This window comes from Hemitrygon akajei, unplaced genomic scaffold (assembly GCF_048418815.1).
Source record: "Hemitrygon akajei unplaced genomic scaffold, sHemAka1.3 Scf000066, whole genome shotgun sequence".
Lineage (NCBI taxonomy): Eukaryota > Metazoa > Chordata > Chondrichthyes > Myliobatiformes > Dasyatidae > Hemitrygon > Hemitrygon akajei.
Window position 1 is genome coordinate 3,680,291 of NW_027331952.1, and position 64,975 is coordinate 3,745,265.

General features: G+C 45.1%; 1 protein-coding gene across 2 annotated transcripts; it reads right to left on the reverse strand.

Annotated features, from left to right (window-relative positions):
* Positions 1–3,708: 3,708 nt before the first annotated feature.
* On the reverse strand, positions 3,709–58,479 carry LOC140721960 (NACHT, LRR and PYD domains-containing protein 3-like). 2 transcript variants are annotated; one of them, XM_073036785.1, is made up of 11 exons: positions 58,321–58,479; positions 53,703–53,869; positions 44,553–44,668; positions 33,251–33,343; positions 24,738–24,904; positions 23,398–23,569; positions 23,230–23,295; positions 7,310–9,047; positions 4,805–4,891; positions 4,482–4,649; positions 3,709–4,317 (listed from the first exon to the last, which is right to left on the reverse strand). In XM_073036785.1, exons 3-11 carry the CDS (start codon positions 44,653–44,655, stop codon positions 4,224–4,226), a joined length of 2,688 nt encoding a protein of 895 aa, XP_072892886.1. In that variant the 5' UTR covers positions 44,656–44,668; positions 53,703–53,869; positions 58,321–58,479; the 3' UTR covers positions 3,709–4,223. The 2 variants fall into 2 exon arrangements, with proteins under 2 accessions (XP_072892886.1, XP_072892887.1); XM_073036786.1 differs by lacking the exon at positions 44,553–44,668.
* Positions 58,480–64,975: the final 6,496 nt, after the last annotated feature.

Consider the following 64,975-nt stretch of genomic DNA (forward strand, 5'->3'; position numbering starts at 1 on the left):
AGAACGGAGTCACTGATGAATTAAACAGCGAACTGACCTGCATCACAACGAGGCGTGCTCTTTTTATACCTGTTGAAACAGGTCATCACATGGCCCGTCACTGGTGGGAAAATTACATCACTCCACCATCACAAGACCATTAATTCATGCCCAGAAGAGCCTCCATTACATCATTGTCATGTGACAGTCACAAGATACACACGGGGTATGTAACTGACTACACAGAGGAGGAAGCTGGTACAGAAGTTCGGTTTTGGAGACATTGATTCCTAGGCCAAAAGGAGTGGCAGCAAACGAGAAGCGGTCTACAACTTCTTGAATCATATTAACATCAATAGCAACCAGGGATCAGTCGTCTGCATACAGAAGTTCTCAGACACATATCTATCTTAACTTGGTTGAGGCTTTGAATCTTGACAGGTTGAACAATCTACCATCTGATTGAGCCCTGATGTACACACCTTTGTCCAAATTATGGTCCATTATTTCCAAAACTGCAGCAAGATATAGTGTGAATAAAGTTATAGCAAGCACACATCCCTGTTTTACCCCGTGATTGATGTTGAAGACTTCGCCGACGTCTCATCTGATAGATACTTTGCTAGGCATGTTCTCATGAAACAACTTGACCCACGCAAATACGCAAAAAGGGGCTGCAGCCTCATGCACTCCATGTACATGTGGTGCACGGTCTCCTCCAGCCCGCAGGCGGGCGGAGATCCGTGTACAAACTAAAGAACTTATGACAAGGCACCGCTTTATGCAGCAGCCTCCACCCCAGATCCAGTGCATGGGGAGAACTCTCTCGTAAAGGCACTTGTATTAAACATCTTGGACTCTTACTATTTCTGGCCGGAAGGTTGGGGCCAACAGGATCGCCACCCTGCTAGAGTTGGTGCTGAGATGGCTCATGTAGAACCCTCCTTGCCACTCTAGGAGCCAAGCGGACTCGTCCCCCGGGGTGGTATGGGTTTCCTGCAGGGAAGTCGACGCATTTCTCCCATCCCCGACGATGAGAGATTGTTATATCTGCGGAGAGAACCCCTGTTACCGTTTACAGTAAGACTAGCTATGGTAAGTTTCATGTCGGGAGCACACCAGGCCTCAGCACCAGTACCCTTCCCGGTGAGAGCGGAGGAGCCCTCAACCACACTATCCCGAAAAAAAATCAAGAATACTTTTTGCTTTCCGGGCCAGAGTGATACCAACGACACCCTGTAACCTACCACCTCCCGTAGGAGCAAGGCTGCTTCCCATTCTGATGTCCCTCACCAGGTCATCCAGGAAGGATTTCAGCTGTCTCCTGCCATTCCCCGACACCGTTTTCCTCTTCCCCTTCGCCTTCCGTCTGAGGCTGACTCACAGAGAGTTCACTAGCCTCGGCATGCTAGTTCGGCGATGCTTAGCCCCCTCAGAGGTGAGAACAAACTCTCTGATTTCCTCAACAGGTATCAACGGGGATTTCTCAGGAGGGGTGAGGATGTCCATTGTCTCGCTCCACCCCTCATTACAGGTAGATCCCCCATCTTCCGTCCTGTGTGTTCTAATAGATGGCTGTAACATGTAACCCACACTACACAGTGGGTACCTCACTCATCCCTGCCCACTCCACTATCGTATTAGTCTTATCCACAGTTACGACTCCCTGCTGGCCATTAGTTGATGAGGTCGACATGTAGAGAATATCAGCCTCCCCAGCAGACAGGCATGAGGGGCACCCCAACATCTCTGTCCTAAGGATCCACCGGCAGCCTGATGCTGGGAGGGAGAGAGCTTGGTCTCTTCTCCGCTTACATTATTGGGTACACCTACCGCCAGGGAGGTGCTTACTACTAAGTCCTGGGTGGAGGGCTCCAGGGCTTCTTCATTTGTGCAAACAGGGCTAGCACAACCACACCACCCACTACAGGACTGGCTGCATCTGGGGATTTAGTGTTAGAAACCACCTCCACTCGGATCCCCACCACTTCCTGGGACAACCCCGCATGTACATTCCCTGCCTTCTTGGGGAACATCCCCTTCTCCTCTTCAAGCCGGAGGAGCTCACGGGTGCGGGATTCCCCGATGGGGCAGTACTCTCCGCTTCCATCACCCCGTCCAACTGTGCACTTCCCCGAGCCTCCCGCTCCACTCCAGGGCAACTGGGCGTGAGCTCTACTTTCTCAGGGGCCGACTTCTTAGGGTGCTTGGATTTCTTCTTTGCTTTCGTGCTCCAACCCCATCCCGTGGCTGAACCTCCCCGTATATAGCCTGAAGATCTCTCACCTGAACCACAGGGGCAGAAGCAGGGACTGAATCAGACATAGGAATATGGACAGGTGCAGGGATAGGTGCAGTCAAAGGTGGCTGGGGCACTAGTGCCCGAAGTGGACTCCAGGGTTTCGGGTGTTAGGACAGTCCCTCCGAAAGTGCCCCACCTCCCTGCACGCATGACACCCTGGGCGCTCATAGGTCCAATACACCTGATAGTCTACCCCCCTCAAGCCAGATAGTAAACCAGTCCTCAGTGTTGAATACCTGACACAGGAAAGAGATTACTGTACAGAGGGTGTGTCTCTTAAGCTTGTGTCTGATTGCAGTTATCTCTGACCTTACTTGTCCCAAGCGGGCATACAGTGGAAGCAGGACCTCATTTGGGATGAAAGGCTTAACATGAACAAGGACGATCTGTTGCATGGGAGCTGTCACCGGCTCCTTCTATAGAAAGGTGTTTTCCACCATGATCCCCTTGCTAAGCCCCCCTGCACTAACTCATCAGACATCAGGTAAAATGCTGCCTTCCCAAACTCTTTCTCGGTGGCCAAAATACCACCTTACCCACCAGGTCCTCCATGGCCTCCTCACTCTTTTCCAAAGTAGTTCCAGGACACAAAATACATTACACCCCACGTTCCACTTTCAGTGAGCAAAACCGGGTATTGTCCGAGGCTGGAGAGGTAACCTCCTTTGCACAACTCCCTGAAGGTTTGCGACTCCCTGGAGAATGGCCTGGCAAGCTGCTTCTATGTCTGAATCGAGATTTTTACGGTGGTGCCAGTTAAAAGTCCTGGAGCGAGTTGAGTAACTGGCTGGAAAAGTTTCCACTTGACAGTACCTTGTTGGCTCGGCACCAGAAATTCCAACGCCAGGAAAGGCTCCATCTGTCCTGAAGAACTTTCAGGCCATGAGAGGTTGAGACATCTCAAGAGATGCTCCGGTTTCTACACCGAACGAGAATCACGAAGATAAAGGAGGAGGGATGTTGTCCCGATGTTAGTGGGGAAACAACGGCATTGTGTCTGAACCCGGGACTGTGTGGAGGAAGCTTCACTCTGTGTCTGACCCCGGTAGTGTGTGATGGGACAGTGTGGACGGAGATTCACTCTGTGTCTGACCCCGGTAGTGTGTGATGGGACTGTGTGGTGTGCTTCACCCAGTGGCCAATGCCAGTATTCCATCCCCTATCCCTATCATACTTGGGACCTAAGTGAAATTACGTCTGGCATTACAGTCGATTTCAACTGTCTGCAGGGGCAGTTAGCCTTGATGGGGATAGGGTGGAGATGAGATCCTGGGCACCCAGACTCTGCAAGTCCAACATCCCCCAGCCTGGAGCTGAGAGGTTGCTGTACCAGTGTGAAAAGATCAGACCCATTATGCAGTTCACCCGGTGCAGGGGGCAGTAACAGATGGGCACTGTTTCTCCTCTAAAGAGACTCAAGTCTGACACCAAGACAAACAATAGTTTATTGATTTCATCATGACAAATATAAATTAAACAATGTTTGAACTGCTGATGTGTGGGAACAAATAAGCTGCACCCGATTCACTCAGTCACACACAATTCACTGACTGACACCAGCCAGTGACAGTTTGAATAATCAGTCCCATTTCTCACCATTACTTTGTATCAGGGAACTGATGATTATAGAATCACATTTGAGGGCCGTATCAGAAATTGCTACGGATCCAGGGTCAGTGCCGTGATATTTGTCAATTTAGCATCATTATATCGGCCAGACTGCGGAATGCACAGTCCGCAGCAAAGGGAGCAAAAGGATTCCCTCCCCAGATAATCCCACCCCAGGACACCGGTGTCCCAGACTGAGACCCGGCCCCCTGGCTCTTCCCGTGTGTGTAATTCCCTGCGGTCTCACATGGGAGTGTCATGAACCCGCACATCCGGTGGAAGCAGCGTCTCTAGACAGGAGGCGGGGATGTCCCCTATCCGCGGGTGCGGATGCTCACTCATTCAGATGTACACTCAGTCCGGGTCTGCGTTCCTGCAGAAATCTCAGATTTTTCTTCCCATTCCGACTGAACCGATTTCCCCCCAGTCTGAAACAGATGGAAGAAGAAAGATGAAATAAACAGATTACACAACCGTGTCAGTAACAGGGGACTGGGGTTAATGTTTCAACAACACTCACAGACAAATATCACCAGAAAACCCGCAGAACTGCTGATATTTTATCATATTTAACATTAACACAAACACTCACTGGATCTGCTCCAGACTCGGGAGGGTCAGTATGAGGTGGCAGAGAGCGGGGACAGACTGGTCTGTGAGCGAGTTTAATCCCAGGTCCAGCTCCGTCAGTGATCGATTTGTACTGACAGTAGAGGCGAGATCCTTGGCACCAGAATCTATGAGACCGACACGGTTCAGCCTGGCGATGAGAGAGAGTGAGGGTGAAGGACACAGAGAGACAGGAGACGGTACAAATCCCCAGTGTTTATCAGTAACACAATTACTGATCACATTAATGTTTGGTGTCAGACACCCAGTGACTGTAAACTCAATCTCCCAGAGTCTGGTACTTACCACAGTTTTTGTATTTTACACTCCGGGTTCATTAGAGCTGCAGACACCAGTTTCACTCCTGGATCTCCCAGTTGATTCCACCCAAGTCTAAACACAGACAAATTGATGAACAAAGTGACTCAAACCGTGGGTCTGAGGGAATTTCTCTCACTCGGATATTTCAGGAAACATTAAATCCTTCAGTAAATCATTAATCGGAGTTCCCAACACTGTCAATGTGCCTCACGGCCCAAAACCAGGGCATTCACTGAATGTCGGCAATTTAGTCTACCAGTGTGTCCCTGTAAACTCCACATATTCTGTCCATTCAACGATGGTGAGAGAAATGTTTCTGATGTGAGAGACGGGAGGGACAGGGATGAAATGTGGGAGAAAGTCCAGTGAGGAAGATTTCAGTGAGTGGGAAAGTGCCGATGGGAGATGGTGGAAGAGAGCCCACATGACAAAAAGGGGATGTGGAATAAACATCTGACATGAGGAAGGGGACGGGGAAGTGTGATCCCACAGGAGGAAGGGGAATGGGGAAGAGAGATCCCACAGGAGGAAGGGAGATGGGGAAGAGAGATCCCACAGGAGGAAGGGAGATGGGAAAGAGAGATCACACAGAGAGAGGGGAATGGGGAAGAGAGATCCCACAGGGAAAGGGGGATGGGGAAAAGAGATCCCACAGGGGAAGGGGGATGGGGAAGAGAGATCCCACAGGGGAAGGGGATGGGGAAGAGAGATCCCACAGGGGAAGGGGGATGGGGAAGAGAGATCCCACAGGGGAAGGGGGATGGGGAAGAGAGATCCCACAGGAGGAAGGGGATTGTGAAGAGTGATCCCACAGGTGGGAGGGGATGGGGAAAAGAGATCCCACAGGAGAAGGGGGACGGGGAAGGGAGATCCCACAGGAGGAAGGGGATTGGGTAGAGAGATCCCACAGGGGAAGGGGGATGGGGAAAAGAGATCCCATAGGAGGAAGGGGAATGATAAAGAGAGATCCCACAGGGGAAGGGGGATGGGGACGGGAGATCACACAGGAGGAAGGGGATTGTGAAGAGAGATCCCACAGGAGGGAGGGGATGGGGAAGAGAGTTCCTACCGGGGAAGGGGGATGGGGAAAAGAGATCCCACAGGAGGAAGGGGAATGGGAAAGAGATCCCACAGGGGAAGGGGGATGGGGAAGGGAGATCCCACAGGAGGAAGGGGATTGTGAAGAGAGATCCCACAGGAGGGAGGGGATGGGGAAGAGAGTTCCTACCGGGGAAGGGGGATGGGGAAAAGAGATCCCACAGGAGGAAGGGGAATGGGAAAGAGATCCCACAGGGGAAGGGGGATGGGGAAGGGAGATCCCACAGGAGGAAGGGGATTGTGAAGAGAGATCCCACAGGGGAAGGGGGATGGGGAAGAGAGATCCCACAGGAGGAAGGGGATTGTGAAGAGTGATCCCACAGGTGGGAGGGGATGGGGAAAAGAGATCCCACAGGAGAAGGGGGACGGGGAAGGGAGATCCCACAGGAGGAAGGGGATTGGGTAGAGAGATCCCACAGGGGAAGGGGGATGGGGAAAAGAGATCCCATAGGAGGAAGGGGAATGATAAAGAGAGATCCCACAGGGGAAGGGGGATGGGGACGGGAGATCACACAGGAGGAAGGGGATTGTGAAGAGAGATCCCACAGGAGGGAGGGGATGGGGAAGAGAGTTCCTACCGGGGAAGGGGGATGGGGAATAGAGATCCCACAGGAGGAAGCGGGATGTGGAAAAGAGATCCCACAGGAGGAAGGTGAATGGGGAATAGAGATCCCACAGGAGGAAGGTGAATGGGGAATAGAGTTCCCACAGGAGAAAGGGGAATGGGGAATAGAGAGCCCACAGCAGGAACGGGGATGGGGGCAAGATACCCAGGAATGGAAGTGGGATTGGGATGAGAGGTCCCACAAAAGGATTCAGAGGGTAAACAATAATCCTTCATGATGAGTGGATGCAAATCTATTGTACAGGAGGGTTGGGTCTGAACAGTGGCACAGAGGAGATGCACCCATGGTGCCCGGATATCTGGTACTGAGCAAAGTCACACACCGGAAATGGCAGGGGAGGACAATCTCACAAAGTTATTTCTCTCTCTCTGACTGGGACAATCCACTGACAGTCTCCTATCCCTTGCCGGGGTGGGGCTGTGAATCTCTGACCCAATTGTTGCAAGTAGCATCAGTCTCAGTGTCAGTAACAGTGAGAAGGAACATTGTCAATGGACATGTCAGAGGCAGCGGGAAACACAGCCATTCCTGTGATTTATTACCATTCAACCAATAGCCATTCTTCATTGATCTGATGAAGTCTCCAACATCCCTTTACAAGGAACCAGAGAACCCTCCCATCCTTGGGGAATTACAGACCAATCCCTTAGGCATTTGATATAGTTCTTTCCAATCTAAGTTGCTACAGTTTTACCCAAAATCCTTTACATTGAAATAACACAATGGAACAGTTTCACAATTCAGGGTGAGAGCTAAATCAAGTTACCTCAACTCCTGGCACTTGTGTAGCCCGGGTCCCAGCCGTTGGATTCCTTCATACTGAATGTGGCAGCTCTGTAGGTCGAGGTGTTGTATTGTATCACAGAGACCGATGACATGAGACAGGACCGCACAGTCAATCGGGGTCAGTGTCATTCTATTGAATGAAAGTTTTTTCACAGATCCCAGTGCGGCCTGAGCCAGCCCACTATTGTGAGACTCAAACAGGTAGTGCAAGGAGTTCAAGAGGCTCCTTTTACCAGCTTTACTCCTCGAGTTGCCACTCTGGCGTTTAACCTCCTCCTTCACCCAGTCAATCACCCGGCAGGTTGTTTCATGAGGAAATGGACCCAGAAACTCCTCCAGGCCCCGAGTTGCCATTGGGAAGGAGAGTCCAGCAACAAAACGAAGAAATATCTCAAAACGCCCATCTGACGTGTTGTGGGCTTCAGTGAGGAATTTTAGGATATCCCCGGGATGTGGATTCAGGAATTGTGCGACTGCAGCTACAAACTCTTGGATGGTGAGGTGTGGGAATGTGTACACCACACACCGGGCAGAATCCTCTCTCTCCAAAAGCTCCATCAGGAACCCGGACAGGAACTGGGAAGGCTGCAGATTGTAGTTGATCAAATCTCCATCTGTAAACAGAATCTTCCTCTCAGACACTCCTCTGAAGGCCATCTGACTAATCCTGAGTAACACATCACGGGGGTTCTCAATCTCACGACTGTGGTTCTTCAGGATGTTGTAAATGTAGTAGGAGTACAGTTGGGTGATGGTCTTGGGAACTCTCTGCGGGTCCCTGACTCTTTGTGTGAAGAAGGGACCCAGTGCCAGAGCAAGGATCCAGCAGTAGGAGGGGTTGTAGCTCATGGTGTATAGGATCTCATTCTCCTTCACGTGTTTGAAAACAGCTGCTGCCACCGTCTGATCGTCAAAATGCCTATTGAAATATTCCTTCCGTTCCTCACCAACAAATCCCATGATTTCAGCCCAGACACTGATCTCTGCCTTTTTCAATAAATGTAACGCAGTGGGGCGGGTGGTCACCAGCACTGAACACCCTGGGAGCAGCTTGTGCTGGATTAAACTGTACACAATGTCAGACACTTCACACCACCACTCAGGATCTGGGCACTGGTGCTTGGGTTCTGTATCTTTTCGACTGTCAGCAAAATCAATTTTGTGTTTGAATTCATCCAAACCATCGAATATAAACAGCAATCCCTCTGGGTTCTTCCAGACCTCTCTCAGGGTATTCCCAAAGTAAGGATACTGATTCAGAATCAGTTCCCTCAGGTTTATTCTGCAGTTAATGGAGTTTAAATCACGAAATTTGAAACCGAAGACAAACTGGAACTGTTGGTATATTTTCCCTGTGGCCCAGTCATAAAGGATCTTTTGAACCATTGTTGTTTTCCCAATCCCTGCGACTCCGGCCACTGCTACCGAACTCCCAGATTTGGATTTACTCCGGGAAAAGCTGCTCTGGTACAGCTGATCAGTCCGGATTTTTTCCAGCTCTCCACGGAGATCCTTCTGTCTCCACTCCTCATGGTCTCTGCCTCTTGCCAGCAGCTCATGTTCCACCAGTCTCCGATCTCGAACAGTAGAAATGACCGTGAGCTCAGCGTATCGATCAACTAACTGAAAAACCTTCACCTTTTCCGTCATCAGGATCGTGTTCACTCTCAGTGTTTCAGCTTGTGCCCATAGAGTCTGCTTGTGTTTCTCTTGAATATCTTAAATGGGAAAAGAGATAAAATAATCACCACATTACACTTGTCCAAGACATAACTTGAAAGTTGCAACGTAATCTCTGTGCTGATATTGCAAGAATTCAACGTTCCTATGGATGACGGTGTGGACAATGAAACCTGGTTCACAGACCAAGAAAATATAAGCCTTGTACAATCTAATATTCAGTGATCAGTGAAGGTGTAAGTTCCCACTGCTATTTCACTTTTTCCTTCCTGCCCATGTAACGGCACATGTGATTTTCCTGTCCAGAGACTCTTTCTGATATCCAATGATTCTTGACAGCTCATCAATAATGACTCCACAATCTAGTTCATAACAACCCCTTCCTGATGGGCCACTCTGGCATTCTGGTGATCTCATCCCTCGTATTTCACTGCCCTGAACTTGTCTGAAAATATCACACCACTTCCTCAGCTCTCAGCAAGACCCTTCACCAAACACCACACACATCTTTCTGCATTGGAATCACTCAGCAACGTTTTGAATTAACAACTTTAATTGCCATTTATAGACTATTTCTGCTCGTAACTACCTCTCGGTCTTTCTAACCTGCCCCAACGCAAAAGCCCACATGCAAACTCTGCACCTTCAGTTCAGCCATTCTGCCTCTTCTCACTTTCCAAATCTCCACTGATAGCCCTGAATCTGAAGTATAATATCCCTTCCCTTTATTGTTTTATTTGTTATCTGGGATATTGCATGCGTAAATTGGGACAGAATGTGAAAAATAGGGCATAGATTCCTTGAGAAAATGCATATTGAATATGCCGGGCAACTACGCTCAATAGCTCACTGGCAAAGGTTCCTGTTGCACTGCAGCTACAGAGGGATGCATTGCAATGTTATAAATACAAACTGATAAACAGGAAAAGAAACCATATTACAGATTGAAAAAAAATATTTTGGAGCCAGTTGAAACTCTGAAGCAAGAGTTGACCATAATCATGTATGTTCCCTGTCAATTAGGTTAATAGGACTGTGGTCAAACATGATACGGTTGATAAAGGGATGTAAAAAATGGAGTTGTTTGGAAGTGAATGCATTTTCATGGATACTGGAGTCTGCAGGTGGCGAATATTGAATTGGATTTCTTCACTTGGACGCTGATTTCATTGGACCACGGCGCTTTCTTATTCCCCTTCTGATTTCTGTCTGAAACTGCACCTAGATCCATAATATCAGTTTTAACATATTAACCAACAAGTTAGAAGCATAGAAAATGAAAGCCTACAGCACAATAAAGGCCTTTCGGCCCACAAAGCTGTGCCGAACTTGTCCTCATCTTAGAATTTACCAAGGGTTACCCACAGCCCTCTATTTCTCTAAGCTCCACATACCTATCCAGTAGTCTCTTAAACAACCCTATCATATCAGCCTCCAACACCATCGCTGGAAGCCCATTCGACGTACTTGCCACTCTGCATAAAAAATACTTACCCCTGACATCTCCTCTGTACCTCCTTCCAAGCACCTTAAAACTGTGCCCTCTCATGTTAGCCATTTCAGCCCCGGGAAAAAGCCTCTGACAATACACACGATCAATGCATCTCATCATCGCATACACCTCTGTCATGTCACCTTTCATCCTCTGTAGCTTGAAGGAGAAAAGGCCAAGTTCACTCAACCTATTCTCATAAGGCTTGCTCCCCAATCCAGGCAACATTCTTGTAAACCTCCTCTGCACCTTTTCAATGGTTTCCACATCCTTCCTGTAGGGAGGTGACCAAAACTGAGCAAAATACTCCAAGTGGTGTCTGACCAGGGTCTTATATAGCTGCAACATTACCTCTCAGCTCCTAAATTCAACCACATGATTGATGAAGGCCAATACACAGTCTGCCTTCTTAACCACAGAGTCAACCTGTGCAGCAGCTTTGTGTGTCCTATGGACTTGGACCCCAAAATTCCTCTGATCCGCCACACTGTCAAGAATCCATATTCTGCCAGTATATTTGATCTACCAAAATGAACAACCTCACACTAATATGGGTTGAACTCCATCTGGCACTTCTCAGCCCAGTTTCGCATCCTATCAATGTCCCACTGCAACCTCTGACAGTCCTCCACACTATCCACAGCACCCCCAACCTTTGTATCATCAGCAAATTTACTAACCCATCCCTCCACTTCCTTATCCAGGTCATTTATGAAAATCACAAAGAGTAAGGCTCCCAAAACAGATCCCTGAGGCACTCCACTGGTCACCGACCTCCATGCAGAATATGAACCCGTCTACAATCACTCTTTGCCCTCTGTGGGCAGGCCAATTCTAGATCCACAAAGCAATGTGCTCTTGGATCCCATGCCTCCTTGCTTTCTCAATAAGTCTTGCAAGGAGTACTTTATCAAATGCCTTGCTGAAATCCATATACACTACATCTATTGCTCTACCTTCATCAATGTGTTTAGTCTCATCCTCAAAAAAATCAATCAGGCCCGTAAGGCACGACCTGCCTTTCACAAAGCCATGCTGACTACTCTTAAACATATCATGCCTCTCCAAATGTTCATAAATCCTGCTTCTCAGGATCTTTTCCACCAAATTATGAACCACTGAAGAAGACTCACTGGTCTATAATTTCCAGGACTATTTCTACTTGCTTTCTTGAAACAGGGAACAACACCCACAACCTCCAATTCTCCGGAACCTCTTCCGTCCTCATTGATGATGCAAGGATCATTGCCAGAGGCTCAGCAATTTCCTCCCTGGCCTCCCACAGTAGCCTGGTATACTTCTCACCTGGTCCTGGTGACTTATCCAACTTGATGCTTTCCAAAAGCTCCAGCACATCCTCTTTCTCAGTATCTATATGCTCAAGCTTTTCAGTCCACTGTAAATTATCCCTACAATTGACACGATCCATCTCCATAGTGAATATTGAAGCAAAGTATTCATTATGTACCTCTGCTATCTCCTTCGGTTCCACACATACTTTTGCACTGTCACACTTGATTGGTCCTATTCTGTAAAATCTTATCCTCTCGCTCTTCACATTTGCCTCAGTGTTTTCCTTAATTCTGTCCATGACCTTCTCATGGCCCCTTCTGGCTATCCTAATTTTCTTCTTAAGCTCCTTCCTGCTAGCCTTATAGTCTTCTAGATCTCTATCATTACCAACTTTTTTTGAGCCTTTGGTAAGCTTTTCATTTCTTCTTGACAAGATTTATAGCAGCCTTTTTTACACCATGGTTCCTGTACCCTGTCGCATTGGAACGTACCTATGCAGAACTCCACACAAGTATCCCCTGAACATTTGCCACATTTCTGCCATACATTTCCCTAAGTACACCTGTTCCCTATTTATGTTTTCAACTTCCTGCCTGAATAGACTCATATTTCCCCTTACTCCAATTAAATGCTTTTCCTAGCTTGTCATTTTCCTATCCCTCTCCAATGCTATGGTAAAGGAGATAGAATTGTGATCACTCTCTCCAAAATGCTCTCCCACTGAGAGACCTGACATCTGACCAGGTTCATTTCCCAATACCAGTTCAAGTACAGCCTCTCCTCTTGTAGACTTATCTACACACTGTGTCAAGAAAACTTCCTGAACACACCAGACAAACTACACCCCATCTAAACCACTTGCTCTAGGGAGATGCCAATCACTATTTGGGAAATTAAAATCTCTCATCATGACAACCCTGTTATTAATATACCTTTCCAGAATCTGTCTCCCTATCTGCTCCTCGATGTCCCTGTTACTATTGGGTGGTCTATAAAAACACCCAGATTTATTGACCCCCTCCTATTCCTAACCTCCACCCACAGAGACTCCATAGACAGCTTCCTTTACTTCCATGACTTCCTCCTTTACTGCAGCCATGACACTACCTCAGATCAACAGTGCCATGCTCCCACCTCTTTTGCCTACTGCCCTGTACTTTCTGAAACATCTAAAGCCTGGCACTCAAAGTAACCATTCCTGCCACCTGAGACATCAAAGTCTCTGTAATGGCCACAACATCATAGCTCCAAGTACTGATCCACCCTCTAAGCTCATCCGCCTTGTTCATAATATGCCTTGCATTAAAATAGACATATCTCAAACCATAAGTCTGAGCACGTCTCTTCCCTATCACCTCCCTATCCTCCCTCTTGCAAGGTCGACAAGCTTTCTCTATTTGGCCGCCAAGCATCTCTTCCTCCATCTCTTCAGCTTGGTTCCCACTCTCCAGTAATTCTAATTTAGACTCTCCCCAATTGCCTTAACAAACTGCCCCACCAGGATATTGGTCCCCCTGGGATTAAAATGCATCTCGTACTTTTTGTACAGGTCACATCTGCCCCAAAAGAGGTCCCAATGATCCAGAAATCTGAATCCCTGCCCTTGCTCCAATCTGCCAGTCATGCATTTATCCTCCACCTCATTCTATTCCTATACTCACTATCATGTGGCACAGGCAGTAATCCTGAAATTACTACGTTTGAGGTCCTGCTTCTCAACTTCAAACCTAACTCCTTGTGGTCTGTTTTCAGGACCTCCTCCCTTTTCCTAGCCATGTCATTGGTAACAATATGTACCATGACCTCTGGCTGTTCCCCTCCCCACAACAGGATATTGGACACGATCAGAAACATCCCAGACCCTGGCACCTGGGAGGCAAACTACCATCTGTGTTTCTTTCCTGCATCCACAGAATCCTGAGTCTGACCTCGTAACTATAGAGTCCCCTATCATTGCTGCCATCCTCTTCCTTTCCCTACCCTTCTGAGCCACAGGGCCAGAATCTGTCCAGGGGCACAGCCACTTTTGCTTCCCCCATGTAGGCTCTCCCTTCCCAACGGTACTGAAACAGGAGTACTTATTGTTAATGTGGACAGCCACTGAGGTACACTGTAGTATCTGACTCTTGCCCTTCCCTCTCCTGACTATTACCCACTTATCTCTCTCCTGAGGCCCCGGTGTAACTACCTGCTTATAGCTCCTATCTATCACCTCCTCAATCTCCCTGACCAGATGAGGGTCATTGAGCCGCATCGAAGTTAGATTCCCAATTCCAGTCCATTAACATAATAAACAATAAAACAATAAAGTAACAAATCTGAAATGACATCTCAATCAAAACATTTTGATTTTCATCTATTTCATCTATTTAGCCATGTCATTTAAAAAAAAAAAAGAATGGATAGGTATATGGACAGGAAAGGAATGGAGGGTTATGGGCTGAGTGCAGGTAGGTGGGACTAGCTGAGAGTAAGCATTCAGCATGGACTAGAAGGGCCAAGATGGCCTGTTTCCATGCTGGAATTGTTATATGGTTGTAAGGTTATATGAAGTGAAATCTAACTTGTAAACAAATTCAGTCCCTTCCTTGCAGAAAAAGTGCAACCTCTTTGATTCAGTTATACCACACACCACTGAACAGTTATCAGGAGATACAGGAGTAAATAAATCACAGAGCTGTAATGAATGTAAGTGCCATTGTAGGAGATCATTCCAAAAAATGAATCTGGATTGCCTTTATTAACGGATTGAAGAGTGTATAAATTTTAAAGTGCGTCGACGAGAGACCCTGTTCCTTCTTGTAATTAAAGCATTTTCAATATGGAGAATGAAGCTAAGGTTCATAGCAGTTATGCGAAGGAAAACAGATGGATTGAACACAGATATCCTGAAGTAGGAGAGGGATGATTTTGATTGAAAACCATAGCGCTGATTGAAAAAAATTCTTCACCCAGAAGGCTGGAGTCATTCAAAACTGAATAGTGGGAGTTTGGTGCCAATGTGGGCATGATAGGAGTAAATGGTAAGGAACATTGAAAATCGGGGTACATCAGTGGTTTTACTAATAAAAGGTGTTCTTGGATTAAAGAATTAAAAAAAACAAAGAAAATGCTCTGCGAAATATACTTGAAATGAATTATGAGACCAGTCTGGGACATGACATAATGATGTTTAAGAAAAAAGTAAAAGCGTTTTGGTTTCCGGTGATGTCATAGTCGGGAATGGCACCTTAAATCACTAGCTCCTCCGGAAAAACGCGTATTAAGCCCCATTAACCCGTCAAATATAATATTTTTCGAAAAATATTTGAACTGAAAAGAGGGGCAATAATGGGGAGAAGAAATGGAAATAAAAAAAGCGACACTGCGGAGCCTGCGTCCAAGAGGAGTGCAGCGAGCGGCTCTCCATCCCGACTGCGTGCTGGTGAGGCGGACGCTGGGCCTCGTTCAGTTGAAGCGGTGAATGTCTTCAAAATCCTGAAAGAAATAATGAAGGTCCAGAAAGAAATAAAGCAGCAGCTGCATGATTGTAAATCAGAGCTCGCCAGCGTTAATCAAAAAATAGCGGCGGCAGAGACTAGCATTGAGAACGTGGAAGATCGCGTTCAAAACGTGGAATGGATACTGAGCAAGACAATAAAAATAATACATCACCAAGAAGGTAAACTGCTTGACCTGGAGAGAAGATCACGGCGGAAATATATCAGAATCTACAACGTTCCTGAAGGAGCGGAGGGCTCGACCATGACGGAGTTTGTCGGAAAGTTACCGCGGGACGCACTGGAGCTTCCCCCAGCTATGAAGCTGGAAATCGAGAGAACGCACCACGCGTTAGTTCCGAAACCTATGCTCAATAATAATTAAGTTCCTTCGGTGCAGCACCAAGGTGGAGATTCTACAAAGGACCTGGGGTAAAAAGAGTGTTTTTCGATGATAAATTAATATATTTCGATCAAGATTATCCCCCCCCCCCACCAGAGTCCTCCAGAAATGCGAAGAATACTTTGAAGTAAAGCGAGTACTAAAGCAAAATAAGATTAGATTTTAAACTCCGTACCCTGCTAAAGTTTGAGTGTTTTATGACAACGGAACGCGGTTGTACCAGACAGTGGAAGAGGCGACTACAGACATGAAGGCCAGAGGGTTGCCCGTCAGCATGACCAAAACGAAGGAAAGCCTGACTCAGGAATTATCCCGCTCCACTTGGGAAATAGTGCGAGAATCGAGAAGGCAGGAGACGGGAGGAGGCTGAGAGAAATATATCAGGAAGGGACCTGAAGTTTCCCAAAGACAGTCCTCACCCCCTTCAGAAGAGCCATAAGGTTTGGTTAACTTTAAAAATGTCGAGAAGCTAACCAGAAGCAGAAGTACATGGTGATATACCTATCTCAAGAATATACTTATTATAATGAAGATATACTTATTATAATGTGGATTTTATATTACTTAGTTGTTATTCTTTATTCGCTCACTTACTCCTTTTTCCCCACCAAAATGAGAATGTGTGTGTATCCTTTTCTGTGTAATGGATTTGTTCACTGACTTTTATGAATACTGCAATGGGGGCCCTCAACTCACAAATAGGAGGGTTTATCCCCCACAGCTAGACATTTCCTCTAGCTCAACACAGGGTCATCTACTAGAGACCTCAGCCTTGGAATCACACGTTCGTTGCCATTTTCATTATTATTTGCGTTTCTTGGTTCTTATTTTTTCAGGGAGTAGATCGATTAAGTTTTATTCTAATTTCAATAATACATTTACAGATAAATACAGATGGCTAAGGACAAGGTAAAATTCATTTCTTTTAATGTAAATAGGCTATTAAATCCAATCAAACGTAAGAGAATTTTATCCAAAATGAAACAAGAACAAGCCCATGTAGTATATTTACAGGAAACTCATTTAAGTGATAATGAGCATAAAAAACTAAAGAGAATGGGCTTCACTAATCTGTTGTTCTCCTCATATAAATCAGGACATAGGAGAAGAGTTGCTATTCTTATCTCAAGTAAGGTAAATTTTGAAAAAGTATTCGAAATTGGAGATAAAGAGGGCAGATGTATTCTGGTAAGGAGGAATATAGATGGCAATTCAGTTACTCTATTGAATATATACGCACACCCCGGAAGTGATATTGGTTTCTTTCAGAAAATTACTGATATTATGGTAATAGAAACAGAAGGTCTCCTGACATGTGGAGGAGACTTAAATTTACAATTACGACCAAACTTAGACTCTTCCAATAGAAAAACCTATGAAACAAAATCTTTACACAAGAAAGTTAATACCCTTTTTGAGGATGTTGGTTTAATTGATATATGGAGGGACCTTTTCCCTGACAGAAGGGATTACACTCATTATTCTGCTCCCCATTCTGTATATACAAGAATAGACTATTTCATAACATTTGGAGAAGACAAAGACAAAATAAACACCTGTGGAATTGGGTCAATAGATGTAAGTGACCATGCACCTATATACTTATCTGTTGATTTTGACCTACAACCAAAGAATACTATTTGGAAACTAAATTCAAGCTTACTCAATGATCCGTACTTTAAGGAACAAATTAAAAAATAAATTGGTCTCTACTTAGAGGAGACTTCACCTCCCATGTTATGGGATACTCTGAAGGTGGTCTTAAGTGGGAAAATTATAGCGATATCTTCATATCAGAAAAAAATAAGGAATAAAACATTAGAGGAATTACAAAATAGGCTGAAGGAACTAGAGAAAAAACACAAATTGCATTTGGCACAGGATACATTAGGGGAAATTAAAAGAATTTGGGATGAAATAAATAATTTGGCTATGCAAGGAATCAGGAAAAACTTAATGTTTCTGAAACAGAGACATTATGAAAGTGGATCGAAATCTATGAAAATACTGGTGTGGAAACTGAAAAAAAGATAGCAGTAAATACAATTCATAGAATTAGGGACCCAAGAACGAAAATGATAAAAAATAAGCTAAGTGAAATTCAAGAAGTGTTTTTGAAAACTCTATATTCCAAAGTTCCAGGGAGAAGCATAACCCAAATTGACACCTTCTTGAATTTTCTAGTTTTACCCACTTTAAGCGAAGAACAAAATAGAATGATGTAACTGAAGTTGAATTAAAAGCTACAATTAATAGGCTTAAATTAAGCAAGTCACCAGGATCAGATGGGTATACGGCAGAGTGGTACACCAAACTCAAAAATGATTTAATTCCTGTTTTACTCCCCACACTGAACTGGGCTCTAAAAAAGGCACAAATGCCACCCAGTTGGAAGGAAGCGATAATCTCAGCTATACATAAAGAAGGCAAGGATAAAATGGAATGTGGGTCATTTAGACCAATATCCGTTCTTAATGTCGATTATAGGTTATTTACCTCCATCATGGCTAAACGATTAGAGGAGTTTCTAACCCATATTGATACGTAATGATCAGACAGGTTTGATACGACAACGCCAGACACAAGACAATATATGAAGGACACTCCACATTATAGATCATATACAAAAAAATAACATCAAAGCAATAGTGATAAGCGTGGATGCTGAAAAACATTTCATTTGGTTAATTGGAATTTTCTTTACAGAGTTTTACATAGATTTGGTTTCCAACACACAATTAATAAAACTATACAGACATTATATGATAATCCTACTGCTAGGATTAAAATCAATGATATTTATCAAATAGTCTTACCCTAGAAGGGGGCACGAGACAGGGTTGTGTATGGTCACCAGTACTCTTCATGTTATATCTGGAACCATTAGCTTAATTCCTGGGATGTCTGGACTGTCTTATGCAGAGAGGTTAGAGAGACTGGGCTTGTTCAAGCTGGAATTAAGGAGATTGAGAGGGGATTTGATTGAAACATACAAGATTATTAAGGGATTGGACAAGATAGAGGCAGGAAATATGTTCCAGATGCTGGGAGAGTCCAGTACCAGAGAGCGTGGTTTGAGAATAAGGGGTAGGTCATTTAGGACAGAGTTAAGGAAAAACTTCTTCTCCCAGAGATTTGTGGGGGTCTGGAATGCACTGCCTCGGAAGGTAGTGGAGGCCAATTCTCTGGATGCTTTCAAGAAGGAGCTAGATAGGTATCTTATGGATAGGGGAATCAAGGGATATGGGGACAAGGCAGGAACCGGGTATTGATAAGGAATTGATCAGCCATGATCTCAAAATGGCGGTTCAGGCTCAAAGGACCGAATGGTCTACTTCTGCACCTATTGTCTATTGTCTATCAATACATCAGACAAAATGAAGATATCAGGGGAATTACTATTAAAGGGACAGAGCATAAATTGGCTTTTTATGCGGATGACATCTTGATCTATCTAGGGCAACCAACATACTCTTTGCCTAAATTGATGCAATCCTTTGAACAATATGGTCAATTACCAGGATACAAGATCAACATAGATAAAACCCAATTACTTTCATATTACTATAGCCCACCAAGAGAAATTGAAAGTTGATACCCCTGGGCATGGCACACAGAGTCTTTCAATTATCTGGGCATCATTATACCAAAAGATTTGGCAAGATTATCAGAATGTAATTATCAGCCTTTATATAAAAAAAAGGAAGATGTGGCAAGATGGAGCCTGATTCCTTTTCTCAGTCTCAGTTCAAGGACTGAGTCTATTAAAATGAATGTACTGCCCAGACTATTATATCTCTTTCAGACCCTACCAATAGAGATTAATCAAAATCAATTCAATGAATGGAACAAGATGCTATCAAGGTATATTTGGCAGGGTAAAAGGCCTAGAGTTCATCTCAAAACTTTGCAATAAGCAAAAGAAAAGGGCGGATGGGGCCTACCTTCTCTTAGAGATTATTATTTTGCAGCACAGTTGAGAGCTGTGATATGTTGGTGCAACCCATCACATGACGCTCAATGGAAAAACATTGAGGAGCGGGTACTTCCCATCCCCATACAAGCAATTCTGGCTGATAACAACCAGCAAAGGTACATAAATACTATTGATAACCCATGGGTGAAATTGACTATTAAAATATGGAAAACTACTATTAAAGAATATTATCTAGAGGGAGATATTGTAATTCTTAAATGGTATGCATATGACTCGGATTTTACACCAAATAAATTGGATGCTAGATTTAAGGACTGGACAGCTAAAGGAATAACAGTTCTTTGCAACATAATGAAAGAAGGAACACTGTTCAGTTTTGAAATGCTTAAAGAGAAACACATATTAGAAAAACAATATTTTTAATCGGTATTTACAGATGCGACAATAAGTTAATAAGACGCATAAAAGGTAACCAAGGCAAATACATGATAGAGCTCTTTAGAAAAACATATAATTCAGATAATTATAGTAGAATCATTTCAAGCATGTATAAGGGGTTGTCAAATCTTAAAACACATTCGACTTCATACATTAAAACAAAATGGGAGAAGGAAGGAGGGATAATTATATCTGAGGAAGAATGGACAACAATACGGAGGTATCAATGGAAGTGTACCAGTTCACAAAAATGGAGGGAGTTTGGATGGAAAAACTTGATAAGATATTTTATTACACCCTCTCAGAAATCCCATTATGATAATAACCTCCCTGCTTGCTGGAGAAATTGTGGAATGCAAATCATTATCATATTTTTGGGACTGCCCTGTTATCAAAAACTATTGGAGGGGGGTTACACAATTCCCTACAAGACATCTTTAAATCTGAAATACCCTTAGAGAGTAAGACCATATATTTTGGATATATACCTCAAGAATGGTTGAAAAGAGATAAATATTTAATGAATATACTGTTGGTGGCTGGTAAAAAGACTCTTACTAGGAAATGGTTATCACAGGAGAGCCCAACTTTAAATACATGGATGGAAATTACAATGGACATTTACAAAATTGAGAAGATAACAGCATCTGTTAATCATAAGCTGGAGCAATTTGATGCATACTGGGAAAAATGGTTTAACTACATAATGCCTCATAGGCCTGAATTTATTCTCACAGATCAATGAAACTGTTGTAAAAAAAAAATCACTTCCTACTTGTATATAGTTCTTTCCTTTTGCTTGTTACTTTTCATTCCACTCTTTTCTATAAGTGTATACCTCACATAAATACTTTGTGGAGATTTGTGACTATATGATTATATGATATATATGTACAATGTCTGAAGTACATCTTATGGAAATGTTTGTTTGATGATGAACTTCAATAAAGAAAATAAATTACAAAAAAAATGTAAAGGCGTTTTGTGAATATATTACAGGGCAGAGAGGTTCAGAGTATCAGGACACTGCCAAGAGTACAAAGGAGTTCAATGTATGAGGAAACCTCCAGGGGTGTATGGAGGGATCGACCATGTACTGGGACACTCTGGGAAGTGAACTTCCCAGGCCAGGGCTGTCTGCTGTTTTACGGTGCATCAACACCCTGCCAGAAGTCTGTTCCGTCCATGGTCGTAATGTGGATTAAACGAAGTATAGTTTAATACTCATTCAAATTATGCTGTTGGACTCTGGCTGAAGGAACTGCTTCATTAATTTTAGCGATACAGCATAGTGACAGCCCCTTCCAGTCCATGCGCCCACACTGCCCAATTACACCGATGTGACCAATTAAACCTACTGACCTGTACATCTGGACATGGACCGATTGAGGATAGTCAGCATGGCTTTGTGTGTGATAGGTCATGTCTAACCAAACTTATAGAGTTCTTCGAGGAAGTTACCAGGAAAGCTGATAAAGGCCAGGCAGTGGATGTTGTCTATATGCACGTTAATAAGGCATTTGACAAAAGTCCTGCATGGAAGCTTGGTCAAGAAGATTGCTCGGCATTCAAGATGAGGTCGTAAATTGGACGAGACACTGGCTTTGTGTGATAATCCAGAGAGTTGCCTCTCTGACTCGAGACAGGTCATGTGTACTGCAGAGACTGGTATTGGGTCCATTGTTGCTTGTCATCTATATCAAAGATCTGGATTATAACGTAGTTAACTGGATCAGCACATTTGCAATGGCATCAATATTGATGGTGTAGTGGACAGCAAGGAAGTCTATCATGACTCGCAGCTGGATCTGAAATGTTAGGAAAAATGGCTGATCATGGCAGATACAAATTAATGCAGACAAGTGTGAGGTGTTGCACTTTGACAGGGCCAAACAAGGCCAATACAGTGAATGTTGGGGCACTGAGGAATGTGGTAGAACAAAATGATCTGGGAATTCATTGAAAGTGGCGTCACAGGTAGACGGGGTCATAAAGAAAGCTTTTGGCACATTGGCCTTCATAAATCAAAGTATTGAGTACAGGAGATGGGATGTTATGTTGAAGTTGTGCAAGACATTGGTGAGGCCTAGTTTGGAGCATTGTGTGAAGTTTTGGTGACCTACAGGAAAGATGGAACTGGCCAAAGAGTTCAGTGAACATTTTGCACGGACATTACGAGGTCTGGAAGACCTGAGTTGTAACGAAAATTGGAATAGATCAGGACTGTAATCCTTGGAATGCAGAAAATTGAGAGAATTAATAGAGCTATACAAAATTATGGGGGGTATAAATAGGGAAAATGTAAGCAAACTTTTTCACTGACAATATGTGGGACTACAACTAGAGGCCATGGTGAATGTTTTAAGGGGACATTCAACTAGACTCATTGTGCAAGAGCACCGGGACAACCACTGGTCTGTCTCCTGATCCATTCTGTAAATTTACTTCACTCAGATGTTTGTCAGAGTGTGAAACATGATGCCAGCACAAATATATAAAAGTCTATATTTCAACTTTTAAGGTGTTTGATTAGGTACATGGATAGAGGTAACTGGGAGTAGGCAGTTTAAGTGGCTCAGCATAGGGCAGATGGGTCTATGTGCCTGATAATGTGCAGAACTTTTCTATGACTCCATCTTCAGAACATGCAAGAAAGCGGGGTATCCAGAAGAATTCCTCGCAGTCATGGAGAGAAAACACAAGCTCTTTACAGACTGCAGTGTGAATTGAACCAAGATCACTGATGTTGGAAATCAGTACTCCAATACCATGTCGTCCTAACCGTGGATGAACTTCACGATTATTCTGCTTTCAGACAATCTGGGATTTGTAGCTGTATCAACAGTCAGCATTGTTGGGATTCACAACACATCAGCAGACTGCCAGCAACATCTATGGGTTTCTTGGGAAGCAGGACCTTGCTGGTTGAAGATGCCTGAGTGAGTCTTATGGCTGACTGTCCAAAATACCGAACTGAGTTAGTTGCACAAAATGTCAAAAATGGCCTGAAGTGCAACTTCAACTCAATACCAATTGACTGATAGTAAATTTCAGTCAAGACCATCCCTTTCCACAAACACTGACAGCTGGGCTCCTAGTTTCAGCAATCTGTGAACAATCGCTGTTCAACATCATTCCTGTCAAGTTATCAGTTTGAATTGCTTATTTCATCACTCACCCTTCAGTTGAGAAGATGACTCATTAAAGCCTCGGGTGATATTCATGCCTTCATATGGATCAGGACCTGTTGACATAGAAAAACTTTAATGAAATTGGGTCCAACGTGCATTGTTAAATCTGGAAAGTTTCAATCTGTTTTAGGGTAGATGGTGTTATTTCACTGTACCGAGTTCATGGATTTCCTTCAGTATCTTGTCCAATTTTGGTAACTCCTTCCTCATTTCCACAAAGGATTTCCACATCTCCCTCTGGGCCTGGGTGCCTTTCTCCATCACCAGACTGAGGAAGAGTTTGGAGCTCTCCATCCGGTTTCTCCTCTCCACAAGCTCAGTGACTTCCTGTGAAGAATAACAGTGAAGAGAGGATTGACAGACACAGAATGATGAGGAAGATATTTGCTCATTGATGGAACATTCAACTAGTCTCATTGCCCAAGAGTACCGGGACAATCACTGGTCTGTCTCCTGATCTAGGTGTTGTAAATCTATGGGTTCAGATAATGGAACCAAAACACGAACTGAACACAAATACAAGTTGGTATTTTGTCGCAGAGTGAAGTAATCTCTTTTGCCACATTCCTCCATAAAGCCTGTGGACCTAGTACATGGTTTTGTCGGTAATGACAATCTGAGCTAGACATTGGACCATTAACCAGTGGATTAGGGCTCGTTACAACTCTGCTGCTGCTGCACAATCCATTGCTTTGCTCTGCAATCTGGTCGGGGTCTGTCTCTTTCTATAGATAGAAGTGACATGGATGTGCTCTGTGTGAACATTTCACACCCACAAGTACTTGGGATGACAATCTCTATTGACAGATAGCACAGTTGGATTGTTAATTAGGTTTGATTCTATAGGATTGTGCTATCTATTCTATAGGATTCATCTCTGGAACAGCTTGGCAAATTCCTGCTAATATTTACTGTTCTAGTGGATCCTCCCAGGTGACCCGGGCTGATGTGCCCTGATTTTGAGTTAGTTATCAGGTTCTATAGCATTAGTACATTTGTACTCCCCTGGAAAGATGGAGCTGGTGAGACACAGTGATGATTTAATAGCTAAAAACAAAACTCTAACAACATTTTTCTGTACTATGATTAGTGCAATGTTTTTCATTTGCAAGTTGTTACTTTTGAACCGACTGTATGACCTGGTGTATATGTGGTGCTGTGTTAGAATTTGATGAGCTGGAGTCTCGAGAGTACACATCTGCTATGGACATTGCTGATGCGAACTTGGGGCTGGATCGGATTGACAGGAAGCAGGCCCGAGAGCAAGGAATGAACCAATGCTTGGTCATTCCGCTTGCTAGAGCAGATCAATAAGTTTTGGACCTTTCCACCTCACTGATTTTAGCCCTGGTGTGAAGGTTTTGGACACAAATTGTTCAGTGATCAATAACATCACTGCAGTCCACAGAAAAAAGAGGATGAGCCAGACTGACCTTTGTCTCACATCCCACTTTTCACTAAAATGAACAGTATCCCAAATGTTTCTCCCAATCACCTTGTGTTCCCGTTCACTGAATTGTTCTTCCTGTCTCAACATCAAGCTTAGTCTTTCTACGCATTCCTCAATCGCAGGTTTCAGTCTCTCTCGGTAGAAAATTGTCAGGTGGAGCAGTTGATAATCTTCACACCCTGTCAGGAGATCTGAGATCGTAGATTTGGGATCTAGGAATAGAAATATGAAAATACAGCACTGTGCGGTGTGAAGCAGAGAGTAAGTTGGTAAGTATGCTTCAGTTGTAGCTGACATCATTAAAACCTGTCTGGATGAGTGTGTGCGTACAAATACTTTCTGTACATTTCCAAACAAAAAGCCCTGGATGAACCAGGATGTACATCACTTGCTGAAGGCTAGATCTGTGGCATTCAATTCTGGCGACCAGGTCTGTACCAGAAAATCAGGTATGATTTGCGGAGTGCTATTTCAAAGGTAAAGAGACAATTTTGAACGTAGTTGAAGGCAACATCAGATGTTACAACTCTGGCAGGGTTTGCAAGACAATATTTCCTACAAAGTGAAACCCAATGGCATGAATGGCAGTGATGCTTCCCTACCAGATGAACTCAATGCCTTCTATGCCCACTTTGAAAGGGAGAATATAACTACAGCTGTGAAGGTCCCTGCTGTACCGGATGACCCAATGATCTCTGTCTCTGAGGCCAATTTTAGGCTGCCTTTAAAGAGGATGAACCCTTGAAAGGTGGAAGGTCCCGATGGAGTACCTGGTAAGGCTTTGAAAACCTCTGCCAACCAACTGGCAGGAGTACTCAGGGACATTTTCAACCTCTTACTGTTGTGGGTGGAAGTTCCCACTTGCTTCAAAAAGGCAACAATTATACCAGTGACTAAGAAGAATACTGTGAGCTGCCTTGATGACTATCACCTGATTGCACTCATATCTACAGTGATGAAATGCTTTGAGAAGTTGGTCATGACTAGACTGAACTCCTGCCTCAGCAAGGACCTGGACCCATTGCAATTTCCCTATCGACACAATAGGTCAACGGCAGATGCAATCTTGATGGCTCTTCACACAGCTTTAGACAGACACCTATGTCAGGATGCTGTTCATCGACTATAGCTCAGCATTTAATAGCATCATTCCAACAATTCTGATTGAGAAGTTACAGAACCTGAGCCTCTGTACCTCTCTCTGTAGGTGGCTCCTCGACTTTGTAACCAGAGGACAACAATCTGTACGGATTGTTGATAACATCTCCTTGCTTATGATCAACACTGTTACACTGGTACACTGGTACACCTCAGAGCTTAGCCCACTGCTCTGCTTTCTCTATACCCATGACTCTGTGGCTAGGCATAGTTCAGGTACCATCTATAAGTTGGCTGATGATACAGCCATTGTTGGTAGAAACTTAGGCAGTGACGAGAGGGCACATGGGAACGAGATATGCCAACTAGTGGAGTGGTGCCACAGCAATAACTTTGCACTCAACGTCAGTAAAACAAAAGAGCTAATTGTGGACTTCAGGAAGGAAAAGACAAAGGAACACATACGTATCATCATAGAGGGATCAGAAGTGGAGAGCATGAGCAGTTTAATGTTCCTGAGTATCAAGGTCTCTAAGGATCCAACCTGGTCCCAACATATTGACACAGCTATAAAGAAGACAAGACAGAAACTATGTTGGAAAAGGTGAGTGTGGAGCACGTGCTGCGGGAAGGGGCAGAGACCCCATGGCAGAGATGGTGCGGGGAGTGTGGGACAGCTTGTAGAGAAGGCAGGAGGGTTGTGGGACATGTGGCAGAGAAGGAGAGCCTGGGGTAGGGTGTAGTGAGGGTATGAGATAAGATGATTTGATTCCAAACAATCGGCTTATTGATCATTACAGAAAAGATCTCTCTGGTTTTCTTTCCCTACCATTTTCCCAACCACGACTCCCCTCTCTCTGTCCCCTTCCCACTTTCAGTCCACAATAAAGACGCATATCAGAATCACTCAATCACATCACTTGTTTTTTTTTTGTTTTGCAGCTGCAGTACTGTCCATTATGTAAAATTACTAAGTATGGTGCCAAGGTATTGGGGACATTTACTGTATATAGCTAGGGTGCCAAAGCACAGCACCGTATGTGCACCCCACATTCAACTTACACCATAAGCTGCACAGAACAGACTTGCTGTTCACCCCACACGCTGCCCTCACCATCACTGGTTCAATGATACTTTTTTCTTCATTTTACTAATGCACTCATTCCCACTATGATGATGAAGCAATGGGTATAAAATATTGCAATCTCCCTCCTCTCCCATATGTAACAATGTTCAGTGTTAGTAATTCCAGTGAGATTGCAATATTGCCAACTTTCCTGTCGAGTATCTGCTCTTGGATTATTTGTTTATATAGCATCCAGCCAGACCTCTAATCTGCTCATTCCTGGGATGTGAACACCATTTACAAAACTGCCAGGTGTTGTGGACCTCATTCTAGAGGGAGGGAATGCCTTCATTTTAGAGAGCAGGTAAAAATTGGCTCGATTGCATCAGGTATCATGCTTAGACACAGAGCAACAAGTTCAGATCCTGATCCCTGAGTGGGTCACATGAACAAATTTGGTTCTCAGGATTATGGACACTGGCCGTTCACTGATTTATTCTGTCACTTCACATCACTATTCGAGAATCTCTGGTGAGATTCGAACCTGCATTCTGCTCAATGTCTAAGGGACTGCACAGACAAGCAATGCCACCATATCTGGTATTGAAAACTCTGCATATTGTTCTCCTCCTTTCAACTGCCAGTTTTCTCCTTTGGCCTGTGTGTCTCGCTGTTCCTAATGTGCCTCGATACCAAAATAGTCACCAATCTTCTCATGAAAATTGCCAAATGTATCTCAACACAAGAAGAGAACGCAGGTGAATTGGGTTGAGTGGCATCCTGAATCAGCCATAATGGAATGGCAGAGCAGTCTCAATGGGCAGAATGGCCTAATTCTGCTCCTCTGTTTTATGGTCTCATGACCTACCTGGGCATTTCGATCTGGAGTTGTAAGTGGTGGAAAGCATTTTACTAGGTAGATAGTGGAGTGGCTGCGCAAAAAATGTTGCAAGGCCTGCATTTAAAGTCAGGGACGGTAAGATTAAGCAAAATGGGAATACCGTGCGGAATTGCGTGTATATAAGTGAAGGGAAAGTTGTTCGAAAGGCGGATAAGCTCAGAGCACAAATCATCATGTGGAATTAGGAATGTGTAGCCATGTTTTACACACACACACACACACAATATAACAATTACAGCAGAGAAACAGGCCATCTCGGCCCTTCTAGTCCATACCAAATGCTTAACACATCTAGTCCCACCGACACGCACTCAGCCCATAACCCTCCATTCCTTTCCAGTCCATATACCTATCCAATTTTACTTTAAATGACAATACCAAACCTGCCTCTACCACTTCTACTGGAAGCTCGTTCCACACAGCTACCACTCTCTGAGTAAAGAAATTCCCCCTCGTGTTACCCTTAAGCTTTTGCCGCCGAACTCTGAACTCATGTACTCTTGTTTGAATCCCCCTACTATCCACGTCAACTCTATCTATCCCCCTCATAATTTTAAATACCTCTATCTAGTCCCCCCCCCCCAACCTTCTATGCTCCAAAGAATAAAGACCTAACTTGTTCAACCTTTCCCTGTAACTTAGGTGCTGAAACCCAGGTAACATTCTAGTAAATCTCCTCTGCACTCTCTCTATTTTGTTGACATCTTTCCTATCACTTAGTGACCAGAATGGTACACAACACTCCAAATTAGGCCTTACCAATGCCTTGTACAATTTTAACATTACATTCCAACTCCTGTACTCAATGCTCTGATTTAAAAAGGCCAGCATACCAAAAGCTTTCTTCCCCATCCTATCCACATGAGATTCCATCTTCAGGGAACTATGCACCATTATTCCTAGATCACTCTGTTCTACTGCATTCTTCAATGTCCTACCATTTGCCATTATTGTTCTATTTGGATTATTCCTACCAAAATGTAGCACCTCACACTTATCAGCATTAAACTCCATCTGCCATCGTTCAGACCATACTTCAAACTGGCCTAAATCTCTCTGCAAGCTTTGAAAACCTACTTCATTAACCACAACTCCACCTACCTTAGTATCATCTGCATACTTACTAATCCAATATACCAACTCATCATCCAGATCATTAATGTATATGACAAACAACATTGGACCCAGTACAGATCCCTGAGGCACACCACTAGTCACCGGCCTCCAACCTGACAAACAGTTATCCACCACTACTCTCTGGCATCTCCCATCCAACCACTGTTGAATCCATTTTACTACTTCAAATTAATATCTAATGATTAAAATGATGTCAAACCGACAGGCCTATAATTACTAGGTTTTCTCTTAGAACCCTTTTTAAACAATGGAACCACATGAGCAATACGCCAATCCTCCGGCACCATCCCCGTCTCTAATGACATTTGAAATATTTCTATCAAAGCCCCTGCTATTCTACACTAACTTACCTCAAGGTCCTAGGGAATATCCTGTCAGGATCCAGAGATTTATCCACTTTTATATTCCTTAAGAGCGCCAGTACTTCTTCCTCTTTAATCGTCATAGATTCCACAACATCCCTACTTGTTTCCCTTACCTTACATAATTCAATATCTTTCGGCTCTACACATAGCTGTCTACTCTGATTCTGTAACGGACCAATTGCATCCCTCACTATCCTTTTGCTATTAATATAACTGTAGAAACCCTTCCTATTTGATTTCACCTTACTTGCCAAAGCAACCTCGTATCTTCTTTTAGATTTTCTAATTTCTTTCTTAAGATTCTTCTTACATTCTCTATATTCCTCGAGTGCCTCATTTACTACATGTTGCCAATATTTATTGTAGATATCTCTCTTTTTCCTAACCAAGTTTCCAACATCCCTTGAAAACCATGGCTCTCTCTAACTTTTAACCTTTCCTTTCAACCTAACAGGGACATAAAGATTCTGTACACTCAAAATTTCACCTTTAAATGACCTCCATTTCTCTATTACATCCTTCCCTCAAAACAAATTGTCCCAATCCAGTCCTTCTAAATCCTTTTGCATCTCCTCAAAGTTAGCCTTTCTCCAATCAAAAATCTCAACCCTGGGTCCAGTCCTATGGCATTGTTGTCACTGGACCCGAAGTGTTGCCCAACACATACCTCTGTCACCTGGCCTATTTCGTTCCCTGACAGAAGTTCCAACACTGCCCCTTCTCTAGTCGGTACCTCTATGTATTGCTGCAGAAAACTATTCTGCACACATTTTACAAACTCCAAACCATCCATCCCTTTTATAGTATGGGCCTCCCAGTCTATGTGTGGAAAATTAGTCTCCCACAATCATAACCCTGTGCTTACTAAAAATATCTGCTGCCTCCTTGCAAATTTGCTCCTCCAATTCTCGCTCCCCAATAGGTGGTCTATAATACACCCCTATAATTGTTACTACACCTTCCCCATTCCTCAATTGCATCCAAATAGTCTCCATAGATGAGCCCTCTAATCTATCCTGCAAGAGCACCACTGCAATATTTTCTCTGACAAGCAATGCAACAGCTCCCCCTCTTATCCCTCCGATTCTATTGCAGCTGAAGCAAATCCAGGAATGTTTAGTTGCCGATCACACCCATCCTGCAACCATGTTTCACTAATAGCTACAACATTATATTTCCAGGTATTAATCCATGCTCTAAGCTCATCCACCTTTCTTACAATGCTCCTGGCTTTAAAATAAATGCAGTTAAGAAATTCTCCACCTCTTCTTTTCTGTTTATCTCTAACAGTACAAAGAAGTTTACTGTCTTCTTTTTCTTCCTTCTCCCATACAACTGCTCCTACATTTTGGTTTCCCCTCCCGCGTCATAACTAGTTTAAATCCACTGGAGCCTCTCTAGCAAACCTACCTGCAAGAATATTTATCCCCCTCCAGTTCAGATGTAAACTGTCCCACCTTCCCTGGAAAATTGCCCAATTATCTATTGTTATGAATGTACCACAGCTCTGAGGGGCCGAAGGGTGTGGGACCAGCCCCCTCCTTCCGGAGAATCGCAAGATCGCTATTAATTCGGGTCTTGGACCCAGGAAATGAGAGACAATGCAACGGATTTGACTATTGTTCTTAGAGGCACCTGTGTGAATTGCAACTCTAAACTACGTGCCAGCTATCAGGGACATGGACACCCTCGGGCAATGTGGGGTGGGGATTGTATCACCCTACCTTGATTGACATTTACAAATCTGCCAGTCATGATAAAAAGGAGACTGCAGGAGGCAGTACTCCAGCGACGCACCAGACGGAGACACCATCGCTCATCGCTCCCGTAAGGACGGGAAGCTGTTCGGGAGCCACGTGTGATTCGGTTCCCCTAGCTAGGGAATCGAGTGGCTGATAACCCCGAAAAGGATTCCGAACTGACAACGGGGAACTCACGTTCCCAATTCAACGATTTGAGTCCAGCAGGCTGGCAAGTTTATTTTCTCTCTCCAACACGTGAGCCCCAGCGGTCTCCGAAAGGCTAAAAGCCTGCATGAACTTCAGAGACTTTGATATTTCCATCGGACAATAGGTTTACCCCTAGACAAATGATAGATCTACTTTGCATTGTTGATTATTACTATACCCGTGCTTTAGATTGAGTATTGATGACGTATATTATCTGAATGTTTGTATTAACCTTACTTTTGTGCCCCTTTATAAATAAAAACGTTTAAAAATAGTACCATCAGACTTCAGCGGACCTCTCTATCTTTGCTGGTAAGTGACCCAGTTATGGGGTTCATAACACTATAAATCTGAAGGCCTCCCTCCTGCACCATGTCTTCAGCCATGTGTTGATCTGCACTATCTTACTATTTCTAAACCCACCTGCACGTGGCACTGGTAGCAATCCTGAGTTTACTATCCTGGAGGTCCTGCCCTTGAACTCGGCACCTAGCTCCCTAAACTCACCTTTCAGGACCTCCTCACTCTTCCTACCCACATCATTGGTCCCTACATGGACCACAACATCCGGCCGCTCACCCTCCCTCTTGAGAATACTAGGAACTCGATCCGAGATATTGCGGACCCTGGCTCCAGGGAGGCAACAGACCATCCACAGTTTATTAATTTTAGAATCCACCATTCCAATTTTGGTATTAGTATCTTTTGTCAATATGAACTTTCTTTCAGGAGTATAGGTTTCTTCTACCTCCCTTGTAAATTTGGTTTGTTCAGTTTCAGAAACAATTTTGCCACATCTTAATTCCTTTCCAGTTCGGGTTCCAGCCATCATAATTAAATTGTAAATCTATCACTGAAAGTAATGAATCTTCAAAGTTTAAACAAAAATAGCAGTAAAAAGTAGGTTGTAAAAGCATAGAGAAGAGCCAACAAGTATCTTACTCCATGAGCTGCCCAGAAGAGGCTCCACGACCTTATCTAACTGTGATACCACTTACAAGGTTCTGTGTATCTGTATTCTCAGTTCACTCTGTTCATCCGCAAGCTTGTTAATCCACTTGACCACATCATCATCCGGATTGTTTATACAGATGCAATCAACAATGGACCCTGGACCATTCCTTGTAGCAGACAACTAGTCACCAGCCACCAGTCCGAGAGCCAACTATCTGCTACCACCCAATGGCTTCTGCCACAAATCCAATGTCTAATTCAATTGATTATTTCATTCTTAATGCCAAGTGACTGAATCTTCTTGACTAAAGTCCCACACAGGATCTTATAAAAGGGATTGCCAAGATCCATTTATATAATTACTGTCTTTCCTCCATTAAATTTCCTGGTATATTGCTCAGATACTCTGTAAGATTGGATAGACATGACATACCACTATATAACCATTGTTGACTATCCCTAATCAGTCCCCGTCCATAAAAATGTTATTACTCACAGTACTTCCAATAACTTACCGAGTATTGATGGCAAGCCCATCATACTTACCCAGATTATTTTTAGAGCCTTTCTCAGACAATTGAACAATATCAGGGGTGCCGTCATAGTGCAGCCAGACACGTAATACTATTGCTGCTCAGGGCTTCTTAATTTGGAGTTCAATTCTGGTGTCCTCTCTGAGCACATTTGTAAATTCTAACTCATGTCTGCGACTGTTTTCGCCGGGTGCTCCGGTTTCTTCTCACAATCCAAAAACGTACCGGTGGTTAGTTTAATTAGTCATTACAATTTGCCCCGATTATGTCAGGTTAAATCACTGGGGTGCTCCGTGGCACAACTCAATCGATTAAGGAAACTTATTTGAACGCATTTGACAATCTCTATCTCATTCATCACTTTTACAAGCAGGGCAGTCCAAGTCAATATCTATTAAATCTTTCAAGCAGTGATTATAATAAATATGTGTAAATCAGTTCTCTATTTCTCAGCACTTAACTCTTCCCTGTATTCCTGTGAATTGCAGGCCCAGGCATGAAATCTGGAAAAGATGTCAAGGCAACATTTATCTTTAAAAATATTTTGTAACGCACCTGGGCCCTTTTCCGCTTTGGAGCTCCCTGGATCCCCATCCATATTCACAGCTTCAGCCATGGTGGGGATGGGGTTTTCAACATACTGGCTCTCTGCAATAAACAGAATGAGGATTAGCTGATAATCATCAAAAGTAAGACAGTGCTTGGTATTCTGCTCATTCCTCATCTGCAAACTGCTCTCTGTCAGGAAGGTACAGTCATAATGCACAGATATAGGCCTTTCAGCCCATCATGTACATACTGACCATCTATAACAACCCATTTACTTACCGCTTGTGCAAATACTGCAATGCATTGGCGATTTTATTCATATCAGAAACAGAATCAGTTGTCAGGTTTAAGAACACCATCATATGTTGTGATCTTGTTAACTTTGCGATATCAGTACAATGTAATGCATAACAGAGAGAAATAAAAACAGAATTATAATCTATATATCTGAAATATATAGTAATTCCAGTGGGATAGCAATACGTATTGCCAACTTTCTTGTCGAGTATGTGCTCCTGCATTATTTATTTAGATAACATCCAGCCCAACCTCCAATCTGCTCTTTCCTGGGATGTGAACATTGTTACGATACGGCAACAATAAATACAGAATTGAGACAGGTTTGTTTATAACACCAGCAAATATGGTGAACTTGTTAACTTGTGATATATATAATCTTGTGGCGACCCAATTACTAGCACACTCGAACCGGCTGACAATTAGCCAGAGCCAGAGACAAAGATACATAGCCTCAGGGAGTTTCAGTTACGTGCCTCTCCAAGTTTCGAGTGGGGGGAGACAGGCTTTTAAGCAAGACTGTGTTTGTGAAATAAACTTATTCCGTGGTTGCAGTTTACCGACTCCGTGTCGTAATTTCAGCGCTGCGCGTAGCACATCGCTACATTGGTGACCCCGACGGTCCAACCGTTTTTTTGGACCAGAGATGGCAGACGCTGCGTTTGTTAACGCGGTTTCCTTGAAGCTGCCAAGCTTCTGGACGCTACAACCTCACCTATGGTTTCAGCAAGCAGAAGCCCAATTCCATGTTCGGCAAATAACCTCAGAGGACACCCGTTACTACTACGTGGTGAGCTCCCTCGACCAGGACACAGCGGCCCAGGTCGCAGAGTTCGTACAGTCTCCCCCGGCAGACGGCAAGTACACGGAATTCAAAGCCCTACTCATAAGGACTTTCGGGCTCTCCCGCCGCGAGCGAGCTGCCCGCTTACTGCACCTGGATGGCTTGGGAGACAGGCCTCCATCGGCTTTGATGAATGAGATGTTGTCTCTGGCCGATGGACACACGCCCTGCCTCATGTTTGAGCAGGCATTCCTGGAGCAGCTGCCCGAGGACATACGCCTGCTGCTGTCCGACGCGGATTTCAGCGACCCCCGGAAGGTGGCAGCCCGGGCGGACGCGCTGTGGAACGCCAAGAAGGTGAGTGGGGCGCCCATCGCACAGATCACCCGGCCACGCTCCCAGCAGCAAACCAGTCCAGGCCCGGCCGCAGAGCCCGCTAACCCCAGAGGCAGGGGTGGGGAGCCCAACGAACACTGGTGTTTCTACCACCAGCGGTGGGGCGCAGAAGCCCGCCGCTGTCGCCCGCCCTGCCAATTCCACGGGAAACGCCAGGGCCAGCCGTCGCTGATGGCTACGATGGCTGGCCTTCGGGATAGCCTCCTGTATGTCTGGGACAAACAGTCGGGACGCCGGGTTTTGGTCGACACCGGTGCCGAGATCAGCGTCTTACCTCCGACGAGTTACGACACCCGCAGCAGGGCGCCGGGTCCCCCCCTGCGGGCCGCGAACGGCAGCACAATAAGGACTTATGGCACCCGTCCGGTGCAGCTACGGCTCGACTCCAGCAAGTTTACGTGGGACTTCACACTGGCCGCCGTAGCCCAACCGCTTCTGGGTGCGGATTTCTTGCGGGCTCACAGCCTACTGGTCGACCTGCCCAGGAAGAGACTGGTTCACGCCGAGACCTTTCAGACATTCCCCCTGGGTGCAGCCGAGTTGCCAGCCCCTCACCTCGGCTCCATCACGCTGTCCGGCAACGACTTCACCAGGGTCCTGGCGGATTTCCCATCGGTTCTGGCACCACAGTTCACGGCAGCCATGTCCCGACACGGTGTACAGCACCACATCCTGACCCAGGGACCACCCCTCCATGCCCGCGCTCGGCGGCTTCCCCCGGACAAGCTCCGACTGGCGAAGGAGGAGTTTACACGGATGGAGGAATTGGGGATCATACGGCGGTCTGACAGCCCATGTGCCTCTCCCCTGCACATGGTGCCCAAGGCGACAGGGGGCTGGAGACCGTGCAGCGACTACCGCAGGCTGAACGAGGCTACTACACCGGACCGCTACCCTGTGCCGCACATTCAGGACTTTGCAGCCAACCTGCACAGCGCGCAGATCTTCTCCAAGGTGGACCTAATCCGCGGATACCATCAAATCCCGATGCATCCAGACGACATCCCCAAAACGGCTCTCATCACCCCGTTCGGCCTTTTCGAGTTCCTCCGCATGCCGTTCGGCCTGAAGAATGCCGCACAGACGTTCCAACGGTTGATGGACGCGGTGGGACGCGACCTGGACTTCGCATTCATCTATTTGGACGACATCCTCATAGCCAGCAGCAGTCGTCAGGAGCATCTGTCCCACCTCCGACAGCTCTTTGCCCGGCTGAGTGACTACGGTCTAACGATCAACCTGGCCAAATGCCAGTTCGGGCTCGACACCATTGACTTCCTGGGCCACAGGATTACTAAAGACGGGGCAACCCCTCTGCCCACTAAGGTGGATGCGGTCCGTCATTTCCCCCGACCCACCACGGTCAAAGGCCTGCAGGAATTCGTAGGTATGGTCAATTTCTACCACCGCTTCCTCCCTTCAGCTGCCCGGATCATGCGCCCCCTGTTCACCTTGCTGTCCGGTCCGGGCAAGGACATTACCTGGGACGAGGTGTCCACCGCCGCTTTCATTCAAACGAAGGATGCCTTGGCGAATGCCACGATGCTAGTGCACCGCAGAATAGACGTCCCTACCGCCCTCACGGTGGACGCCTCTAACACGGCAGTCGGTGGGGTACTGGAGCAGCTCATCGCGGGCCGTTGGCAACCCCTGGCGTTTTTCAGCAAACACCTGCGGCCACCCGAGCTCAAGTACAGTGCTTTCGACCGGGAGCTGTTGGCGCTATACCTGGCAATCCGGCATTTCAGGTACTTCTTAGAAGGTAGGCCCTTCACCGCGTTCACGGACCACAATCCGCTTACCTTTACATTCACAAAGGTGTCCGATCCCTGGTCGTCCCGCCAGCAGCGCCATCTGTCCTACATCTCTGAATACACGACGGACGTCCGGCACGTCTCGGGTAAGGACAATGTCGTGGCGGATGCGCTCTCTCGTCCTAACATTCACGCCCTTTCCCAAGGGGTAGACTTTGAGGTGCTGGCAGAGGCACAGCTGGCAGATGAGGAGATCCGGAGTTACCGGACCGCAGTCTCCGGTTTGCAGCTCCAGGACCTCCCCGTAGGCCCAGGTGAGCGGACCCTACTCTGTGACGTTGCCACCGGCCAGCCCCGTCCCGTCGTCCCGGCACCTTGGCGACGACGCGTGTTCGACTCCATTCATAACTTGGCCCACCCCTCCATCCGCACTACCGTCCAGATGGTCTCCAGCAGGTTCGTTTGGCACGGACTCCGCAAGCAGGTCCGTGACTGGGCCAGAACGTGCCTGCACTGCCAGACGGCCAAGGTGCAGCAACACACCAAGGCCCCGCCGCAGCAGTTCCACCCCACCCACCGGCGTTTCGACCACATTCATGTGGATATCGTGGGCCCCCTGCCTGTGTCACGCGGGGCGCGGCACCTCCTGACTATCGTGGACAGGTTCACAAGATGGCCAGAGGCGGTCCCGCTCGCCGACACCACCTCCGAATCTTGCGCCCGGGCGCTGATCGCCACCTGGGTGTCCCGCTTTGGTGTCCCGGCCCACATTACCTCCGACAGAGGCGCCCAGTTCACCTCCAGCCTCTGGTCAGCGATGGCCAACCTGTTGGGGACTCAGCTGCACCACACCACTGCCTACCACCCACAGTCGAACGGACTGGTGGAGCGTTTCCACCGCCACCAGAAGTCGGCTCTCATGGCCCGCCTGCGAGGAGCTAACTGGGCGGACGAGCTTCCCTGGGTCCTGCTCGGCGTCCGCACGGCGCCCAAAGACGATCTGCACGCTTCGTCGGCCGAGCTGGTGTACGGCGCGCCCCTGGTCATTCCTGGGGAGTTCATACCAGCCCCAAGGGGGCGAGAGGAAGAACCTGCAGCGGTCCTGGGCAGACTACGCGAGAGACTCGGTACCCTGGCCCCCATACCCACTTCGCAGCATGGGCAGCACCCGACCTGCGTACCCAAAGATCTGCAGAACTGTAAGTTTGTGTTTGTACGCCGGGGCGGGCATCGGCCACCGCTGCAACGGCCCTACGAGGGGCCGTTTACGGTGATCAGGAACGACGGGTCCACGTTCGTGCTGGACGTTGGGGGGAGAGAGGAGGTTTTCACGGTGGACCGACTCAAACCGGCCCACGTGGACTTGGCGCAACCGGTCGAGTTTCCGGCACCGCGGCGCAGAGGCCGACCTCCCAAACAGGGTCCGGCCCAGACTGTGGACATTGGGGGGTGTACCGCCGGTTCTGGGGGGGGGGTTATGTGGCGACCCAATTACTAGCACACTCGAACCGGCTGACAATTAGCCAGAGCCAGAGACAAAGATACATAGCCTCAGGGAGTTTAAGTTACGTGCCTCTCCAAGTTTCGAGTGGGGGGAGACAGGCTTTTAAGCAAGACTGTGTTTGTGAAATAAACTTATTCCGTGGTTGCAGTTTACCGACTCCGTGTCGTAATTTCAGCGCTGCGCGTAGCACATCGCTACAATCTTATATATAATATAATAAAATATATAACATATAATCTGTGTGCCCTCAGACTTCTGTTCCTCTTCTCTGATGGTAGTGGAAGTTCTCAATGATGACACCAGCTCTTTGAAGCACCGCTCCTTGAAGATGTCCCTGATACCCACAATGGTGCTGACTAATTTTACAACTCTCTGCAGCTTCCTTTGATTCTGTGCAGTAACACCCTCTGCCATACCAGACAATGATGAAGCCAGTTAGAATGCCTGGCATGGTATGTCTAGAAATTTGTGCAATACTGCTTTTGCTGACATACCAATTCTCCTCAAACTCCTGATGAAATATAGCCACTGTCTTGCCTTCTTAATGGCTGCATCGATATGTTGGGTGCAGATTAGGCCCTCAGACATAGTGACACTCAGGAACTTGAAATTTCTCACTCTCCCCACTTCTGATCACTCTATGAGGACATGTGTGTGTTCCCTCATTTCCCTCACAGAACTCCTTTCTGGAGTCCAGAATAAGTTTTTTGGTGTTACTGACATTCAGTTGTTCAGGGAAAGCTGCGATACTAGCTGATAATACATCTCACTCCTGTATGCCCCCTCATCTCCATCTGAAATTCTGACAACAATGGTGATATCATCAGTGAATTTATAGATGGCATTTGAGATGCGCCCAGCCACACAGTCATGGATGCAGAAAGCGTAGAGCAATGGCTAAGCCCACCACCCTGTGGTGCACTAATGTTGATTGTCAGTGAGGTGGAGATGTTACAGTGGCTTTAAAATTTATTCACCTCTCTTTGAAGTTTTCATGCATTCTTGTTTTATAACATTGAATCACAATGGATTTAATTTGGCTTTTTTGATACTAATCAACAAAAGATAGATAGATAGATAGATACTTTATTCATCCCCATGGGGAAATTCAACTTTTTTTTCCAATGTCCCATTCACTTGTTGTAGCAAAACTAATTACATACAATACTTAACAGTAAAAAAATATATGCATCTAAATCACCATCTCAAAAAGCATTAATAATAGCTTTTAAAAAGTTAAGTCCTGGCGGTAGAATTGTAAAGCCTAATGGCATTGGGGAGTATTGACCTCTTCATCCTGTCTGAGGAGCATTGCATCGATAGTAACCTGTCACTGAAACTGCTTCTCTGTCTCTGGATGGTGCTATGTAGAGGATGTTCAGAGTTATCCATAATTGACTGTAGCCTACTCAGCGCCCTTCGCTCAGCTACCGATGTTAAACTCTCCAGTACTTTGCCCACGACAGAGCCCGCCTTCCTTACCAGCTTATTAAGACGTGAGGTGTCCCTCTTCATAATGCTTCCTCCCCAACACGCCACCACAAAGAAGAGGGCGCTCTCCACAACTGACCTATAGAACATCTTCAGCATCTCACTACAGACATTGAATGACGCCAACCTTCTTAGGAAGTACATTCGACTCTGTGACTTCCTGCACAAGGCATCTGTGTTGGCAGTCCAGTCAAGCTTCTCGTCTAACTGTACTCCCAGATACTTGTAGGTCTTAACCTGCTCCACACATTCTTCATTAATGATCACTGGCTCCATATGAGGCCTAGATCTCCTAAAGTCCACCACCATCTCCTTGGTCTTGGTGATATTGAGACGCAGGTAGTTTGAGTTGCACCATATCACAAAGTCCTGTATCAGTTTCCTATACTCCTCCTCCTGTCCATTCCTGACACACCCCACTATGGCCGTGTCATCAGCGAACTTCTGCACATGGCAGGACTCTGAGTTATATTGGAAGTCTGATGTGTACAGGGTGAACAGGACCGGAGAGAGTATGGTTCCCTGCGGCGCCCCTGTGCTGCTGACCACCGTGTCAGACCTACAGTCTCCCAACCGCACATACTGAGGTCTATCTGTCAAGTAGTCCACTATCCAATCCACCATGTGAGAGTCTACTCCCATCTCCGTTAGTTTGTGCCTTAAGATCTTGGGCTGGATGGTGTTAAAGGCACTAGAGAAGTCAAGGAATGTAATCCTCACAGCACAACTGACCCCCTCTAGGTGAGAGAGTGATTTGTGCAGCAAATACGTGATAGCATCCTCCACTCCCACCTTCTCCTTATATGCAAACTGAAGAGGATCCTGGGCGTGCCTGGTTTGTGGCCTCAGATTCTGTATTATCAGCCGCTCCATGAAAAGACACTATTTCATGTCACAGTGAAACATTTCTATAAATTGGTCTCAAGTTATTACAGTTATTAATCATAAAATAATTGATTGCATAATTATTCACCCTTTCAAGAAGTATTTAGCAAATGCACCTTTGGCAGCAATTACAGCCCTGAGTCTGCGTGGGTCAGTCACTATCAGCTTTGCACATCTGGACACTGAAATACTTCTTTACCTTACTGCTGAAACTATCAGATTGTATGGGGACCATGAGCAAAGAGCTCTTTTCAAGTCCAGCCACAGATTCTCAATTGGAGTGACATCCTTAATATGACTTGGCCAATTCTGGGCATTAATGTTGTTTTTAAACAATTTCTGGTCAGCTTTGGTTTTATGCTTTGGGTCATTTTCTTGTTGGATAACAAATCTTCTCCCAGGTTGCAGTACTCTTGCAGACTGCATCAGGTTTTCCTCCAGGATTTCCCTGTATTTCGCTGCATTCATTATACCTCTACCTTTACAAGGTTTCCAGGGTCTGCTGCAGTGAAGCATCCCCATAGCATGATGAAGTCACCACCATGCTTCATGGTAGGAATGGACTGTTTTTGATGATGTGCAGTGTTTGCTTACGCCAAACATAAGATTTAGTCTGATGGCCAAGAAGTTCAATTTTCGTTTCACGAGAACATAAAACCTTCTTCCATCTGACTTCAGAGTCTCCTACCCCACGTGCCTTCTGGCAAACTCTAGCCAAGATTTCATATGAGTTTCTTTCAACAACAGCCTTCTCTTTGCCACTCTCCCACAAAACTGCGACTGGTGAAGCACCCATATGTCTTCTTTCTGCCACCTGCGTGGGATGATGAGTCAATTTGGACCCTGAGGACTTGTGGAAACTGTGTGGTGGTTTCTTTCAAACTTATAGTGTTTTAACATCTTTGGACTATTTTTACTGTGCCCATGGTCTGTTTTTTTAATCAATTATGCTAATGTTTGCACTGTTGTAACTATATGTTGTAACTATGTGGTTTTGTGCAGGTCTTGTAGCTTTAGTTTTTGGTCTTGTTTGTCTGGTGGGATTGGAGCTCCTTTCCGGGGAACGTGCTAAGATGGTAGCGCGATATTAATATTAGTAACAGCCTCTCCGGACTCTGGATTGGGAATTGCCAAATGTTATGTGGATTTTCTGGTGCAGTCTGTTTGTCATGTGTTTTTGTGATATCATTCTGGAGGAATGTTGTCACTTTTTTTTTTGAACTGCATTGCACTTGTGGTTTCTGAATGACAATAAACTGAATCTGAATATGGCAGTTGTTGTATGCACTGTCCCTCTCATCTCAGCCTCTGAAGCTTGTAACTCCTCCAGAGTTGTCATAGTAATCTTGATGGCCTCCCTCAATGATCCATTTCTTGCACAGTCACTCAGTTATTGACGACGGCCTGATCTAGGCAAATTTACAGCTGTGCCATATTCTTTCCATTTCTTGATGATAGACTTAACTGTACTCCAGAGGATATTCAGTGATCCATCTTCTGACTTGTGTTTTTCTATAAAGTTCTCCCGGGTTTCCTTGGAATGTCTTCATGGTGTAGTTTTTGCCAAGATACTGACTCACCAGCAGTTGGATCTTGTATATACAGGTGTAGTTTTACGACAAGCAATTGAAACACCTTGAATGTGTGACTTCTAAAATCAATTGGCTGTATGAGTCATGATTTGGTGTGTCATATTAAAGGGGATGAATGCCTACGCAATCAATTATTTTGTGTTTTATATTTCCAATTAATTTACATTACTTTGTGTAAATTTGTTTTCACTTTCTCATGAAAGAGTCTTTTTTATGTTTATCAGTGTCAAAAAAGCCAAATTAAATCCACTGTAAACCAATAAAACATGAAAACTTCCAAAGTGAAGGGGGGGGGGGTGAATATTTTACAGGTAAGGCATTCCAAATCTGCACAGATTTTTGTTTTCCAGTTAGGAGGCTGAGGATACAATTGCAGAGGGAGATACAGATGCCTAGGTTCTGAATGCTTTTGATCAGAACTGCAGGAATGATGGTATTAAATGCTGAGCTGTAGTTAACTAACAGAATCCTGGCATAGGCATTTGTATTGTTGAGGTGATCCTTGGCCACATGGAGACGCAATGAGATCATATCCGCCATAGACCTATTGTGGAGATTGGCCAATTGCAGTGGATCCAGGTTCTTGCTGAAGAGGGAATTGATTCCAGCCATAACTACCCTCTAAAATAACTTCAACACCGTAGATATGAGTGCACATGGGCAATAGATGTTCAGACATCTCACCCTGCTATTCTTGGTTGCTGGTGTAATTGTTGAGCTCTTGAAGCAGGTATGGACTTTCAAATGTAGCAAGGAGATATTGAAAATGATTTCGAACACCCCTGCCAGTTGGTTGTTTTTTTTCTTGTGATTTTTTGGTACTCATTTCTTTTTTCCATGGAAATAATTTTAGATAAACTCAGGTCCCATAATGGCCATGTATAATCTCAGTCGACATGGACATTTGTACCTCTTTATTTATGATATGAGAAGCCCACATTTCTGAGGGAAATGTGCATTTGGGTAAAAGTACTCATTTGGCATATAATTAAACTGGGAATTTGAAATTAACAACTGACATTTCAACCCCCCTGGTATTCCTGTTTCCAGCAATCCTCTTCCTGAAAATTTCTTCTTCAAGTCCTCTGGAAACAGCTTCCCCATTACTCTGAACGAGAGGTTCACAACCTTTATTATAGAATGGGCCTCTAACATTAACCGAGGGGTCTATGGACTCCAAGTTGGGAACCCTTGCTCTGTACCCATGTACTCTGCTCAGTCGTATTACTGTCCCCAAATTGGCCATCTGCAGGTATCCTGTGATGATAACTGGTAGCAGCCTGTACTGCAGGGGATTTCATTTGCAGCGCTGCCTGAAAAACAGGCTGCTGTATCAACATCTCTGCAGTATGATAATCCAAGGGTAGTCTGCCTCCCTCTCACAGTCCTTTTACCCACCGTCCATTAGCCCTTCTGAGTCTAATTTGATAATCTCATCTCCCAGGACATCATCCTACACAAGCTGCCTAATGTCTCATTGGCAGGCCCCACACACTTGCAGGGTCTCATGATGTTTCATTCCAGGCACCCTGCCTTCACCGTTTCACATATTGCCCCATCCTTCGAGACACGTACCCTCCTCAACCATGTGCTGCCATGGTCCCAGGACCTCACCTCTTTCAGGTCAAACAATTCACACGCTGATAATTATGCCACCGTCGGGAGAGTTCATGCAATTCAACTTGCCTACATTTGGGGAGGATGCAACTGATCTGGACAGGGTACAGGAGGGATTTACCAGGAAATAGACTGTAAAATGGCACATGGGTTTTAATTGAGCTTTGAAATGTGCGCTTTGGAAGAGCAACTGGGGGTAATAATTACACAGTGAACAACAGGGCACTGTGAGTGTGGTAGGATAGGGGTATCTGGGATACTTCTTCAGAAATGGTATAGCAGGTAGACAGTGTCAAACCAGAGATTCTGGCACATTGGGCTTCATAGCTCAAAGTATTGAGTAGAAGATTTGGCTTGTTATATTGAAGTGAATAAAGAAATTGGTGAGGCCTAATTTGAAGCAGTGTGTGCTGTTCTGGTCACCCAGTGACAGGAAAGGTATCAATATGATTGAAAGAGTACAGAGAAAATTTACAACGATATTGCCTGGATCTGAAGACTCACGTTAGAGTTAAGGTTGAATTGGTTAGGAATTTAGTTTAGGGCGGTATGGTGTCATTGCGGTTAGCATAATGCTCTACAGCCACAGTGACCTGTGTTCAAATCTCGCTGTTGTCTAAGGAATTTATATGTTTCTCTCTGTGACCACACATTTTTGGTTTGCTCCCACATTACAAAGATGCTTGTGCTAGTAGTTTTAATTAGTCATTGATGTATATTCGGTGGCACGGACTTGCTGGGACGTGCCGTAAAGGAAGGGAGAGAGGGAGAAATAAATTCGATGCCATGTCTACTGGTTCCCACTCATCTATTTCAACAGCTACATTTTCTAAAAAGGTCCCACAGAATACTGAAACATGTCTGCTATTTGAGAAATATGTTCACACAGTATGTTGTGTTTTCATCAATTTCAGAATTAGTATCAGTTCTTAAGAAATACTTGCTTGACACTCAATGTTTAATTTGAAACGATTTGCAGTCAACTGACCTGCTCCACATTCGAAGTTCCCAGATGGCTTCGATTTTGTGGCAAGATCAACTTCCTCTTGCGACAAGTTTTCAGGCTGAGTTTTACTGGATTTTCTTTCCATTTCAGTTGTTTTGCTACCCTCAAAATGAAAATCCAGGTTAAGGAGCAATGCAACACACCACAGAAGCCGGTAGAGATATTTAGACTATAAGATTTTAAGACATGGGACAGAAATAAGCCATTCAGCACATCGTGCCTGCTCCTCCGTTCCATCATAGCTGATCCCAGATCACATTCAACACCATTCACCTACTTTCTCACCATATAGTTGGATTCCCTAACTGATCAGGAAAAAATCAACTTCTGCTTTAGATATACTCATGGACATTGTCTCCACCACAGTCTGTGAAAGAGCATTTCACAAGACTACTACACTCTGACTAAAAAAAAAGATAAAATCACCCTAACCCCTTTTCTAAACAGCCACCCTCAATTTTGAGGCTGTGCCCTCTAGTTCTGGATACCCCCAACATAGGAAGTACATCTACCCAATCAGGTCCTTTCAACATTTGGTAAGTTTCAATTCGATCTCCCCACATTTTTCTACATTCCAGGGAGTACAGGCTCAAAGCTGCCAAACACTCCTCATATGGTAAACATTTAATTCCCGGAATCATCTCGTTAATGTCCTCTGGACTCTCTCCAATGGGAACACATCTGTACCGAGATATGGGGCCGAAAGCTGTTGGCAATACTAGTGCGGCCTGACTTGTGACTTATAAAGGTTCAGCATGACCTCCCTGTCTTTACGTTCTTTTCCCTTAGAAGTAAATGGCAAAAATGCATTTGCCTTCTTTACCACAGGCTCAAGCTGTAAACTAATCTCCGGGGAGTCCTGCACAAGGACTCTGACGTCCCTCTGCACTCCTGAAGATTGAATTATTATCATTTAGATAATCATCAGCCCTATTTTTCCTCTAACCAAAATCCATTATTATACATTTCCCAACACTGTATTCCATCTGCCCATTCTTCCAATTTGTCTGTCACGCTGCAATCGCATTACTTCCTCAGCAGTGCCTACCCCTCCACCTATCTTCATGTCATCAAAAGACTTTTCCAAAACCCATCAATTCCACTCTATAAGTCATTGACAAACAATGTGAAAAATAGCAGTTCCAATACTGACCCCTGAGGAACACCACTAGTCACTGCCACCCAACCAGAAAAGGCCCCTTTTATTTCTTCTCCCTGCTTCCTGCTAGTCAGTCATTCCACTATCCATGCCAATATCTTTCCTGTAATGCCACAGGATTTTACCTTGTTAGGCAGCTTCACGTGCGGCACTTTATCAAACGCCTTCTAAAAATTCAAGTGAATGACATCCACTGCCTCTCCTTTGTTCACCCTGCTTGTTACTTCCTCGAAGAACTCTTAACAGATTTTTCAGGCAAGATGCCCCTTCACAGAAACCACACTGACTTTGACTAAGGTTATCATTAGTCTCCAAGTACCTTGAAACCTCATCCTTAATAATAGACTCCAACACTTTCCCAACCACTGAGGTTAGGCTAACTGGCATATAATTCCCTTTCTTTCCTTCTTAAAGAATGCCTTTGTAATAGCAATGGCACTCCCTCCTGCTCCCTAATGCTCACAGACCTCTGGCACATTGCTAGTGTCTTCAACAGTAAAGGTAGATGCAAAGTACCCAAAATGTTCATCTGCCATTTCTTTGTCCTCCATCACTACCTCACCAGCATCATTTTCCAATGGTCCAATATCAACTCTCAGCAACAGTGTCCTGTCCAAATAATCAAAGGAAATCTTGGTTATTTTTTCAATTTTGCACTTTATGTCCCAAATAAGTGTCCTGCGCTATTGTTCAAAGGCCCAATTATGTGGATTTGACTTCTTAAAAAAGCATGCCCTGGCCCGTAATGACTTTGCGCAGCATCACTTAAGAGATATTGTAAAGAATTACACGTACGTCTTCTGATTGGATGAGACATAATTAAAAATGTTGGCCTCAACACTAAGCAGCATATGCATGTAAATCTAATGCTCTGCATCAGCCAGTTAACACCATCCCTACTGTAAAGAATGCTGGCTGTAGTATCAAACTACAGGGATGCTTTTCTTCAACAGGACTGGCCATCTGGTCAGGATTGATGTGAAGATGAATGCTGATAAATACAGAGATTCTGGATAAAAAAAAATAAACAAACAAACCTACTAGATAGCAATATTGAGTAGGGCAACTACCCTCAATAGCAAGAATGTCCTTCCTCAAATTTGTAGAACAAAACTGAACACAATACTCCAGCTGTGGTCTCACCAGGGTCCTGTACAACTGCAGAAGGACCTCTTTGCTCCTATACTCAACTCCCCTTGTTATGAAGGTCAACATGCCATTAGCTTTCTTCACTGCCTGCTGTACCCACATGCTTACTTTCAGTGACTGATGAACAAGGACACCTAGATCTTCGTGAACTTCCCCTTTTCCTAACTTGACACCATTCAGACAGTAATCTGCCTTCCTGTTCTTGCCACCAAAATGGATAACCTCACATTCATCCATATTAAACTGCAGCTGCAATGCATCTACCCACTCACCCAACCTGTCCATCACCCTGCATTCTCCTAACATCCTTCTCATATTTCACACTACCACCCAGCTTTGTGTCATCTGCAAACTTCCTAATGTTACTTTTAATCCCTTCATCTAAATCATTAATGTATGTTGTAAATTGCTGCGGTCCCAGCACCGAGTCTTGCGGTACCCCATTAATCACTACCTGCCATTCTGAAAAGGACCCATTAATCCCTACTCTGTTTCCTGCCTGCCAACCAATTTTCTATCCATGCGAGTACTCTGCCCCCAATACCATGTACTCAAATTTTGCCCACTAATCTCCTATATGGGACGTTATCAAAGGCTTTCTGAAAGTCCAGGTACACTACATCCACTGGCTCTCCCTTGTCGATTCTCATAGTTACATCCTCAAAAAATTCCATATGATTAGTCAATCATGACTTCCCCTTCGTAAATCCATGCTGACTCGGACTGATCCTGTTACTGCTATCCAAATGTGCCGTTATTTCATCTTTTATAATTGACTCCAGCAACTTCCCCACCACTGACATCAGGCTAACTGGTCTATAAATCTCTGTTCTCTCTTTCCCTCCTTTCTTAAAAAGTGGGATAACATTAGCTATCCTCCAATCCTCAGGAACTGATCCTGAATCTATAGAACATTGGAAAATGATTACCAATGCATCCAAGATTTCTAGAGCCACCTCCTTAAGTACCCTGGGATGCAGACCATCAGGCCCTGGGGATTTATCAGCCTTCTGTCTCATCAGTTTACCCAACATCATACTCTGCCTAATGTGAATTTCCTTCAGTTCCTCTGTTAACCTAGGTCCTCTGGCCACTATTACTTCTGGGAGATTGTCTGTGTTCTCCCTAGTGAAGACAGATCCAAAGTACCTGTTCAACTCGTCTGCTATTTCCTTATTCTCCATAATAAATTCACCTCTTTCTGCCTTCAAGGGCCCAACTTTGGTCTTAACATTTTTTTTTCCTTTTCACATACCTAAAGAAGCTTTTACTATCCTCCTTTATATTCTTGGCTAGCTTACCTTCGTAGCTCATCTTTTCTCCCCATATTGCCTTTTTAGTAATCTTCTGTTGCTCTTTAAAAAATTCCCAGTCCTCTGGCTTCCTGCTCATCTTTGCTATGTTATACTTCTCTTTTATTTTTATACTGTCCCTGACTTCCATTGTCAGCCAGGACACTGCCTGGAAGCTGAATGTGGGGAGGAAGTTTGTCTTTCAGCAGGACAATGACCCAAAGCACACTGTTAGAGCAGCCATGAGGTGGCTTCAATTGAGGAAAATTGACATCTCCGAGTAGCCCAGTCAGTGATCTGATCAACCATCTCTAGCAAAACCAAGAATGCTGTCCACTGCCAGTCCCCAACTAACCTGGCACAGCTTGAGCAATTTTGCAAGGAGGAATAGACCATCTTGTTCCATCATGTTGTGCAAAGCTAATAGAGACTTGTCCCAAAATACTACTGTCTGTAATAGTTGAGAGAGGTGTTTCAACCAAGGACCGAGGAAAGGGGGATGAATACTTTTGATCCGCTGATATTTCAGCTTTTTAAAAATAAATTTGTTCATGCTTTACAGTTTTCCTATAGTTTTGGGCTCTACTGAAGAGAGTGAGGATGGGGTTCACAGATAAAAATAAAAACAAAACCTCAGCTAAATTGATTAAAATCCCTGGTTGCAATAATAACTTATGTCAATAAAGGTTTGGCGGGTGGGGGGGGGGGTGGGGGAGGGGTGCGGTTGAATATTATTTGAAGCACGTATATACAGTGCCATACTTGCATCATATATATACTTTATATACAGTATATCTATATGTACACATATAATTATACTGTATATATGATCATCCCATCTTTCTCAGTACACAGACGCAAATCTTATTTGGTTAGCTACTCTTTACAAGACAAATATTTAAATGAGCTAAAAGATATATTTTGGACTGCATCCAATGATATGTGCTTTTGGATCTCAAAGAGGGTAAGTAGTAGAATATGGAAATATAGACTAGAATGATTTAGCAGATAAGATGACAATATATATTTATGACGAGGAGTCTCTACCCAAGGATCCACTGGCTGACATACTGTCAAAAGACCTCAGTGCTGAAGACTACACAATTACATCCGAAGTTACTATCAGAGAGGGAGGAGCCAGGGTGTAGCAGCTGAGGGATATTGTGAAGGATATTAGGACATATGTGCTCGGGGCTGATTCTAGAGAGTCTTTCCAAGTAATTAGTCACTAGAGAGAAATACACAGACAAGGTAATGAACAGGGAAAGGAGGTTAATTCTTCTTGCATCTGAACACACAGTCTTGTGATGAACCTCTAGGTTTATCTTGCTGTGAAGTGTCATCTTTAAGAGAGAGCGCCTGAGTGACGTTAGCCACTGGCTTTCTCGGCTCCTGTTTGATTCTTACTGAGAGAGAGGGAGGGGTGGAACTATTGGACTCTGCCGCTTGTTTTGATTGAAGCAAGGACACTCACTCACACACAGCCAGTCACAGTTGGAGTCGGCCAATGGAAGGAAGCCAGTGACTAGGGGGTCACTGGTTGGAATTTGAGTGCCCACAAGGGTGGGTTGAGCATCGACCCAACACGTCGATAAGTGGCTATCACATTGTGTGATTGCGGAAACCTTGTGGAATCTATCTATGTTAACCCTTGCCTGTGTGGTAGTTCCCTGTGATAAGCTACTACCCCCCACCCCCACCCCAACGTCAATAGTTTGGAAGTTATATTTACACATATGTATACTCATAACACTGTTAACGTTTGATCATTCTTGTTTAAATTTCTATATTTAGTAGATACTAATGAAGATAGTGGTTTTAACATCAAAACCAGACTCTAGGTGTGGTCTATTGCTGCTGGGTCATTTAAACCATTACAGGTACGTAACACTCTGCTTTGCCAGAAGCACAGTGCCAAGCCAGGGGAATAAATGAGGAATTAAAGAATGTTAGACTGACTGTTATGGGTAATAACAATGGAGACACAATGGACAACCAACATAAATGTTACCAGAGAAAGGAGAACACCCCACTGCATTTGCAGACTGTGGATGGTGCTTCATGGGGTGTTCGGATCAACATTAGATCGAGATCATTCAGAGCCAGAGCCCACAAATAGATGGTGAAGAACATTCATGTCTCATAGCAATGCTGAATCTGGAAAGATGCTGGGACTGTCTGCTCCCAGTGACCCTACACATGCTGAGATATGGGCACTTTGGAAGTAAGGGTTTTAACTTTAGGAATACTCCAGAGGCAGCTAATGCGTATTCCCTTCCAGAAAATACACGGCATTTCCTGTGATGTAATGCAGGTCAGAACAAAAACCACCAGAGATTGTAGAAGGGAAGTAATACAGCACTGCAGTGTGCCTTGACCCAATCAGGGAAGCAGCTGTCAGAGGCAGTACAGCACTCATGTCTGCTGAGGTAATATGGGTCATTATGCCTGGAATAAATAGCTCATATAACTTAAATCCTACCAAAATGCAGAGACTGGATTTACAGAAATGTCCAAAAGTGTTGGCATTTTGGTTACTACTGGGATTTCATGATTTAAACTTGTGTAACATTGTTTTCTTGTGCATGATGAGTAACTTACAAAATTTATTTGTTTTGAAGTCTCAGAGTTTCTTCAATGTTCTCAAATTATAATTCAGTATTGTGGAAACTGTTTAACCCTTAGGAACAAGGGACTTCTGAAATGGTTTAAATTGTGAATATTTTGCATGCTTCAAATGTGTGAAATGTGGCAACATTGAGTTTGAGAGACAAGAGAGTGTGAGTCTGTGTGCGCGTCCTTGAAGAACAGAGTGCAGAAGCAGTTTTTAAGAGGCTGTTCTTTTAAGACATTGCATCAATGTGTTAATTTGTTGGGGTCCCCACCCAGCAGCTAGCTCTCTTCTTTGGTTCTCTGAAAAATGTGTGAAAGCTTGGCATGGTGGAAAAAAACTGTTTTAGGTTTTGCAGTTACCTACAAGGAAGAACAGTACAAACACATTGGTGTTTGGTTTTTCTTGTGTTTTTTTTTGTTTTACATTTCTTTTATCCATGGAATTGATTTTAGATAAACTGAGATTCAGGCGACAGATCCTGAGAGCGTACTTGCTCAGGCTCTGACTTTGTGTGTGGATGTGTTCGACGACATTTACAAATCCTCACTGTCAAGAGTCAGAAGCTCCCTCCTGCTTCGAAAGGGCAAAATCATACCAGTGCCCAAGAAAAGCTGGGTGATCTGCCTTAATGAGTGTTAGCCAGTAGCAATCTGCAGTGATGAAGTGTTTTGAGAGGTTGGTTATGGCTGAAATCAACTCCTTTCTCAGCAAGGACCTGTACACAAGATGAGAGCCGGGGTGTTGCGGCCACCATCTCTAATAAGACCACCACCAAGACATCTGCCACCTGACTGACCACCTTTATTGTCTACTACTAGGTACAGTATGGCATCTCCTCCAGTTTCCCACCCACATAATATGTCAGGAATACTTACTGGACATTCAGCGTTCTGGAATAAGTAAATGGGAAACAATATTAGGAAAGCAGAAATCACCATTGATAACAACCCAGTTATATTTGCACTTTTCCAAAAGCTGCAAACTTTACTGCTCCTTATTGTCACAGTGGCCATTGGAAGGGCCCATAGAATTCTCCAACAGTGATGGCACCCTTCCTGTTTTTGATAATTACCCACACTGAATGTATAGATGGTCCCTCCATGATGTTTCTGTAGTTGTGATACCATCCCTAATTGGTAAATCACACTTGCTAGTCTTTCACCTCCCTATATGCCTTTTGAAACCAATAAACCTTGGAGCATCTAACAGCCAATCCTGCACTTGTCGCAGTCAATTCTCTGTAATGGCCACAAAGTTGTAATTCTATGTTCTGAAACATTTTCTAAAGTTACTCTTTATGCCCCCTTGTCCAGAGCCTATCCTTTCAGTGTCTCTGAACACTGCATTTCCCTTTATATCAACTGCTCCATCATATGACCTAACAATCTGGCTCACACACTCTCCCCCAAACAGCCAATTTAAACCCTGCCTAGCAACTCCTGCATATATGCTTACAAGGACATGGGTACATCTTGGGTAGAACCCGTCCCCTTTATACAGGTTGGAAATGGGAACATAACTACTTTCCGCTTAATTAGAGGTCCACTGGTACTCTGACAGTTCAATTAGTTAAAAATAACTTGATAAGACCTGGTGTATGTAATATAAATTATTGCTTGCCATTTGCTGGTGGGGACTGAAGGATCTGTGGTGTTGGTACACGTTGCTTCAAGACGGTTTGTTTTCAGCAGAGGCTTGCACAATGCTATACTCGATGGCAAGGGCAGAATTGGGCTGAGAAGTGGCAGACGGTCCAACCCAGCTAAGTGCGAAGTGGTTAATTTTGGTAGGTCCAATTTGAAGACAGAATATAATATTAATGGTAAAACTCTAGGCAGTCTGGAGGATGTATGAGATCCACTCAAAGCTGTTGTGCGGGTTGACAGTGTTGTTCAGAAGGTGTATAGCGTGTTGGCATTCATCAACAATGGAACTGAATTCAAGAGCCGTGAGGTAATGTTACAGATATACAAGACCTTGGTTAGACCGCAATTGAGATTGCTGTGTTCTGCTCTGGTCACCTCATTACAGGAAGGATGTGGATGCTATGGAGAGAGTGCAGAGGAGATCTACAAGGATGTAGCCTGGATTGGAGAGCATACCTTATGTGAATAGGTTGAGTGAACTTGGTCTTTTCTCCTTGAAGCGACGGAGGATGAGAGGTGACTTAATCGAGGTGTTCAAGATGATGAGAAGCATGGATCATGTGGATAGCCTGAGGCTTTTTCCCAGGGCTGAAATAGCTAACATGAAGGGGCATTGCTTTAAGGTGCTTGGAAGTAGGCACATGGGGGATGTCAGAGCTAAGTCTTGACACAGAGAGTGGTGGGTGCATGGAATGCATTGCCAGTGAAAGTGGTAGTGGCGGATATGATAGTGTCTTTTACGAAATGCTTAGAGAGGTACATGGTGCTCAGAAAAAGAGAGGGCTATGCGGTAGGGAAATTCTACGCAGCTTCTAGAGTAGGTTACATGGCCGGCAAAACATTGAGGGCTGTAATGTGCTGCAGATGTTCTATGTTCTACATCACTGCAGCTTGCAACAGCCAGAAGAATTAATGATATGTTGCTATAGCTCATGGTAATTCCACATTTCTGCAATCACTATGGCACTTGGGGCATCTTATAAAGGGAGGAATTGTCAACAAATTGTGAGATGATTATGATGTAACGCAGCCAAGCATGGGAACATATGAACTGAGCCAGAGCTTCTTCAGAAGATGCAAGAGCTTGAATTGAGCGGGAATGTGAGTGGTTTTAAAGAGCTAGGGCGCTGATTGCACATGAACACATCTGGATCTGACAGAGGCACAAATGGAACATCTGGGCAATTTCAGTCTCATGACAACTATTTCCTACCTTCCTTTGTACAGAGCTGTAATGTCTAAAGGGCCTGTGTTTGAGTAAATGAGACTTACCAAAATTTCTCCTGTTTGAATCATTATGAACTGTTGAGTCAGAAGGTTTTAACTCCAGTTGCTGCTCTCAGTCCTCGGGCTGGTTCACTTGTTGCTGTCTCTTGTCTTCAGTTGTGGTTTGCTTCCAGTTGTGGGCTTTTCCAATAAATCTCTCAACGCAGGTCTAACTGTAACCAGGGAGATAATGAAGCTCGTTAACAATACAAAGCTCATTGTTCCAAAAAACAAAACTCACTGAAACTTAAATGTTGAAGACAAATATAATGATCTCAGTGAACAATCTTTTATTGTCCCTCACACGTCACAAAAACGATATGGGTTAAGAAGGAGTCATCATTCAGTCATGGTAAGACATAAGACACAGGAACAGAATTAGGTGATTCGATCCATCGAGTCTGCTCCACCACTCAACCATGGCTGAGATTTATTCCAACACTATATTCCTGCCTTCCTCCTGTAACCCTGGAGCAGCATAGCAATCACAACTATATTAATTTCTGCCATAAATATACCCAAGTAGCAGTCTCAACCAGCCTCTGTGGCAATAAATTCCACAGATCAACCACCCTTTGTCCAAAGAATTTTTTTCTCATCTCAATTTTAAAGGGAAGCTTCTTTATTCTGACACTGTGCTCTCAGATCCCAGAGTCTCCATCTAATGGAAACATCCACTGTATCCAAGCTTTTCAGCATCTGGTAAGTTTACTTAACCATAGATTCCGCAGCCACCCCCCCCCCCGCCCCCACCATCCTTCTGATCTCCATTGAGCACAGGCCTAGAACCATTGACTAACAGACACATGACTGTGAGGGGGAATTTCCAATAACGGTTTAAACACTGAACCCCTGGGTCCAATTCTACTGCTGCAAACATTAATGACCTCCTCTCCATGTGAGGGACAGTAATGGGAACTCAGATTAGCAGTCATTGCTTGCAAAGTAACTCCAGAAACAAATATCTGATCCCAGACCAGAAATACTCGCACAACACCTCATAAATCAAAGCATCTTGATCCCACATCCAGTCTCACAGCTGAATGTGCCACTTATTGACCCCAGAATCCTCACACATCATCCCCACATCAGGGATTTCCCCACAACCAATGTCCAGCGACCCGAGGCTTCTGATTCACTGTGGAAGGAGGAACATTCAGCCCCATCTACAGAAGTACAGACCTGGTCAAATCCCAAAAACTGACAGTTCCATAAGCCCGGAGTCTACATCCCAGGATAATAGGCCAAGCACCAAATTTCCCAGGACTCCCTTGTTGCCAGTAACAGGCTGCAGTGTGTCAGCCATTCAGAGTTCAAAAACTAACACTCCTGCATCAACCTATGGTAGAATGGGAACCTGATAATCCTCTGACTGACCAGATATTGGGCTGGAAAACCTGGGTGTGTGTCACCAGCAGGCATGGATACATTTCACATTGTCTCCAGCAGCTAAACTGAACACTTTTTATTATCCGATTGTTAAATAAGATTTTTCCCAGCACAATTGGCCATCACATTTCCTGTAGGCTAACAGGAATAACAGGCTTTTCATTTCAAATTGAAGTTAAATGCTGGAAACTCAGTATATTCGAATGGAGGTGTGGAAAGAGAAACTGTGGAAGACACAGGATCAGAACTGATGTTGCCTGACCTGCTGAACATTTCCAATATTTTCTCTTTTTACTTTAAATGCTGCACAACTATTGACTGATTACAAGTTGTTTGGAACAGCCTGAACAAAGTTGCACAAATGTAATGCCCACATTCATCAGTTTTGCCCTCATTCCAACACAGGGATAATACAGTCAATGCTCACCACATCCTCCCCACTCCACTATCAATGTGTTCCACCTGCTCCCGAAGCCACTCACTCTCACTGAGGGGCAGTGAGCTGAGAATGAAAAAAATGCTTACCACTCCATGCTGATCCTGTGGCCTGTTATTCTGGCAATAGAAAAAGTGGCTCTCCAAAAATGACCAAAAAAGAAAATAACTTCAAATTTTAACTTTATTTTCAAAATTCAACTTTAAATAGAGCAAACTTCCTTATCTGAAATATTAAAATAGTGGCCATTTTGCAATGTTGAAACTAAACTTGTAATTACTGTCTTTACCCTTACTCATGCTGCATTTAATAAATCCTCTGGCAGTTCCAGGTAACAAACACCGATTACAGAAATAACTCTGTGAGGCAAAACACTTCACAATGAAAACAATGGAGCAGAAATATTGTTGATATCTAATCATTGGTGGGGTACAGTCTGGACAGAGTTTGAACAAGATGGTTTGTATATATCATTCAGGTGATGGAATACAGGCCGGACAGAGGTTGAACAAGATGGGTGGGGAATGAACAGATGGAACTAGGTGGGAGAAGGGATCAAGGACGATCACTGATGGGTCTCGAGCAGTACATGGATACCAAGTTAATGATAAATACTGTGCTGCACTGGGGGGTGGGTGGAGTCGTGGTCGATAGCCCACCCCTGCATTCCTAATGACCAGCACTGTTTATTGTTCAAACACGAGGAGATCTGCAGATGCTGGAAATTCAAACAACAACACACACAAAATGCTGGTGGAACACAGCAGGCCAGGCAGCATCTATAGGGAGAAGCACTGTCGACTTTTCGGGCCGAGACCCTTCATCAGGACAGGTGGGAGAAGGACGAAATGTTCCACCAGCATTTTGCGTGTGTTACTGTTTATTGTTCTTGTGCTAAAATGCTTTTGCGAGATTATGATGTGAATTTCCGGTTCACTTACTGTTACATTTTAACCTGGGTTACATATTAATTTGCTCGTGTTGTTTGTGGGTCAGACTAACTGTAACCGGTGGGTGTGACGGTCACCTCCCCCATCTGTTGGAGACTGGTTGGGTTCACTCTCCGGGTCACGGTGCTCAGTCTGTTTTGCGTTTATCACAATAAAACCGTTATTGAGATTAAGCAGCTCCCTCGTCTGTCATTACGGACCAAATGCTCGACACAATACTACTGTATAAACGACACCAAAACGACAATGCTAGAACGAACCGCAAGAACTTTGTCATATAAGCTTTGCCAATCACCAAATTCTATCAATGCACCATAAAAGTTTCCAATCCGGATACTTCACGCCTTGGTATGGCTAATGCTTTACCCGTGGCTGCAAGGAACTACAGAGTTACGGACACAGATCAGCTCATCACAGAAACCAGTCTCCCCTACGTGAACTCTTTCTGGAGTTCCCACTCCCTCGGTAAAATCAAAGATCCCCAGAACCTGGCACGTCCCCCTTTCTCACCCACCCCAATTTGGGAGAAGATACGACAGTCATCAAGCACGTATCATCAGGATCAAGAACGGCTTATCTGAAGTAAACAACATTTGGAGGAGTTCCAGGAAGCGAGGCAAAGCCACCAGTTCGGGAAGTTAATGGGACTCATTGGGCAACATCCAATTCCCCCAACACGAGAAAATATGCCGCTGCTGAAAATCCGTACCGGCGCTAAATGGTGAATGAACTCAGCCGGCCAAAAATCACTGCCATTCCGCAGACCGTGAGCATGCGCAATATGAATCTCAAGTCAATAGAGGGAGCGGGGGGAGGGGGCCCTCGGGAAAAATCGCAACGCGGTAGCTCTGCGGTAAAATGAGAGCGGAGACCGGGATCACGTGACCGGTGGGTGGGTCTCCCCGACAACAAACCAATTCTCTAAAACATACGAGAATAATTAGACTGTTTGGCCCACCGAGTCCGCTCCGGAATTAAATCATGTCTGACCCTTTTTTCCCTCCTCAGCCCCACACGCCAGCCTTCTCACCGTAACCAATCAACAATCTATAAATCTCCGTTTTAAATACCCCCAAAATGGCCTCCACCGCTGCCTCTGCTAGTTCCACATATTTGCCATACTCTGGCTAAAGAAATCTCTCTGAGTTAAGTGAAGCGTATACCTCTGATCATCAACACTTCAGGGTCTTGTGTTTCACAGCGTACTCTCTCCTTACATTCCACCCTCCGAGCTGATCATCACTGATCAAATCTCACGGGGATTTTTCAGTTCCTGCTGAATTTATTACCAAATGAGCAAGTACGGGAAGGTGGAGGGACAGAGAAACACTGACTTGTAGCAGCATCACAGGCAAGTACATTCAGATAACACACGGAACACAAATTATACAATTCTCTGTCAGTAACAATGTAGACATATGTTTTAGGTCATCCTGCTAATAGGACCAGAACAACAGGGGCTGAGCGGCGGCTCATCTCAGACGGTTCGGTGTGAAGGTCTCACAACCCGGACCGACCCTGGCAGATTCTGTGAAGGAAGCGAGGCGAGGCCGCCAATTCGGGAAAGTTCATCCCCTCCCCCTTCAAGTTTCACCGATCACTTTGTGTTTCTCTCCGCCCCCCACCCACCATCTTTTATTCTCCAGTCCTGCCGAAGGATTGCGGCCGGTAACGTTGACCGTACTCTTTTCCTAGCTGTTACCCGGACTGCTGAGTTCCTCCAGCATTTTGTGCGCGTTGCTCGGATTTCCAGCATCTGCAGATTTTCTCTTGTTTGAGTTCGGGAAAGCTAACGGGACTCCCTGCTCAATGTCAGACCTCCCCGCTCGGAACCGGCTTCAATACTCACCGAAGGGAAATAGTTGGTGTCGCTCCGCAAGAATAATCCGCTCCCGGCTCCCCGCCCCAAGGGGCGAGGACCACTCCCCTCCCCCTCCCGATCCTGATCCCTATCCCACCGCCGACCCGCTTTGACAAAGAACGAAAGCCACGGCCCATCCAAGACTGACCATGCGCAATATGAATTTTGCGTCATCTGAACTGTGGGCGGGGCCTCGGTAACAAACCTGCAGATGCTGCAGAGCTGCGGCAAAACGGGATCGCTTGACATGTGGAGGGTCTCCTACGTGACACGGTGACTCAGCTCCTCGCCCATCACACGCTGCCCGACTCCCCGCCACATTTCCCACATTATACCATATTTACACCAGCTACATTTTTAACTTTCCTTACCTATCTTCCCCGTCCCATCCCATTACACCCGGGTCACAGAGTTACGGGTTCAGTTCCCATCCGGTCCAACACAGAAGTCAGACAAAAACAGGAATTGTGCAGGTTTCATTCAAATCATTTTATGCTTAAGAACACTAATTCGGTGCCTCAGGGATCTGTTCTGAGACCCTTACTCTTCGTGATTTTTATAAATGACCCTGATGAGGAGATGGAGGGATGGGTTAGTAAGTTTGCTGATGACACAAAGGTTGGGGTGTTGTCGATAGTGTGGAGGGCTGTCAGTGATTACAGCGGGACATTGATAGGATGCAAAACTCGGCTGAGAAGTGGCAGACGGACTTCAACCCATATTAGTGTGAGGTGGTTTATTTTGGTAGGTCAAATATGGTGACAGAATACAGCATTAATGGTAAGACTCTTGGCAGTGTTGAGGATCAGAGGGATCTTGGGGTCCGAGTCCATTGGACACTCAGAGCAGCTGCGCAGGTTGTCTCTGCGGTTAAGAAGGTGTACAGTGTATTGGACTTCATTAATTGTGGAACTGAATTTAGGAGCCGAGAGGTAATGTTGCAGCTAAATAGGACCCTGGTCAGACCCCACTTGGAGTACTGTGCTCAGTTCTGGTCGCCACACTACATGAAGGATATGGAAACTATAGAAAGAGTGCAGAGGAGATTTACGAGGATGTTGCCTGGTTTGGGGAGCAAGCCTTATGAGAATAGGTTGAGTGAATTCGGCCTTCCCTTCCAGTGACGGAGGATGAGAGGTGACCTGATAGAGGTGTATAAGATGATGAGAGGCATTGATCATGTGGATCGTCAGAAGCTTTTTCCCAGGGCTGAAATGGCTAACATGAGAGGGCACAGGTTTAAGATGCTGGGGATCAGGTACAGAGGAGATGTCAGGGGTCTGTTTTTAATGCAGAGGGTGGTGAGCGCGTGGAATGGGCTGCCAGCAATGCTGGTGAAGGTGGATATGATAGGGTCTTTTAAGAGACTCTTGGATAGGTACGTGGAGCTTAGAAGAATAGAGTGCTATATGTAAGCCCAGGTAATTTCTATGGTACGGACATGTTCGGCTCAACATTGTGGCCGAATGGCCTGCATTGAGTTGTAGTTTTCCTATGTTTCTATGTTACTAATTGCTATTCACATCCCTCCGGCCTCATTGGACAGGAACACTGAAACATCAAGTGAGAAACAGCGGGAGGTGGCCATTCAACCCCTCTAACCATCAACAAGATGGCAGCTGCTCGTTGACATGATCCTCATTTTCTCGAACCCTCCCGTCTCCACACATCTGCCGGCCTCTGTTTTATGTGAGGACGATCACTGAGTCTTCACCGCCCTCTGTGGTGGGGATTTACAGAAATTCACCCTCGAAGTTTTTTCCCTACTGCGGTCACTTTGCTGAACAGTTAACTGCCGGTTAACTGTCGGCTAACTATTACTTGGATTGCACTACCTGTATGTATAATCTATATTTTCATTTATATTTATCATTATTATTGTTATGAGCAGAGAGACAACATCTGCTGGAAGTAAATTCCTTGTATGTGCATAGGTACTTGGCGATTAAAGTCTGATTCTGATTCTGATTCTGATTCTGATTTTCATTGCACTCTCTATAACAAATACTCTCTAAACTCTTTATCAATCCTCTATGGAATTAATTTCCATCTTCTGCAGCCCCGTGATGTCCCAACCACTCAACTCCTACCCCTGTAACTGTTTCCACCTTCCCACTTCCTCCTTCCTGGATCCACCTCTCACTCCCCAGCTCTTGCCCCATCCTCACCCCTCACCTCTTTTCTCTATTTCCGTCCACTCTCAGTCCAGAGGGAGGGTCTCGGCCCGAAATGTTGACGATCCATTTCCCTCCACAGATGCTGCCCGACCCACTGAGTTCCTCCAGCAGTTTGTTCTTTGGTCTGTACAACCCGTGTTAGTATTGGGAGCGGGATTTTACACCATATTCCAGGTACAGTCTCAACAAATCCCTAATAATTGTCACTTTGCCCGGACCATTGGCCTCACTTGCAGGTCAACAGTCTGCCGGTGTTTGCCCCCAATGTGGTAAATCCCTCTGCTCGCCACCAACGTGGGCTCAGACATTTCCACAAATGAGCCCCTCCTGTCCCCACCGGGACACACATCCTGTCCGCGCCCTCTCACACCATTTTCATCCTTTCAATAAAATCCCCCGCTTCTCACCCCGGGGAACCGGCATCAAACCGACAGGCCGCGCGGTCTCCTCCTACCTCTCAGTGATACATCAGGCCCCGGCGGCAGGAGATGCTTCACAAACGCCCCAACTTCCCTCGGGGGGAAATGGAAATAAGTCAATAAGCGGGATATCTACTTTTAGGTTTATTCCACTTAGAAGGACAGTTCGGGGCGGTTGTGGGAGACAGAGTCAGCTGGGGTAACGCCCTCTTTGTGATATGGTGCAACTCAAACTACCTGCGTCTCAATGTCACCAAGACCAAGGAGATGGTGGTGGACTTTAGGAGATCTAGGCCTCATATGGAGCCAGTGATCATTAATGGAGAATGTGTGGAGCAGGTTAAGACCTACAAGTATCTGGGAGTACAGTTGGACGAGAAGCTAGACTGGACTGCCAACACAGATGCCTTGTGCAGGAAGGCACAGAGTCGACTGTACTTCCTTAGAAGGTTGGCGTCATTCAATGTCTGCAGTGAGATGCTGAAGATGTTCTATAGGTCAGTTGTTGAGAGCGCCCTCTTCTTTGTGGTGGCGTGTTGGGGAGGAAGCATTAAGAAGAAGGACGCCTCACGTCTTAATAAGCTGATAAGGAAGGCGGGCTCTGTCGTGGGCAAAGTACTGGAGAGTTTAACATCGGTAGCTGAGCGAAGGGCGCTGAGTAGGCTACGGTCAATTATGGAAAACCCTGAACATCCTCTACATAGCACCATCCAGAGACAGAGAAGCAGTTTCAGCGACAGGTTACTGTCGATGCAATGCTCCTCAGACAGGATGAAGAGGTCAATACTCCCCAATGCCATTAGGCTTTACAATTCAACTGCCAGGACTTAAGAACTTTTTTTAAGCTATTATTAATGCTTTTGAGTTAGTGATTTAGATGCATATCATATTATTACTGAGTTAAGTATTGTATGTAATGAGTTTTTGCTACAACAAGTGTATGGGACATTGGAAAAATGTTGAATTTCCCAATGGGGATGAATAAAGTATCTATCTATCTCCGCTGCTCCGGCTCCTCTATTGGGTGTAACCAGTGAATGACATCATTTCGCACCAGCGGAAGTAAAGCAGCTCCCGAAGCGTCCGTTGGAAGTAGTGGGGAAGGGGTTGGTCACGGGATTAGTAGCTCAGCCGTTAGACCGATTAAGCTCGAGCACAGCAGCGCGTGGATGACGTAAGACAACGCGCACGTGAGGGCAGATCCCAGTGTGGGGAGCCCATGTGTGAAGTCAGGCGCGTGGGGGGCTGTGTGACGTCACCTGTGGCAGAGTGCTCGTATATAAAAGCACCTGAATGGACGTTTCTGATGAATTCAGTGGGACAACAAAATTAATCACGAGTTCATCACTGAATCCAGTGTTGTGAGATGTAAAGTCCCTTGAAAATTGTCCGGCTGTGCCGTGTTGTTGGTGGAGTGGGCAGCGTGGTGTTTGTCTCGATTCGGGTCACAACACAAGAATTACCAGCGGGGTCCACACACAGTGTATTAGTCAACAGAAAATCTCACGTCCCTGCAGTCTTTGTCTCCTGACAACCCCTGACAATGTGGACCATAGACACCCCTTCCTCTTTAAAGTCAGTTATTCATTCAGACTTCAGATGTGGAGTTAGGGGTGTCACAGTGAAAGGGCCGGACGGCCGTACTCTCTCAGTTGTCCAAACATCCTTCCAGGTGAGGCGACACTTCACCTGTGAATCTTCCGGGGTCGCCTATTGTGTCCGTTGTTCCCGATGCGGCCGCCTCTACACTGGTAACACCAGCTCATCCGCAGTTGTGCGGGGTAGGGTTGTATTTTGGGGGGTCGGATCGATGTTATTGTTCCCTTCTGTGCTTGGGGGGTGGGTTTGGGGGGTTGATGATCGGGATGCCGTTGTTTTTGATGCGGGGGGTGGGAGTTTGATTTTTCTCTCTGAACGAATTTCATGCTCTTTCTTTGTTTTGTGGTTGTCTGGAGAAGAAAAAAAAACCGCGAGAATTGTTTATGGATACCTGCTTTGATAATAAACTGATCTTTGAACTATCCGCTCCCAGCGGGACTTCCCGGTGTCCAAACATTTTCAATCCGATTCCGATTCCCATTCCAGTCCCGACGTGTCAACCCATCGTCTCCTCTTGTGCTAAGCTGTGGTCACCCTCAGGGTCCAGGACCTGCACCTTATATTCCGTCTGGGTAAACCCCCCCCCCACCTTCCACCACCACCTGATGGCAAGAATATCGATTTCTCCTTCGGTGAACAAATCTCCCTCCCTCCCACTCCCTTTCTTCCTCTCTGACTTTTCACGTCCTCTCACGTGCTTATCACGTCTCTCTGGGGCCACTGCTCCTATTCTCCACTCTCCTCTCCTATTAGATTCTATTTTCTTCTGCTCGAGCTTTCCCACCTACCTGGCTTCACCTATCACCTTTCAGCTAGATATTTCCTCGCCTGCCCCGATTTTTTCACATAATTCCCCCATTCCATTTCAATCCTGAAGGAGGGTTCACTTTTCGATAGATGCTGCCCGGCCTGCTGAGTTCCGCCAGCATTTTTGTGTGTGTTGCTCTGTATTTCCAGCATCTGCAGACTTCGTCGTTTGTGATTTACCTCTCCGTTGTCCCTCCGCCCTCCGGCCACAGGTGGTGATGTGCAGACCTACAGCCACTGGTGGCGCCATACAGACCTCCGGCCACTATTGGCGCTACGGTGAACCTCCTGCGTCTTGCCGACCGCAGCGTTTGCCGGTGTGTTTCCTATTCGGGCGGTGGCCAGCTCCGTGTTAAATGTTTAACCTTCACGGTGACTGAAGGAAGCTGCAGGTTCATGAGGGACTGTTACTGTCAGATTCGGCAGTTCTTGCGGCTGCTTATCGGACCCAGGACCGATGTTTAATATTGTGTGTCAGAAACGAGCCACGCTCCCGAATAATGGCTTCAAGACAAATTCAAGGAAACAAAGTTTATTAACAGTTCTGCAGAGCTGGGTGCCTTCAGAGAAGGGAACCCTGAACCTTACAGGGCAGCAGGTTTTATCCTTCTTCCTTACCACCCCCCTCCCTGACTCGGGAGGTATACAGTGTTTTCCAATTCCATATTTGGAGTTGTTTTTTTACACGTTTCTGTAAAACAATAGTCCATATCTCAGGACTTCAATGATTCTACAAACAGTTAATCTTGTCAGGGCTTCTGCATTCATAATTAAATCACATTTGTTTACAGACTTTAACCCAGACATAATTAAATCACATTTGTCCCCGGACATAATTAAATCACCTTTGTCCTCTGACTTTAACCCAGACATAATTAAATCACATTTGTCCCCAGACATAATTAAATCACATTTGTCCTTTGACTTTAACCCAGACCTCTTTCAGAAACGCACATCTTAATTTTGAATCTTACATTGTGGATCTGTGAACGTTGAATCAGTTCTGTATCAAATCCCCTGTCTCAGGTACTTACTGTCTCTACCACACTCACAATGTACACTAGAAAGGCCACTCTGCCAATCTGGTCCCAGCCCATATTTCTGTTCCGTATCAGTATATCAAAATCTATTCCTGCTGTTCACCACCTCTCACTCTCCCTGTGATGACAGGTTGCAACTGGTCACCAGTCCGTCGGAGAAGAGATTTCCCTTGAATTTCAGAGAATCTCAGAAATCTACAACACATTACATGACCTTCGGCCCACAATGTTGTGCCGACCATGTAACCTACTCTAGAAACTGCCTAGAATTACCCTACCTTATAGCCCTCTATTTTTCAAGGTTCTATGTACCAATCTAAGAATCTCTTAAAAGACCCTATTGTATTAGCATCTACCACCGTCGCTGGCAGCGTATTCCGCACACAGACACCACTGTTTGTTTAAAAAAAACTTGGCTCTGACGTCTCCCCTGTGCCTACTTCCAAGCAGCTTAAAACCATGCCCACTCGTGTTAGCCATTTCCGTCCTGGGAAAAAAGCCTCTGGCTATCTGATGCACCATCAATAACTCTCAGAGACGTGAGTCAAGGTAGGCTTTTACTGGCTGGAAGAAAGCACCGTCAGCAGCAAGCAACCACCAC

Excerpts from the sequence above, each read along its gene's own strand:
- LOC140721960 (XM_073036785.1), bottom strand. The coding sequence starts at position 44,655 with ATGGAAAGAAAATCCAGTAAAACTCAGCCTGAAAACTTGTCGCAAGAG. Across the intron at positions 33,344-44,552 it reads GAACTTCGAATGTGGAGCAG|AGAGCCAGTATGTTGAAAAC; the intron begins GTCAGTTGACTG and ends TGTTTATTGCAG. Across the intron at positions 23,296-23,397 it reads GAAGGAAATCCATGAACTCG|GTCCTGATCCATATGAAGGC; the intron begins GTACAGTGAAAT and ends CTATGTCAACAG.